This window comes from Arachis stenosperma, chromosome 2 (genome assembly GCF_014773155.1).
Source record: "Arachis stenosperma cultivar V10309 chromosome 2, arast.V10309.gnm1.PFL2, whole genome shotgun sequence".
Lineage (NCBI taxonomy): Eukaryota > Viridiplantae > Streptophyta > Magnoliopsida > Fabales > Fabaceae > Arachis > Arachis stenosperma.
In genome coordinates this window covers 24,065,923-24,138,011 of record NC_080378.1, presented here as the reverse complement: position 1 = coordinate 24,138,011, position 72,089 = coordinate 24,065,923, and the positions used below count along the sequence as shown (strand labels likewise).

General features: G+C 37.9%; 1 protein-coding gene and 3 non-coding genes across 8 annotated transcripts; 2 read left to right on the top strand and 2 right to left on the bottom strand.

The window, feature by feature from the left end:
• The first annotated feature begins 7,089 nt into the window (after window positions 1–7,089).
• Window positions 7,090–7,197, top strand: LOC130963957 (small nucleolar RNA R71). Its single transcript, XR_009080072.1, has one exon. It is a non-coding gene; the product is annotated as a small nucleolar RNA R71 (small nucleolar RNA).
• A 23,130-nt stretch (window positions 7,198–30,327) lies between these two features.
• On the bottom strand, window positions 30,328–36,745 carry LOC130963705 (dihydroorotase, mitochondrial-like). Of its 5 annotated transcripts, XR_009079830.1 has the most exons (11): window positions 36,566–36,711; window positions 35,981–36,045; window positions 35,756–35,864; window positions 35,452–35,597; window positions 35,095–35,276; window positions 33,867–34,003; window positions 33,305–33,470; window positions 33,100–33,216; window positions 32,501–32,661; window positions 31,696–32,085; window positions 30,328–30,598 (listed from the first exon to the last, which is right to left on the bottom strand). XR_009079830.1 is itself a non-coding variant. In XM_057889805.1 (10 exons), exons 3-10 carry the CDS (start codon window positions 35,855–35,857, stop codon window positions 31,891–31,893), a joined length of 1,206 nt encoding a protein of 401 aa, XP_057745788.1. In that variant the 5' UTR covers window positions 35,858–35,864; window positions 35,981–36,045; window positions 36,566–36,711; the 3' UTR covers window positions 31,461–31,890. The 5 variants fall into 5 exon arrangements, 4 of the variants coding, with proteins under 4 accessions (XP_057745788.1, XP_057745790.1, XP_057745789.1 ...); XM_057889805.1 differs by lacking the exon at window positions 30,328–30,598 and having other exon boundaries at window positions 31,461–32,085; XM_057889807.1 differs by lacking the exons at window positions 30,328–30,598; window positions 35,756–35,864 and having other exon boundaries at window positions 31,461–32,085; window positions 36,566–36,745.
• Window positions 36,746–43,396: 6,651 nt separating this feature from the next.
• LOC130964261 (small nucleolar RNA R71) lies at window positions 43,397–43,504 on the bottom strand. The gene has a single exon (XR_009080362.1). It is a non-coding gene; the product is annotated as a small nucleolar RNA R71 (small nucleolar RNA).
• A 28,415-nt stretch (window positions 43,505–71,919) lies between these two features.
• Window positions 71,920–72,023, top strand: LOC130964716 (small nucleolar RNA R71). The gene has a single exon (XR_009080793.1). It is a non-coding gene; the product is annotated as a small nucleolar RNA R71 (small nucleolar RNA).
• The last annotated feature ends 66 nt before the right edge of the window (window positions 72,024–72,089 follow it).

Below are 72,089 nucleotides of genomic sequence, written 5' to 3'. Positions count from 1 at the left end.
TTAAAAAGATATGGTTCCTCCCAAATGTAATACTTTGCATCCGTCAATAGCTTCTTTACTTGTTGCCTGCTGTACTCCTTTGGAATGGAATTCATGGCTTTATAATTTGCAATGTCTGCAAACCATGGAGCCTGTTGAATAAGAAACAACTACTCGTCCGGAAATGTCTCAGTCATAGCTGTGGGTGGTTGTACTCCTGCTTCAGGCTCAATTCTGGAGAGATGGTCAGCTACCTGATTTTTTTACCCTTTCTTGTCTTTTATCTCAATATCAAACTCTTGAAGGAGCAATACCTATCTGATTAATCTTGGTTTAGAATCTTGTTTGGTTAGAAGGTACTTCAAAGCAGCATGATCAGTATAAATAATAACCTTCAAACCAAGTAGATAGGACCTAAACTTATCAACAGCATACACAACAGCTAATAATTCCTTTTCTGTAGTTGCGTAATTCTTTTGTGCATCGTTTAACATATGACTGGCATAGTAAATGACATGTACAAGATTACCATGCCTCTGTCCTAAAACAGCTCCTATAGCAAAATCACTAGCATCACACATCAATTCAAATGGTAAATCCCAATCAGGGGAAGCTATAACGGGAGCAGAGGTAAGGTTTGCTTTCAGAGTTTCAAAAGCATGCAGACAATCAGAATCAAAGACAAAAGGAACATCAACAACCAACAGGTTGCTCAATGGTTTAGCAATTTTAGAAAAGTCCTTTATAAATCTCCTATAAAATCCTGCATGACCCAATAAACTCCTGATTGCCTTAACATTTGCTGGTGGTGGTAATTTTTCAATTATCTCCACCTTTGCTCTGTCAACCTCAATCCCCTTACTTGAAATCCGGTGTCCAAGAACAATACCTTCTGTGACCATGGTGCGCGAAATTGTGAACAATACTTTTTTACAACTCAAATAATCCCCGGTAATGGCTCCAAGAACTTGGTGGCTCAATACCATGGCATTACACAACTTCGCACAACTAACCAGCAAGTGCACTGGGTCGTCCAAGTAATAAACCTTACGTGAGTAAGGGTCGATCCCACGGAGATTGTTAGTATTGAAGCAAGCTATGGTCATCTTGTAAATCTTAGTCAGGAAAACTCAGATGTATATGGTGATGAACGAAAATAACATAAAAGATAAGGATAGAGATACTTATGTATATCATTGGTGTAAGAGCTTCAGACAAGTGTATGAAGATGCCTTCCCTTCCGTCTCTCTGCTTTCCTAATGCTTTTATCCAATCCTTTCTTACTCCTTTCCATGGCAAGCTCGTGTAAGGTTTCACTGTTGTCAGCAGCTACCTCCCATCCGCGCAGTGAAAGCTAATGCACACACTCTGTCACAGTGCTGCCAATCACCGGTTTGGTTCCCTCCCCTACCGGAATAGAATAACTCTTTTGCGACTGTCACTAACGCCCAGTAGGTTACAGGTTTGAAGCACGTCACAGTCATTCAATCATTGAATCCTACTCAGAATACCACAGACAAGGTTAGACCTTCCGAATTCTCTTGAATGCTGCCATCAGTTCTTGCCTATACCACGAAGACTCTGATCTCACGGAATGGTTGGCTCGTTTGTCAGGCGAGCACTCGGTTGTCAGGCGATCAACCATGCATCGTGCAATCAGGAATCCAAGAGATATTCACTAAGCCTCAGATGCTTGTAGAACAAGAATGGTTGTCAGTCACATTGTTCATGGGTGAGAATAGTGATGGGCGTCAATCATCACCTTCATCATGTTGAAGAACAAGTGATATCTTGGATAAAGAACAAGCGGAATTGAATGGAAGAACAATAGTAATTGCATTAATACTCGAGGTACAGCAGAGCTCCACACCTTAATCTATGGTGTGTAGAAACTCCACCGTTGAAAATACATAAGCATAAGGTCTAGGCATGGCCGAATGGCCAGCCTCCCAATGATCTAAGATAGCATAAAACTCAAAGATAGCTACCAAGATGTCTCTAATACAATAGTAAAAGGTCCTACTTATAGAAAACTAGTACATAGATGAGTAAATGACATAAAAATCCACTTCCGGGCCCACTTGGTGTGTGCTTGGGCTGAGCAATGAAGCTTTTTTCGTGTAGAGACTCTCCTTGGAGTTAAACGCCAGCTTTAGTGCCAGTTTGGGCGTTTAACGCTGGAATTTCTTGAGGTGACTTTGAACGCCGGTTTGGGCCATCAAATCTTGGGCAAAGTATGGACTATTATATATTGCTGGAAAGCCCAGGATGTCTACTTTCCAACGCCGTTGAGAGCGCGCCAATTGGGCTTCTGTAGCTCTAGAAAATCCACTTCAAGTGCAGGGAGGTCAGAATCCAACAGCATCTGCAGTCCTTTTGAGTCTCTGGATCAGATTTTTGCTCGGGTCCCTCAATTTCAGCCAGAAAATACCTGAAATCATAGAAAAACACACAAACTCATAGTAAAGTCCAGAAAAGTGAAATTTAATTAAAAACTAATAAAAATATACTAAAAACTAACTAGATCATATCAAAAACATACTAAAAACAATGCCAAAAAGTATACAAATCATCCGCTCATCACAACACCAAACTTAAATTGTTGCTTGTCCCCAAGCAACTGAAAATCAAATAAGATAAAAGGAAGAGAATATGCAATGAATTCCAAAAACATCTGTGAAGATCAGTATTAATTAGATGAGCGGGGCTTTTAACTTTTTGCCTCTGAACAGTTTTGGCATCTCAATCTATCCTTTGAAATTCAGAATGGTTGGCTTCTTTAGGAACTTAGAATCCAGATAGTGTTAATGATTCTCCTAGTAAAGTATGATGATTCTTGAACATAGCTATTTATTGAGTCTTGGCTGTGGCCCAAAGCACTCTGTCTTTCCAGTATTACCACCGGATACATACATGCCACAGACACATAATTGGGTGAACCTTTTCAGATTGTGACTTAGCTTTGCTAAAGTCCCCAATTAGAGGTGTCCAGGGTTCTTAAGCACACTCTTATTTGCCTTGGATCACAACTCTTATTATTATTTTTTTTCGTTTTCTTTTTTTTTTTTTTTTCGGTTTTTTTTTTTTTTGAATAGCAATGCTTTTTCTTGCTTCAAGAATCATTTTATTGATTTTTCAGATCCTCAATAACATGTCTCCTTTTTCATCATTCTTTCAAGAGCCAACATTCATGAACCACAAATTCAAGATACATATGCACTGTTTAAGCATACATTCAGAGAACAAAAATATTGCCACCACATCAAAATAATTAAACTATTATAAAATTCAAAATTCATGCAATTCTTCCTTTTTCAATTAAGCACATTTTTATTCAAGAAAGGTGATGGATTCATAGGACATTCATAACTTTAAGGCATAGACACTAAGACACTAATGATCATAAGACACAAGCATGGATAACATAAAGCACTAAAATTCGAAAAAACAAAGGAATAAAGAACAAGGAAATCAAGGAATGGGTCCACCTCAGTGATGGCGGCTCTTCCTTGCTTTTGAAGGTCCTATGGAGTGCTTGAGCTCCTCAATGTCTCTTCCTTGCCTTTGTTGCTCCTCTCTCATGATTCTTTGTTCTTCTCTAATTTCATGGAGGAGAATGGAGTGTTCTTGGTGCTCCACCCTTAGTTGTCCCATATTGGAACTCAACTCTCCTAGGGAGGTGTTTAGTTGCCCCCAATAGTCTTGTGGAGGAAAATTCATCCCTTGAGGAATCTCAGGGATCTCATGATGAGTGGGATCTCTTGTGTACTCCATCCTTTTCTTAGTGATGGGCTTGTCCTCATCAATGGTGATGTCTCCCTCTATGTCAACTCCCACTGAATAACAGAGGTGACAAATGAGGTGAGGAAAGGCTAACCTTGCCAAGGTAGAGGTCTTGTCCGCCACCCTATAGAGTTCTTGGGCTATAACCTCATGAACCTCTATTTCTTCTCCAATCATGATGCTATGGATCATGATAGCCCGGTCTATGGTAACTTCGGACCGGTTGCTAGTGGGAATGATTGAGCGTTGTATGAACTCTAACCATCCTCTAGCCACGGGTTTGAGGTCATGCCTTCTCAATTGGACCGGCTTTCCTCTTGAATCTTGCTTCCATTGTGCGCCCTCTTCACATATGACTGTGAGGACTTGGTCCAACCTTTGATCAAAGTTGACCCTTCTAGTGTAAGGATGCTCATCTCCTTGCATCATAGGCAAGTTGAACGCCACCCTCACACTTTCCGGACTAAAATCCAAGTATTTCCCCCGAACCATAGTAAGATAACTCTTTGGATCCGGGTTCACACTTTGGTCATGGTTCTTGGTGATCCATGCATTGGCATAGAACTCTTGAACCATCAAGATTCCGACTTGTTGAATGGGGTTGGTAAGTACTTCCCAACCTCTTCTTCGGATCTCATGGCGGATCTCCGGATATTCACCCTTTTTAAGTGAAAAGGGGACTTCGGGGATCACCTTCTTCAAGGCCACAACTTCATAGAAGTGGACTTGATGCACCCTTGAGAGGAATCTATCCATCTCCCATGACTCGGAGGTGGAAGCCTTTGCCTTCCCTTTCCTCTTTCTAGAGGTTTCTCCGGCCTTGGATGCCATAAATAGTTATGGAAAAACAAAAAAGCAACGCTTTCACCACACCAAACTTAAAATGTTTGCTCGTCCTCGAGCAAAAGAAGAAAGAAGAGAGTAGAAGTAGAAGAAATGAGGAAGAGGGAGATGGTGGTGTTTAGGTAGTGGGAAAATGAAGGGGGAAAGAGGGGTTTATATAGGAAAGAGGGGGATGAGGGTTCGGCCATTTGAGGGTGGGTTTGGGAGGGAAAGTGGTTTGAATTTGAAGGGTGAGGTTGGTGGGGTTTTATGAAGGATGGATGTGAGTGGTGAAGAGAAAGATGGGATTTGATAGGTGAGGGGTTTTTTTGGGGAAGAGGTGTTGAGGTGATTGGTGAATGGGGAAGAAGAGAGAGAGTGATGGTAGGGTCCTGTGGGGTCCACAGATCCTGTAGTGTCAAGGAAAAGGCATCCTTGCACCAAATGGCATCAAAATCCACGTTTTGAGCCTTTTCTGGCGTTAAACGCCGGGCTGGTGCCCATTCCTGGCGTTTAACGCCAGGTTTTTGCCCTTTACTGGCGTTTAACGCCAGTCTGGTGCCCCTTTCTGGCGTTAAACGCCCAGAAGGGTGCCAAACTGGGCGTTAAACGCCCAACTGCTAGGCTGACTGGCGTTTGAACGCCAGCAGCATCTTCCTCCAGGGTGTGCTGTTTTTCTTCCTGTTTTTCATTTTGTTTTTGCTTTTTTCATTGTTTTTGTGACTTCTTATGATCATCAACCTACAAAAAAGATAAAATAACAAAAGAAAATAATTAATTATAAAACATTGGGTTGCCTCCCAACAAGCGCTTCTTTACTGTCATTAGCTTGACAGAGGACTCTCATGGAGCCTCAGAGATGCTCAGAACCGTGTTGGAACTTCCCAACACCAAACTTAGAGTTTGATTGTGGCCTCCCAACACCAAACTTAGAGTCTGACTGTGGGGGCTCTGTTTGGCTCTGTTTTGAGAGAAGCTCTTCATGCTTCTTCTCCATGATGACAGAGGGATATCCTTGGGCCTTAAACACCAAGGATTCTTCATTCACTTGAATGATCAACTCTCCTCTATCATCATCAATCACAGCCTTTGCTGTGGCTAGGAAGGGTCTGCCAAGGATGATTGATTCATCCATGCACTTCCCAGTCTCTAGGACTATGAAATCAGTAGGAATGTAATGGTCTTCAACCTTAACCAGAACATCCTCTACAAGTCCATAGGCTTGTTTTCTTGAGTTGTCTGCCATCTCTAGTGAGATTTTTACAGCTTGCACCTCAAAGATCCCTAATTTCTCCATTACAGAGAGGGGCATGAGGTTTACACTTGACCCCAAGTCACACAAGGCCTTCTTGAAGGTCATGGTGCCTATGGTACAAGGTATAGAAAACTTCCCAGGATCTTGCCTCTTTTGAGGCAATTGCTGCCTAGACAAGTTATCCAGTCCTTTGGTGAGCAAAGGGGGTTCATCCTCCCAAGTCTCATTTCCAAATAACCTGTCATTTAGCTTCATGATTGCTCCAAGGTATTTAGCAACTTGCTCTTCAGTGACATACTTATCCTCTTCAGAGGAAGAATACTCATCAGAGCTCATGAAAGGCAGTAGTAAGTCCAAGGGAATCTCTATGGTCTCAGTTTGAGCCTCAGATTCCCAAGGTTCCTCATTGGGGAACTCATTGGAGGCCAGTGGACGTCCAGTGAGGCCTTCCTCAGTGGCGTTCACTGCCTCTTCTTCCTCCCAGAATTCGGCCATATTTATGGCTTTGCACTCTCCTTTTGGATTTTCTTCAGTGTTACTTGGGAGAGTGCTTGGGGGAAGTTCAGTAATTTTCTTGCTCAGCTGACCCACTTGTCCTTCCAAATTCCTAATGGAGGATCTAGTTTCAGTCATGAAACTTTGAGTGGTTTTGATTAGATCAGAGACCATGGTTGCTAAGTCAGAGGTATTCTGCTTAGAGCTCTCTGTCTGTTGCTGAGAAGATGATGGAAAAGGTTTACCATTGTTAACCTGTTTCTTCCACCATTATTATTGAAACCTTGTTGAGGTATCTCTTGATTCTTCCATGAGAGATTTGGGTGATTTCTCCATGAAGAATTATAGGTGTTACCATAGGGTTCTCCCAGGTAATTTACTTCTTCCATTGAAGGGTTCTCAGGATCATAAGCTTCTTCCTCAGATGAAGCATCCTTAGTACTGTTTGGTGCATTTTGCATTCCAGACAGACTTTGAGAAATCAGATTGACTTGTTGAGTCAATATTTTATTCTGAGCCAAAATGGCATTCAGAGTGTCAATTTCAAGAACTCCTTTCTTCTGACTAGTCCCATTGTTCACAGGATTCCTTTCAGAAGTGTACATGAATTGGTTATTTGCAACCATTTCAATCAGTTCTTGAGCTTCAGTAGGCGTCTTCTTCAGATGAAGAGATCCTCCAGCAGAGCTATCCAAAGACATCTTGGATAGTTCAGAGAGACCATCATAGAAAATACCTATGATGCTCCATTCAGAAAGCATGTCAGAGGGACATTTTCTGATTAACTGTTTGTATCTTTCCCAAGCTTCATAGAGGGATTCTCCATCCTTCTGTCTGAAGGTTTGGACTTCCACTCTAAGCTTACTCCATCTTTGTGGTGGAAAGAACTTTGCCAAGAAGGCATTGACTAGCTTTTCCCAAGAGTCCAGGCTTTCTTTAGGTTGGGAGTCCAACCATATTCTAGCTCTGTCTCTCACAGCAAAAGGGAATAGCATCAGTCTATAGACCTCAGGGTTAACCCCATTAGTCTTGACTGTGTCACAGATTTGCAAGAACTCAGCTAAAAACTGATGAGGATCTTCCATTGGAAGTCCATGAAACTTGCAATTCTGTTGCATTAGAGAAACTAATTGAGGCTTAAGCTCAAAGTTGTTTGCTCCAATGGCAGGGATAGAGATGCTTCTCCCATAGAAATCAGGAGTAGGTGCAGTGAAGTCACCAAGCACCTTCCTTGCATTGTTGGCATTGTTGTTGTTTTCGGCTGCCATTTGTTCTTCTTCCTTGAAGAATTCGGTCAGGTGCTCTAAAGAGAGTTGTGCTTTGGCTTCTCTTAGCTTTCTCTTCAAGGTCCTTTCAGGTTCAGGATCAGCCTCAACAAGAATGCCTTTGTCTTTGCTCCTGCTCATAAGAAAGAGAAGGGAACAAGAAAATGTGGAATCCTCTATGTCACAGTATAGAGATTCCTTTAGGTGTTAGAGGAAAAGAAAAATAGAAGAAAGAAGAAGGGGAATTCGAACTTGATCAGATATAGTTCGAATTGTGCATTAAGAAGGAGTGATACTCCATAAATAGAAGGATGTGAAGAAGAAGGGGGGGATAATTTTAGAAAATTAATTATAAAATTTTGAAAACATTTTTGAAGAACACTAATTGATTTTCAAAAACAAAAGTGGGAAAGAAATCAAGTGATTTTCGAAAAAAAAGATTTTGAAATTAGACATCAAAAAGATTTGATTGAAAACTATTTTGAAAAAGATGTGGTTAAGAGGATATGATTGAAAAGTTATGGTCAAAGAGATGTGATTGAGAAGATATGATTTGAAAACAATTTTAAAAGATATAATTTGAAAACAATTTGAAAAAGATTTGATTTTTAAAAATTAATAACTTGCCTAACAAGAAAAGATATGATTCAAACATAAAACCTTTCTCAACAGAAAAGGCAACAATTTTGAGATGTTCAATCAAATCATTAATTGTTAGTAAGTATCTTTTAAAAAGGAAAGAAATTGATTTTGAAAACATTTGATTGAAAAGATTTGATTTGAAAAAGATTTGATTTTGAAAAACTAAAAAAAAATTGATTTGAAAACAAAATCTTCCCCCTAGCACCATCCTGGCGTTAAACGCCCAGAATGGTATACATTCTGGCGTTTAACACCCAAAATGCTACCTCTTTGGGCGTTAAACGCCCAACCAGGTGCCCTGGCTGGCGTTAAACGCCCAACCAGGTGCCCTGGCTGGCGTTTAAACGCCAGTCTGCCTTCTTCACTGGGCATTTTTGAATGCTCAGCTTTTTCTGTGTAATTCCTCTGCAGTATGTTCTGAATCTTCAATTCTTTGTATCATTGACTTGAAAGACACAAATTAAAATATTTTTGGATTTTTTTTTTTATAATCAAAATGCAACAAGAATCAATTAACAATGCATGCAAGACACCAAACTTAGCAGTTTGTGTGCCACTGACACTATATGAGACACACAAAATACTTCAAGTCAATAGAATTCAAAGATCAAAACAAAGAAATATATGCATGGATTCGAAAATTATAACAAAAACATGCATTTGACACCAAACTTAGGATGAGACACTAAACTTAAGCAAGAAACATCAAATATTTTTGGTCTTTTTATGATTTTGTAATTTTTTTTGTGTTTTTCGAAAATTAAATGGGAAAAGGTATCAAAATTCTTAATGAGAATTCCAAGAATCAGTGCAATGCTAGTCTAAGACTCCGGTCCAGGAATTAGACATGGCTTCACAGCCAGCCAAGCTTTCAAAGAAAGCTTCGGTCCAAAACACTAGACATGGCCAGAGGCCAGCCAAGCCTTAGCAAATCACTGCTCCAAAAGCAAGATTGATAAGAAATCAACAAGTTCTTGTGGTGATAAGTTGAAACCTCGGTCCAATGAGATTAGACATGGCTTCTCAGCCAGCCAGATTTCAACAAATCATCATGAAACTCTAGAATTCATCTTCAAGAATTTCCAAAAAAAAAATAATACCTAATCTAAGCAACAAGATGAACCGTCAGTTGTCCAGCCTAAACAATCCCGGGCAATAACACCAAAAACTTGATGTTGTTGCCGGATCTTGGCACTGATGTTACCAAAAGCTTGCTCAAAACTTGAACAATCCCCGGCAACGGCGCCAAAAACTTGGTGCGCGAAATTGTGAACAATACTTTTTCACAACTCAAATAATCCCCGGTAATGGCTCCAAGAACTTGGTGGCTCAATACCATGGCATTACACAACTTCGCACAACTAACCAGCAAGTGCACTGGGTCGTCCAAGTAATAAACCTTACGTGAGTAAGGGTCGATCCCACGGAGATTGTTAGTATTGAAGCAAGCTATGGTCATCTTGTAAATCTTAGTCAGGCAAACTCAGATGTATATGGTGATGAACGAAAATAACATAAAAGATAAGGATAGAGATACTTATGTATATCATTGGTGTAAGAGCTTCAGACAAGTGTATGAAGATGCCTTCCCTTCCGTCTCTCTGCTTTCCTAATGCTTTCATCCAATCCTTTCTTACTCCTTTCCATGGCAAGCTCGTGTAAGGTTTCACTGTTGTCAGCAGCTACCTCCCATCCGCGCAGTGAAAGCTAATGCACACACTCTGTCACAGTGCTGCCAATCACCAGTTTGGTTCCCTCCCCTACCGGAATAGAATAACTCTTTTGCGTCTGTCACTAACGCCCAGTAGGTTACAGGTTTGAAGCACGTCACAGTCATTCAATCATTGAATCCTACTCAGAATACCACAGACAAGGTTAGACCTTCCGGATTCTCTTGAATGCTGCCATCAGTTCTTGCCTATACCACGAAGACTCTGATCTCACGGAATGGTTGGCTCGTTTGTCAGGCGAGCACTCGGTTGTCAGGCGATCAACCATGCATAGTGCAATCAGGAATCCAAGAGATATTCACTAAGCCTCAGATGCTTGTAGAACAAGAATGGTTGTCAGTCACATTGTTCATGGGTGAGAATGGTGATGGGCGTCAATCATCACCTTCATCATGTTGAAGAACAAGTGATATCTTGGATAAAGAACAAGCGGAATTGAATGGAAGAACAATAGTAATTGCATTAATACTCGAGGTACAGCAGAGCTCCACACCTTAATCTATGGTGTGTAGAAACTCCACCGTTGAAAATACATAAGCATAAGGTCTAGGCATGGCCGAATGGCCAGCCTTCCAATGATCTAAGATAGCATAAAACTCAAAGATAGCTACCAAGATGTCTCTAATACAATAGTAAAAGGTCCTACTTATAGAAAACTAGTACATAGATGAGTAAATGACATAAAAATCCACTTCCGGGCCCACTTGGTGTGTGCTTGGGCTGAGCAATGAAGCTTTTTTCGTGTAGAGACTCTCCTTGGAGTTAAACGCCAGCTTTAGTGCCAGTTTGGGCGTTTAACTCCCAATTAGGTGCCAGTTCCGGCGTTTAACGCTGGAATTTCTTGAGGTGACTTTGAACGCCGGTTTGGGCCATCAAATCTTGGGCAAAGTATGGACTATTATATATTGCTGGAAAGCCCAGGATGTCTACTTTCCAACGCCGTTGAGAGCGCGCCAATTGGGCTTCTATAGCTCCAGAAAATCCACTTCGAGTGCAGGGAGGTCAGAATCCAACAGCATCTGCAGTCCTTTTGAGTCTCTGGATCAGATTTTTGCTCGGGTCCCTCAATTTCAGCCAGAAAATACCTGAAATCACAGAAAAACACACAAACTCATAGTAAAGTCCAGAAAAGTGAAATTTAATTAAAAACTAATAAAAATATACTAAAAACTAACTAGATCATATCAAAAACATACTAAAAACAATGCCAAAAAGTATACAAATCATCCGCTCATCAGACCATAAAATGGCATTTTTCCCAATTCAAAACAAGGTTTGATTCTTGACACTGTTTCAAGACGAGAGATAAATGCTTAAGGCAGGATTCAAAAGAATTACCAAAAACAGAAAAGTTATCCATAAATACCTCAATGAACTTTTTAACCATGTCAAAAAAAATTGAAAGCATACACCTCTGAAAAGTTGCTGGATAATAAACCTCTATTTCATGGTTTATCTTGTGCTCAATTGAGTGGTTTTTATCAACTCTTTACCCACTTATTCATACTATTTGCATGGTTTTACTTTTTCCTTCCAGATTTTGCGCTATGATTAAAAACGTGCTTCTTTGGCCTTAAATTTCCTATGTTTAATCCTCTCTTACTACCATTCGATGCCGTGATATGTGTGTTAAGTGATTTCAGATTTTATAGGGCAGGAATGGCTCAGAGGATGGAAATAAAGCATGCAAAAGTGGAAGGAATACAAGAAGTTGAAGAAATTGCTAAGCTGTCCAGCCTGACCTCTTCGAACTCAAACGGCCATAACTTGAGCTATAGAGGTCCAAATGATGCGGTTCCCATTGCGTTGGAAAGCTAACGTCCGGGGCTTCGATTTGATATATAATTTCTGATAGTGATCGTACAGCTAGGCAACGAGAACGCGTGCTCCACGCGGACGTGTTGCAGTGACGAAAATCAGCGTGGCAGATTTCGCAATCAGTGATTTCTGGGCTATTTTTGACCCAATTTTCGGTCCAAAAAACACAGATTAGAGGCTATAAAGTGGGAGAATCCATCCATTCATACAAAACTTCATACACATTCATAATTCACTTTTGATATTTTTAGATGTAGTTTTAGAGAGAGAGAGAGAGAGGCTCTCTCCTCTCTCTTAGGATTTAGAATTTCTATTAAGATTAGGCTATGATTTCTTCAATTACAGGTTGAATGTTCCTTTATTTTATATTTCTCTTCTATTTTTAGATACTCTAATACTTTTATTTGATTTATGTTGCCAAATTGGCTTATGAACTTTTCATGTTAGGATTTTCTTAACTAATGGAATTTGAGGTATTTTCAGAAATATGATTTTTATTTAGCTTCTACATTCTTGGCTTTGGTTGATTAATTGGTAACTCTTGAGTTGTCAAACTCATCGTGATTGATAATTGATATCTTTGCTTATTGATTTAGATTCCTATAACTTTAGTCTTTCCTCAGGAGTTGACTAGGACTTTAGGTGTTAAATTGATTTATCCACTTGACTTACCTTCATAGTTAGAGGTTTACTTAGTGGGAGCAAAAATATAATTCTCAACATCATTGATAAGGATAACTATGATAGGAATTCTAATTTTCATACCTTACCAAGAGTTTTCTTAGCTATTGATTTATTAATTCCTGCAATTTATTTCTCTTGTTCAAACCTTTCAAAAATCCAAAAATACTGTTTTCCATAACCAATAATAAATCATACTTCCCTGCAATTCCTTGAGAAGACGACCCGAGGTTTGAATACTTCGGTTATTTATTTTTATTGGGTTTGTTACTTGTGACAACCAAACGTTTGTACGAAAGGATTTTCTATTGGTTTAGAAGCTATACTTACAACGCGATTATATTTGTGAATTTCTTTACCGATAGGAAATCCGATCGTCAAAATGGCGCTATTGCCGGGGAATTGCAAACGTGTGCCTTATTATTGGTTATTGTAAATATTTTTAAAATTTTTATCTTATCTTATCTTAGTTTTAAATTTCAAAAATCATATCTTTTTCAAAATCTTATCTTATCTTTTTTTCAAAAATCATATCTTTTTCAAAATATTTTCTTTTTGTTAGTTTTTGTTTTTATTTTCTCTTACTACTATGAACTCTCACTCCTTTGGCCATGAGTCTGGTTACAATTATGTTGTAGGAAGAAGAAATTACAATGAGAACATGCATCAAGGATGGAACAATCAAATATGGGAGGAGCCACAAGGATTTGATCAACACTCATGGCAACAACCACCTCCAATGGACTATCGACAACCATTCTGTGATGCATATCAAGGCAATGGCTATGGTGGACACTCTTTTGATTATCAACAACCACTACCATATGCCTATGAACCCCCTCCTCAATATAACCTTAGACCACCATGCTCACAAGCCTCTTTCCACCATTCACCTCTATATGACCCTAATCCTTATCCACCATACCAACCACCATATGAACCATACCCAGAACCGCCACCTTAATATTCACCATCTCCATATCCTTATCAAGAAGAACCACTTTCCTACCATGAACCCTTTCTTCCAACAAATGAACCCTCCTATCCACCCCAAACCTCCATGGAAAACACACTTACCTCTCTCATTGGTCTCACCTCTAAACTCCAAAATCTTATATCTCACATGGACCAACCCTCTACCTCCAATATTCAACCCTCAAGTTCTAGTACGCTTCCATTTCAACCACTTACCGATCCATCCATCCCATCACCACCATCCATGGAAGAGCACCCACATCCATCAATCCAAGAGCAACATGATCCCAATGATGCTATTGACATGGAACAAGAGAAAAGGGATCATCTTCGCGAATCCATACTTCATAAGGAGCTAGAGGAGGCACTAAAGGTGAAGGTAGAAGAGACTTTTGCAGATGAAGGAGTAGTTGAAGGGAGTTGTCATAGAAAAGAAACCATCAAGGAGGAGTACAATTTTATACTTAAACAACTAGATCACGCGATAAATCGATTACCTTTCTGACGTTTGGATATTCAAGGAAGCCCCATGGCTTCATGTGGAGAATCTACTGAAGAACGTTGCATGAAGGAGAAGTTAGAAACTCCGGTGGATAGTGAGTAGCACGATATTGTATTGGAACAATTGGAAGAAGCTACGCTTGCCATTGAAGAGGAAGAAGTGGTTGAAGACTTAGGAGATGCTGAATCTCCTTGGGAAAGTCAAGTTATAGAGCCTCCTTCAAAGACGTTTGAAATTGATGTTGAGGAGGGTGTACAACCTCCAAGGCATCTCATCATTGAAGACTTTGAAAGGGATGATCAAGAGATGGATTCGATCATTGATGAATTCTTATCTACATTTGAATCCTCTCCCATTGGACTTGACATGGAGATGAAAGAAGAAGAAGCACAACCTCCCATGCCCTTGGTAAACAATGAAGAAGAGATTGAATTGGAAGAAATCTACCGAGAGGAAGAGGTTGATATGGAAGAAGATTGCAAAGAGGTGGAAGTTGTCAAAGAAGAGCACAAGGGAGTAGAGCTTGCAAGATCATTAGAAACACCTCTCCCAAAGCCATTACCATCCAATACAACATTCAAGTGGGTAAAATTCTCTTCCTTAACCTTTACTTTTCCACTTGAATATGGGCTTCTAGAGACGGATGGTCAACTTAGAGCTCTTTGTGGCATTAAGAGCAAGAAGAAGATGGTTAGTAGTTGGAGTTGTCCAGCAAGGTTCAACATGGTTGTATGCTCCAAGTTGAAATGCAAGGGTTGGTGTAAACAACTCTTCAAAGTATCTCTGTGCTCTCGCACTAATTATGAACTTTTCATGTTAGGATTTTCTTAACTAATGCAATTTGAGGTATTTTCAGATATATGATTTTTATTTAGCTTCTACATTCTTGGCTTTGGTTGATTAATTGGTAACTCTTGAGTTGTCAAACTCATCGTGATTGATAATTGATATCTTTGCTGATTGATTTAGATTTCTATAACTCTAGTCTTTCCTCAAGAGTTGACTAGGATTTTAGGTGTTAAATTGATTTATCCACTTGACTTACCTTCATAGTTAGAGGTTGACTTAGTGGGAGCAAAAATATAATTCTCATCATCATTGATAAGGATAACTAGGATAGGAATTCTAATTTTCATACCTTACCAAGAGTTTTCTTAGCTATTGATTTATTAATTCTTGCAATTTATTTCTCTTGTTTAAACCTTTTAAAAACCCAAAAATATTGTTTTCCATAACCAATAATAAATCATACTTTCTACAATTCCTTGAGAAGATGACCCGAGGCTTGAATACTTCGGTTATTTATTTTTATTGGGTTTGTTACTTGTGACAACCAAACGTTTGTACGAAAAGATTTTCTGTTGGTTTAGAAGCTATACTTACAACGCGATTATATTTGTGAATTTCTTTACCAATAGGAAATCCGATCGTCACTGGAGCATTACAAAGTCCAAATGGCATTCTCCTGTAGGCAAATACTCCAAAGGGGCATGTGAATGCTATCTTCTCTTGATCTTGAGGGTCCACTGCAATTTGATTATATCTAGAATATCCATCTAGAAAATAATAAAAAGCATGACCATCTAACCTCTTGTTCATACCCTGGGTCGAGCTGTCCGACCCGGGATGTTCAGCAGACAAAGCAACCGACCTCTTCAAGACGGGACAACCCGACCTCTCCTCAAAGAGCTCGGCCAAAGTCACAGGAAAGCCCAAACGAAGGGCCCAAATAGAGGAACGCACCCCAAATCTAAGGGCAGCCCAAAGCGCCTAGAGATAAAGGCGGTTTCCTTAAAAGATGACCTCACTTCAAGATAAGATAAAGATAAGATAACTAACTTATCTTATCCCCAGGAGGCCACATCTCACCATTATAAATACACTAGAGCACCCAGGTATAACTCATACTCTGATTCTACTAAATACCTGCTTAATACCCTTGCTAACTTAAGCATCGGAGTCCCTTGCAGGTACCCCCCACCCTCCGGGAACGAAGGATCAGCAGCACATTCAGTCCAACAAGTCGGACGCACCAGCTCCGGTAGCTATTCACCCGCCGGACACATCGGTTCCGACCAGCACAGAAGATCTCGTCCGAGATCGACCTACAGTTTCAGGTAACCCTCAGAATATTGGCGCCGTTGCCGGGGATCCTGGAAGTCATCCCATTGACATGGCAGATGACCATGACAACGACCACGATTCAGGTCTGGAAGATAGAACGCCGCATAAGAACGCGGACACAATACTCAAAGATACTCCAGAAACCAATGGAGACAAAAATTCATCAAATCCAGGAATAATAGAAGCACTTCAAAATCGATTGGAGCAACTCGAGAAAGAAGCCCAACATCAACGTAAAAAGGAAGAAGATCTACGCCGGGAGATAAGGCGGCGCAGAGAACTAGAAGATAAGCTCGTAAAAATTGAAGCCGATCTCAAAACTAAAGCTACTCGATCACCCGCAGAAGATAGCTCTCAGAAAGATCAAAACCCATTCACCAGAGAAATTATGAAGACCAAAATTCCAAAAGATTTCAAGCTTTCGGATATGACTCTATATGATGGCACCTCGGACCCCAACCATCATCTCAGCAACTTCAGAAGTAGAATGTACCTCACAGATGCCTCAGATGCAGTCCGCTGCAAAGCCTTTCCAACAACTCTCACCAAGACAGCCATTAAATGGTTCGACAACCTACCTCCAAAATCCATCTCCAGTTTCGACGATCTGGCCAAGAAGTTCCTGGCCCAATTCTCCATACAAAAGGACAAAGCCAAACATGCACCTAGCCTCCTAGGGATCAAACAAGGAGATCGGGAGAGCCTTCGCAACTACATGGAAAGATTCAACAAAACATGCATGGACATAAGATCTGAATTTTGTATCTCATGACATTTTTAGATCTGAATTTTGTACCTTTTGACGGCATGAGTCTCTAAACTCCATTGTTGGGGGTGAGGAGCTCTGCAGCGTCTCGATGAATTAATGCAATTATTTCTGTTTTCCATTCAAACACGCTTGTTCCTATCTAAGATGTTCATTCACGCTTCACTATGAAGAAGGTGATGATCCGTGACACTCATCACCTTCCTCAGTCCATGAACGTGTGCCTGACAACTACCTCCGTTCTACATTAGATTGAATGAGTATCTCTTAGATTCCTTAATCAGAATCTTCGTGGTATAAGCTAGAATCCATTGGCAGCATCCTTGAGAATCTGGAAGGTCTAAACCTTGTCTGTGGTATCCCGAATAGGATTCTGTGATTGGATGACTGTGATGAGCTTCAAACTCGCGAGTGTTGGGCGTAGTGACAGACGCAAAAGGATCAATGGATCTTATTCCGACATGATCGAGAACCGACAGATGATTAGCCGTGCTGTGACAGAGCATTTGGACCATTTTCACTGAGAGGATGGGAAGTAGCCATTGACAACAGTGACACCCTACATACAGCTTGCCATAGGAGGAACCTTGCGTGTGTGAAGAGGAGGACAAGGGAAAGGCTGAAATTCAGAGGACAAAGCATCTCCAAAACTCCAACATATTCTCCATTACAGCATAATAAGTATTTATTTCATGCTCTTTTACTTTTTACAATTAAAACTAAAAATTATTATTGATATCCTGATTAAGAGTTACAAGATAACCATAGATTGCTTCAAACCAACCATCTCCGTGGGATTCAACCCTTACTCACGTAAGGTATTACTTGGACGACCCAGTGCACTTGCTGGTTAGTTGTGCGAAGTTATGAGAAATAGTCTATTAATATTGGCATACACAATTTCGTGCACCACTTTCCAATATAAACTCAAGCAAAACCAAAACTTTACCCTGAATAGAACAATGCCAGCACAAGGAACGAACGACGAAAGAAGTAAAGAAACAGAAAGAAGAACCTACCTGAAAAAAAGTGCTAAAGAAGTGGGAGACGAAGAGACAAAATCCGGAACTGCCTTCGAGCAAATAAAGCACCAACAACCACCAATGGCGTCACAGAGAAAAGCGTGGAGATGCGAAAAACCCAAGAGAACAAGGAAGCACAAATGAAACTGAAGAAAAAGAGAGAAAGGGGGAAGTTACAGCGAGCAACGGTGAAGAGAAACAGAAAAGAGAAAGTTTTGATGTAATTCAAAAATAAAACGAGAAAGCGGGAGACAAAAGAAACGAAACGTTAAGAAGTTAATGGGGCATTAAAAACTCTTGCACGTTCACAAGGCAAGGAACGCTGACGATTGGATTTTTGACGGTTTAGAATTTTATAAATGAAATCTCGTCGAAGTATAGTCTCTAAACCAACAATAATCCTCTCATACAAAAATTTGTTTGTCACAAGTACAAACCCCTAAAATCTATAAACCGAAGTATTTAAACCTCGGGTCGTTCTCCCTAGGATTTACAATAAAGTGTCTTGTTATTGGTTGTGAGTTATTTTGGGGTTTTTGAGATTATAGACAAGAATTATAAATGGCAAAGGAAATAAACTAACAACTAACAAAGCTCTTGGCAAGATATGAGAACTAGAAGTCCTATCCTAGTTATCCTCCTCAATTGTGATGAGAATTGTGTATTGCTCCCACTTAGTTAACCTCTAACCATGGAGGAAAGTCAAGTGGATGAATCAATTTGATTCCTCAAGTCCTAATCAACTCCTAAAGGAAAGACTAGCTTTAGAGGCATTCAAATCAATTAGCAACTTCTAATTATCAACCAACAAAAGAATTAGATAACTCAAGAGTCACTAATTACTCTACCTAGGCCAAGAGGAACAAAACCTACACTAAAATCCAACCAAGCATTTCATCAAACACTTGGAAGGCACAAAAGAAAAGCAAAGCAAATTGACAACAAGAAGAGAATCTAACAACAATTATTGAAAGAAATTAATCAACAACAATCAAAAGAAACACAATTATTATGAATTGCCTTGAATTGAATTGAAAGAAAGTAGAAGGAACAATACTAGATCTACAACAAAATATAAGAACAACATAAAAGAGATTACACCAAAAGAATAGGAGAAGAATGAATGTAACTACAAGGAATTGAGAAGATAGAAGTATAAGAACATGAATCTAAATCTCAATCTAAGAACTAAACCTAATCCTAATCCTAATTCTGGAGAGAAGTGAGAGCTTCTCTCTCTAGAAACTAACTCTAACTACTAAACTAAACTAATGGTAACTAACATGTGTTTCCCTCTTCACTCCTTGGGTTAAATAGCATCAGAAATGAGTTGGATTGGGCCCACAAGGCTTCTAAAATCGCTGGCCACGTGTTGCATTAAGTGGGTCATGTGCCACCATCGGCGCGTCCGCGTACCGTGCGCGTGCGCGCCCCTATGCGCAATGCAACTATAGCAAATCTTATATCGTTTCGAAGCCCCGGATGTTAGCTTTCTAACCCAACTGGAACCGCATCATTTGGACCTCTGTAGCTCAAGTTATGGTCGTTTAAGTGCGAAGAGGTCGGCTTGACAGCTTTCCGGTTCTTTCATTTCTTCATGAGTTCTCCAACTTTTCATGCTTCTTTCTTCATTCCCTTGATCCAATCTTTGCCTCCTAAACCTTAAATCACTTAACAAACATATCAAGGCATCTAATGGAATCAAGGAGAATTAGCTTTAGCTACTTTAAGACCTAAAAAGCATGTTTTCACTCTTAAGCACAATTAAAGGAGAAGTTATAAAACCATGCTATTTCAATGGATAAATGTGGGTAAAAGGTTATAAAATCCCCTAAAATCAATACAAGATAAACCGTCAAAACGGGATTTGTCAAACGCCTGTTTTCAAAATCAAAGAAAAGAAAATAAACGCTCCGTATTCAGAAGGGGTCTCTACAAAAAGAAATCGACAATGCTCGAGCACGACTTCTACAAAGAAGTATTGAAGTCCTGAAACTAGGGACTCTGCCTCAAAAGGAAGACCACGCTCAAGTAGGGGCACTGTTCATACCCTTGGTCGAGCTGTCTGGTGCACGAAATTGTGATCTCTACTTTTCACAACTCAAACAATCCCCGGTGATGGCTCCAAAAACTTGGTGCTCAATACCATGGTCTAAACATAACTTCACAACTTCGCACAACTAACCAGCAAGTGCACTGGGTCGTCCAAGTAATAAACCTTACGCGAGTAAGGGTCGATCCCACGGAGATTGTTGGTATGAAGCAAGCTATGGTCACCTTGTAAATCTCAGTCAGGCAGATTCAAATGGTTATGGATGATTTATGAATAAAGTATAAAATAAAGATAGAGATACTTATGTAATTCATTGGTGAGAATTTCAGATAAGCGTATGGAGATGCTTTGTCCCTTCCGTCTCTCTGCTTTCCTACTATCTTCATCCAATCCTTCTTACTCCTTTCCATGGCAAGCTGTATGTTGGGCATCACCGTTGTCAGTGGCTACAGTCCCGTCCTCTCAGTGAAAATGTTCAATGCACCCTGATGAGCGGATAATTTATACGCTTTTAGGCATTATTTTTAGGTAGTTTTTAGTAAGTTTAAGCTACTTTTAGGGATGTTTTCATTAGTTTTTATGTTAAATTCACATTTCTGGACTTTACTATGAGTTTGTGTGTTTTTTTGTGATTTCAGGTAATTTCTGGCTGAAATTGAGGGATTTGAGCAAAACTCTGAAAAAGGCTGACAAAAGGACTGCTGATGCTGTTGGAATCTGACCTCCCTGCACTCGAAATAGATTTTCTGGAGCTACAGAACTCCAATTGGCGCGTTCTCAACGGCGTTGGAAAGTAGACATCTAGGGCTTTCCAGCAATATATAATAGTCTATACTTTATTCGGAAATTGATGACGTAACTTGGCGTTGAACGCCAAGTACATGCTGCTGTTTGGAGTTAAACGCCAGAAAAACGTCATGATCTGGAGTTGAACGCCCAAAACACGTCATAACTCGGAGTTCAACTCCAAGAGGAGCCTCAGCTCGTGGATTGATCAAGCTCAGCCTAAGCATACACCAAGTGGGCCCCGGAAGTGGATTTATGCATCAATTACTTACTCATGTAAACCCTAGGAGCTAGTTTATTATAAATAGGATGATTTACTAATGTATTAGATATCTTTGGTCTCAGCTTTGTTTTATTCTTCATCCTAAGAGGCTATTGATCACGTTTTAGGGGGGCTGGCCATTCGGCCATGCCTGAACCTTTCACTTATGTATTTTCAACGGTGGAGTTTCTGCACACCATAGATTAAGGGTGTGGAGCTCTGCTGTACCTCAAGTATTAATGCAATTCTATTTTCTTTTATTCACTTCTATCTTATTCTTATTCCAAGATATTCATTCGCACCCAAGAACATGATGAAGGTGATGATTATGTGACGCTCATCACCATTCTCACCTATGAACGCGCGTGATTGACAACCACATCCGTTCTACATACAACCGAGCTTGAATGTGTATCTCTTAGATTCCCCAACAGAATCTTCGTGGTATAAGCTAGATAGATGGCGGCATTCATGAGAATCCGGAAAGTCTAAACCTTGTCTATGGTATTTCGAGTAGGATTCTAGGATTGAATGACTGTGACGAGCTTCAAACTCCTGAAGGCTGGGCGTGATGACAAGCGCAAAAGAATCAATAGATTCTATTCCAACCTGATTGAGAACCGACAGATGATTAGCCATGCGAGTGACAGCCGCAGAGGACCATTTTCACTGAGAGGATGGGATGTAGCCACTGACAACGGTGATGCCCTACATACAGCTTGCCATGGAAAGGAGTAAGAAGGATTGAGTTGAAGCAGTAGGAGAGCAGGCGTCCTTGAGCCTTACAGTACCTCCATATGCTTATCTGAAATTCCCACCAATGAATCTGCATAAGTGTTCTATCCCTTTTATTATTTCATCTATTTTCTTATTATTAATTTCCAAAACCATAAACAATATTTAATCTGCCTAACTGAGATTTACAAGGTAACCATAGCTTGCTTCATACCAACAATCTCTGTGGGATCGACCCTTACTCACGTAAGGTTTATTACTTGGACGACCCAGTACACTTGCTGGTTAATTGAACGGAGTTGTGGATTCAACCAGTGCCATAATAATGATTTCATACAAAATAGTTAGAACATTGATCACAATTTCGTCCACCAAGTTTTTGGCGCCGTTGCCGGGGAACAATCAATTTCGAACAACAATTCAAACAATTGTTTCCAACCCACAATGGTGCCAAGTTTTTAATCCGGCAACAACACCAAGTTTTTGGCACCGTTGCCGGGGATTGTTCGAGTATGGACAACTGACGGTTCATCTTGTTGCTCAGATTAGGTAATTTTCTTTTCAAAAATCTTTTTCAAAATTTTTCTTTTATTTTTCGTTTTTCTAAACTTTATTTTCAAAAAAATTAATAAAAATTCAAAAAAAATTCATAAAATCATAAAAATAAAAAAATTATTTTGTGTTTCTTGTTTGAGTCTTGAGTCAATTTTTTAAGTTTGGTGTCAATTGCATGCTTTAAAATTTTTCTTGCATTTTTTCGAAAATCCCATGCATTCATAGTGTTCTTCATGATCTTCAAGTTGTTCTTGACAAGTCTTCTTGTTTGATCTTGATGATTTCTTGTTTTGTATTGTTTGTTGTTTTTCATGTGCATCTTGGCATTCATAGCATTCCATACATTAAAGATTTCTAAGTTTGGTGTCTTGCATATTTTCTTTGCATCAAAAATTTTTCAAAATTATGTTCTTGATGTTCATCATGATCTTCAAAGTGTTCTTGGTGTTCATCTTGACATTCATAGTATTCTTGCATGCATTCATGGTTTTGATCTAAAAATTTCAGGCATTGAGTATTTTTGTTGTTTTTCTCTCTCATAATTTAAAAATTCAAAAATAAAAAAAATATCTTTTCCTTATTTCCCTCCAAATTTTCGAAATTTTGGGTTGACTTAGTCAAAAAAAAAAAATTCAAAATTAGTTGTTTCTTACAAGTCAAGTCAAAATTTCAATTTTAAAAAATCTTATCTTTTTAAAATCTTTTTCAAAAAAAAATCATATCTTTTTCATTTTTTTTTTTCGAAAAATTCAACAACATTTTTCAAATTATTTTCAAAATCTTTTCCTTATCTTTACATCATATTTTCGAAAATTCACTAATAATTAATGTGATTGGTTCAAAAATTTGAAGTTTGTTACTTTCTTGTTAAGAAATGTTCAATCTTTAAATTCTAGAATCTTATCTTGTAGTTTCTTGTTAGTTAAGTCATTTTAAAAACTAAATCTTTTTCAAAATATCTTTTTATTAAAATTTCTATCTTAACTTTTTATCTTATCCTCCTCAAAATTTTATCTTTTTCAAAATTTGATTTCAAAATATCTCATCTAACTTCTTATTTTCTTATCTTTTTAAAAAAAAAAAATTTTGATTTCAAATCTTTTTCAATCAACTAACTAACTTTTTTGTTTGTTTCTTATCTTTTTCAAAACCACCTAACTACTTCTCCCTCTTCTATTTTCGAAAAATATCTCTCTTTTCAAAAATTCTTTTTAATTAATTAATTGTTTCAAATTTTAATTTTAATCTTATCTTATCTTTAATTTTCAAAAATTACTAACTCCTTTTTCAAAATTATTTTCGAAAATTCTCCCTCTCTTTTCTTATTTTATTTAATTAATTATTTACTAACACTTCTCTTCACTTCTCTTCATCTAAAAATCCGAACCATTCTCCTTTCCTTATCCCCTTTCTTTTTCTAGTAACATAAAGGAATCTCTATACTGTAACATAGAAGATTCCTCTTCCTTTTCTTTTTCTCTTCTCTTTCATATGAGCAGGAATAAAGAAAAAGGCACTCTTGTTGAAGCAAGGAAGAGACATAAAGGAGCTCAAAAAGTACCATTGGACCTTCAAGAAGGCGCCACCCTCACTCAGGTGGACTCATTCCTTGTTCTTATTTTCTCTGCTTTTTCGGTTTTTATGCTTCATGTCTATCTAATGTTTGTGTCTTTATTACATGATCATTAGTAGTTAGTAACTATGTCTTAAAGCTATGAATAGATTCCATTAATCCTTCACCTCTCTTAAATGAAAAATGTTTTAATTCAAAAGAACAAGAAGTACATGAATTTCGAATTTATCCTTGAATTTAATTTAATTATATTGATGTGGTGACAATACTTTTTGTTTTCTGAATGAATGCTTGAACAGTGCATATGTCTTTTGATCTTGTTGTTTATGAATGTTAAAACTGTTAGCTCTTGAAAGAATGATGAACAAAGAGAAATGTTATTGATGATCTGAAAAATCATGAAATTGATTCTTGAAGCAAGAAAAAGCAGTGAATGGCGAAAAAAAAACAAAAATAAATAAATAAAAATAAAAATAGAAAGAAAAAGAAAAAGCAAGCAGAAAAAGTCAGTAGCCCTTAAAACCAAAAGGCAAGGGTAAAAAGGATCCAAGGCTTTGAGCATCAATGGATAGGAGGGCCCAAGGAAATAAAATCCAGGCCTAAGCGGCTAAATCAAGCTGTCCCTAACCATGTGCTTGTGTCATGAAGGTCCAAGTGAAAAGCTTGAGACTGAGTGGTTAAAGTCGTGATCCAAAGAAAAAGAGTGTGCTTAAGAGCTCTGGACACCACTAACTGGGGACTCTAGCAAAGCTGAGTCACAATCTGAAAAGGTTCACCCAGTTATGTGTCTGTGGCATTTATGTATCTGGTGGTAATACTGGAAAACAAAATGCTTAGGGCCACGGCCAAGACTCATAAGTAGCTGTGTTCAAGAATCAACATGCTTAACTAGGAAAATCAATAACACTATCCAAAATTCTAAGTTCCTAGAGAAGCCAATCATTCTAAACTTCAAAGGAAAAAGTGAGATGCCAAAACTGTTCAGAAGCAAAAAGCTACAAGTCCCGCTCATCTAATTAGAATTAATATTTCATTGATATTTTGAAATTTATAGTATATTCTCTTCTTTTTATCCTAATTGATTTTCAGTTGCTTGGGGACAAGCAACAATTTAAGTTTGGTGTTGTGATGAGCGGATAATTTATACGCTTTTTGGCATTATTTTTAGGTAGTTTTTAGTAAGTTTAAGCTACTTTTAGGGATGTTTTCATTAGTTTTTATGTTAAATTCACATTTCTGGACTTTACTATGAGTTTGTGTGTTTTTTTGTGATTTCAGGTAATTTCTGGCTGAAATTGAGGGATTTGAGCAAAACTCTGAAAAAGGCTGACAAAAGGACTGCTGATGCTGTTGGAATCTGACCTCCCTGCACTCGAAATGGATTTTCTGGAGCTACAGAACTCCAATTGGCGCGTTCTCAACGGCGTTGGAAAGTAGACATCCAGGGCTTTCCAGCAATATATAATAGTCCATACTTTATTCGGAAATTGACGACGTAACTTGGCGTTGAACGCCAAGTACATGCTGCTGTTTGGAGTTAAACGCCAGAAAAACGTCATGATCTGGAGTTGAACGCCCAAAACACGTCATAACTCGGAGTTCAACTCCAAGAGGAGCCTCAGCTCGTGGATTGATCAAGCTCAGCCCAAGCATACACCAAGTGGGCCCCGGAAGTGGATTTATGCATCAATTACTTACTCATGTAAACCCTAGGAGCTAGTTTATTATAAATAGGATGATTTACTAATGTATTAGATATCTTTGGTCTCAGCTTTGTTTTATTCTTCATCCTAAGAGGCTATTGATCACGTTTTAGGGGGGCTGGCCATTCGGCCATGCCTGAACCTTTCACTTATGTATTTTCAACGGTGGAGTTTCTGCACACCATAGATTAAGGGTGTGGAGCTCTGCTGTACCTCAAGTATTAATGCAATTCTATTTTCTTTTATTCACTTCTATCTTATTCTTATTCCAAGATATTCATTCGCACCCAAGAACATGATGAAGGTGATGATTATGTGACGCTCATCACCATTCTCACCTATGAACGCGCGTGATTGACAACCACATCCGTTCTACATGCAACCAAGCTTGAATGTGTATCTCTTAGATTCCCCAACAGAATCTTCGTGGTATAAGCTAGATAGATGGCGGCATTCATGAGAATCCGGAAAGTCTAAACCTTGTCTATGGTATTTCGAGTAGGATTCTAGGATTGAATGACTGTGACGAGCTTCAAACTCCTGAAGGCTGGGCGTGATGACAAGCGCAAAAGAATCAATAGATTCTATTCCAACCTGATTGAGAACCGACAGATGATTAGCCATGCGAGTGACAGCCGCAGAGGACCATTTTCACTGAGAGGATGGGATGTAGCCACTGACAACGGTGATGCCCTACATACAGCTTGCCATGGAAAGGAGTAAGAAGGATTGAGTTGAAGCAGTAGGAGAGCAGGCGTCCTTGAGCCTTACAGTACCTCCATATGCTTATCTGAAATTCCCACCAATGAATCTGCATAAGTGTTCTATCCCTTTTATTATTTCATCTATTTTCTTATTATTAATTTCCAAAACCATAAACAATATTTAATCTGCCTAACTGAGATTTACAAGGTAACCATAGCTTGCTTCATACCAACAATCTCTGTGGGATCGACCCTTACTCACGTAAGGTTTATTACTTGGACGACCCAGTACACTTGCTGGTTAGTTGAACGGAGTTGTGGATTCAACCAGTGCCATAATAATGATTTCATACAAAATAGTTAGAACATTAATCACAATTTCATCCACCACACCCTGTCATGGCACGGCTAATCATCTGTCGGTTCTCAATCAGGTTGGAATAGAATCCATTGATTCTTTTGCGTTTGTCACTAACGCCCAGCCTTCAGGAGTTTGAAGCTCGTCACAGTCATTCAATCATTGAATCCTACTCAGAATACCACAAACAAGGTTTAGACCTTCCAGATTCTCTTGAATGCCGCCATCAATTCCAGCTTATACCACGAAGATTCCGATTAAGGAATCCAAGAGATAAACATTCAAGCCTTGTTTGCTTGTAGAACGGGAGTGGTTGTCAGGCACGCGTTCATAAGTGAGAATGATGATGAGCGTCACATAATCATCACATTCATCAAGTTCTTGAGTGCGAATGAATATCTTGGAATAAGAACAAGCTGAATTGAATAGAAGAACAATAGTAATTGCATTAATACTCGAGGTACAGCAGAGCTCCACACCTTAATCTATGGTGTGTAGAAACTCCACCGTTGAAAATATATAAGAACAAGGTCTAGGCATGGCCGTATGGCCAGCCTCCCAATGATCTAAGAACTAGATGTCCAAAGATGATCCTAAGATCGAAAATGATCAAAAGATGAAAAATACAATAGTAAAAGGTCCTATATGTAGAGAACTAGTAGCCTAGGGTTTACAGAAATGAGTAAATGACATAAAAACCCACTTCCGGGCCCACTTGGTGTATGCTTGGGCTGAGCATCGAAGCATTTTCGTGTAGAGACTTTTCTTGGAGTTAAACGCCAGCTTTTGTGCCAGTTTGGGCGTTTAACTCCCATTCTTGTGCCAGTTCCGGCGTTTAACGCGGGGCAGTTTTGAGCTGATTTGGAACGCCGGTTTGGGCCATCAAATCTTGGGCAAAGTATGGACTATTATACATTGCTGGAAAGCCCAGGATGTCTACTTTCCAACGCCGTTGAGAGCGCACCAATTGGGCTTCTGTAGCTCCAGAAAATCCACTTCGAGTGCAGGGAGGTCAGAATCCAACAGCATCTGCAGTCCTTTTTGGTCTCTGAATCAGATTTTTGCTCAGGTCCCTCAATTTCAGCCAGAAAATACCTGAAATCACAGAAAAACACACAAACTCATAGTAAAGTCCAGAAAAGTGAATTTTAACTAAAAACTAATAAAAATATACTAAAAACTATCTAAAACATACTAAAAACATACTAAAAACAATGCCAAAAAGCGTACAAATTATCCGCTCATCACTGTCCGACCCGGGTTACTTGACGACAAGTCGATCGATCTCTTCATGTCAGGATTATCTGACCTCTTCTTCGAGAGCTCGGCCGAATCACCAGGAAAAGCCCAAAAAAGGGCCCAACAGAGGAACACGACCCAAATCCTAAGGCAGCCCAAGCCTATAGAGATAAGGGCGGTACCCTTAAAGATAAGATGACTTCACCTGAAGATAAGATAAGATAAGATAACTATCTTATCTCCAGAAAGGTCACCCCTCATCATTATAAATACACTGGAGCACCCAGGTATAACTCATTCTCTGATTCTACTAGAAACCTGCTTAATACCCTTGCTAACTTAAGCATCGGAGTCCCTTGCAGGTACCACCACCCTCCAGTGACGAAGGATTAGCACCACCACCAAATCCAACAAGTCGGACGCGGCGGCTCCGGCCACTATCATCAAGTCGGACACGTCAGCTCCGACCAGTACAGAAGATCTCGTCCGAGATCGACCTACAGTTTCAGGTAACCCTCGGAACACTATCTAAGTTAGTTAATTTTATTAAAATTATTGAAAATTTAGTTAAGTTGGCTAATCTGATGAAATGCACTTTTTTTCTTGGACTAGAGTAAGAAAAGTACGTTTTTAAATCCATCATATAATTATTTTATTAAAATAACATATATAATCATATATAACAAAATTTATTAACATTATACTAAAAGCTTAAAAATCATTTATAAAAATACTTATAATTAACCAACATTATCAAAAAAATAGAAGAAAAGTTAGTGCATTAAAAAATATTAAGAATTTTAAATTAAAAAAAATTAAAAAAAAATTGGTGAAGGTATTGATTTGGTTCACCACATTCAATTTAAAAGGCTAAAATGAATCTTTTAACACAAAAGTTTCGTTTGATAAATTTTTTTTAAGAGGTGTTTATATTTTTTAAAATTACAAAGGTAATATAACCTCATACATTAAATTTTAAAAGTTATTTTACTAAATACAATTGCTATTATTTACATTTATTAAAAGTTATTTTTAATTTAATTTTAAAATATAAATACTACAATTTTTAAAAAATTATATTTTAAAAACTATTTAAAAATCATTTTTGATTTGATTTTACAAATAGTTGCTACAACATTTAAAAACTATCTTTTAAAAGAGCTTTTCTTTAAATAAATAAAAAATATCATATTTACTCTTTTAATCCATTTTTTAATTTTTTATCGTTTTGAACTTTCCACAACTATGTTGGAGGCAACAATATTATTGTAGGCATTGACTGCGAAATAAGGTAAGAAACTATAAGGTTTAATTACTTTATTGGTTCCTATAGTTTTGAGAAATTTTTAATTAAGTTTTTATAAATTTTTTTTTAATTGGATTTTTATACCAATTTATTTTCAATTAATTGGTTTAATTGTATAGGGACTCAACTAAAAAAAATTAGTGCAAAAACTCAAATAAAAAAAAAGTGTAGGGACTCAATTAAAAAAAATTGGTACAAGAACAAAAAAAAAAAGTATAGAAACTTAATTAAAAATTTCGCAAAACTTATAAAACAAACCAAATTATAACACAGCCGTTGCCAGCGCAACAATTGCTGGCCATGTAATAATGTAATAATGAGTTGAATGTCAATGTATCCAAAATACGTATATTATTGTAACGATTTAACTATAAGTCTACAATATTACGTACTCGTATTTTTCTACTTGTATAGTTAATTAAATATTCGATTTGAAAAAAAAAATAATGATTTAAATCTTTTAAATAGAAAAAATACAATTTAAAATTTTAAAATTATCTAAGATATGTACAAAACTTAGTACGTCAACCTAATATTTTGGATAATCTTGTGTTGGTTATTTTTACTTTTTCATTTCATCCAATCTTATTCAAATAATTTAAAATTTTATAATTAACAAAATTTTTAATTTAAAATTTAGATTAATATAATTTAAATTAATGATTAAATTCAATTCAATAAAAATAAATGTACTAGTATTATTTTTTATGAACTAAAAAAAATACAAATACAATATTACGAGTATATTTGTTTTTATTGAATATTAATTTTTAAAACTTTTTTAAATATGAATACAACTATTGGATGACTATTTGATAATTTCTATATTCTATATTTAATAAAAAAAATAAGTTATCTAATTATTGCTTGTTATATAGTGTTGTCAGCTATATCGCAAGCAAAACCTGCGTTATAGTTTGAGATTTGTATCGTTGCTATAACACTGGCAGCAAATGCGCAATGCTCTACAGTGTTCTTCCTCAATTACTACGTAGTCTTTGACTGTGTTATAGTGCCTGACTGCGAAATAAAGAAACAATATCTAAAACGATAAAAAATTTAAATTTTAACTAAAATCGTAAATATGATTTTTTTTTATTTGTTAAAAAAAAAACTTTTAAAAGCTAGTTTTTATAAGTTATTTTTGAAAAGTAAAAGATTTTAACAAATCAAGTTAAAGTTCGAGACAATTTGATGCATTTACAATGATGATATAATAGATGACACATAGACAAATCATATTATGATACATAACACCAAATTGATATGTGGGCAAATAAAATTGTGGCATGTTGCGTCATCTTCACCATATCACGTGTCACTGAGTGGTCCATCTTCACATAGATGTAGTCAAATCATGATATGACACATTCATTAAAGATCCATACATGTAGTCAAACCATGATGTGACACGTTCACTAAAGATCCATGTCCACAAGCCCCATCAACAAGCCCCATCAGCAAGCTGTTAATGGAATGTAGGTCAAGGACTAATGTGATATAAATTTCAGAGACATAATTAATGTAATTGGGATCTAAATAATTATTTTAGCGTAGACAGTTAATCTCAGAAATCATTTTGGGGTTTAACTTAAAAAAAATATTTTACACATGATATTTTAAAAAATTAACTCCACCTATGCACATAGTGGATCCTAAACCCAAGTAAAAGAATAGGTTGAATTAGACAACACCTTGTATGGCTCGAATTTTGTATCAAATGAACAAGAGCCGCTGCATCAATGTTCGAATGTATTGCAAAATGGCTTATTTGCGAGGAAAAAATAAACCCATTATCATTTTGCAACACCCTATTCCAAAAGGCATTTTTGCGAACTAAAAATGTTATTTATACACTAAAATTAGCCACTAAAATTATATTTATACACTAAAATTAGTCACTAAAATTAACTACCATGTATTTATGTATAAATACATGTATTGTATAGCTTATTTTTAACATATATTTTATTTTCCAACATATATTTTATTTTAATGACTGATTTTAGTGAACATGTAACATTCTCATTCATGAAAATAAGCCATTCCACAATATTCTCATGCGAAATTACAAATTGTTGTGCAACTTGTTAAAGCAAGACCATTGCGAAATAGTATCTGTTGCGTAATTATGCAACTTTTCCAACTCTTTCGTATGTCTAGAAATATTTTATTCTTTTATATTTATTAAATAAAAAAGAGATAAAATTTTAGCCAACTACTTCATAATACAAGCCAACAAATTTAAAATTAAAGACGGACAAAAAATTTTTAAGGGACCAAGTATGCATTTAAATAAGAAACAAAATAGTCACCAAAAAAATAAGAAACAAAATGGTAAGATTGGCCATAGTTTCATTTGCAAGTTGTAACACATAAATACACCTCTGGTAAAAGGGTTGTTGAATATAGTATATTATAGTTATTATGTAAGATGCCATTGGAACATAGCATCTAATTCAGGAGTTAATGATAGCAAGACGAGCATGTGCACATTAAGAGCAAAACTTAAGGTACGAAAAAAGAAAACCAATTATGTAACTTGTTTGTTAGAATAGTCACCTTGCAGTGCAGACAGACCCCTTGATCTAAACTCTAAACACTGCGTCTGCATGAATCATGAATATCTTTCTTAACAAGTAGCAGTTTTATTTTATTATGCACTTCCCACAGAAAGTGTCAATTGTTCCCGGCTCGTCAAGGATTCTCTCAGGTAAAAAGATACCTGTGATTTTGGTCAAAAAGGAAGAATGCTAGTCAATTAAGGGATACCTCCCATTCAAGGGTTCCGCCTGCAAACATGGGAACGATGTCTCCGAACGGAAAAGATAACAGTTCAGGTACTTTCCATGGAGCCTTCTTTAGAGTAAGCTTTGACTTGTTTCTGGGTAAGCCATAGAAGTCAGACCCATTAAAGCTTGTAAAGGCCTCCAACTTATCGAGTGCACCAGCCTGCAACATGTAAAAATAACTTCAAGATAATATAAAAATTAAAATGCTTTCATAGGCAAGGTAGCATGTAAAGTGTGGGTTTTTCATTTGGTTATATTACATCTCATGGAAAAACAAGATTAATGCATGAGTCATGCATGCATATGAAGTATTCATGATAGTACTAAAATTATATGTATGTCTATTGATATTCACTGCAAAATATAAAAGGATATGTGAAAATTTCGCATACAGAGAACGCCTAGAAGTGAAAATTTAGGAATTTTACACAGCAAAACTAGTTTGCAAATCTTTTGAAACTTAAAAGTGACATGTTGGTCACAGAAAACACAAATTGCTAAAATGAAAAATGAAAAGGAGTACTCTAATAATTGTTAAAGAAATATACGTTTGACACAAAAATGAAAGTGTGCACCTCCTCAAAGACTTTGGCATAGACTGATAGAGCAACAGGAGCATTGAATATGCCAGCACATCCACAAGCACATTCCTTTTTACGCTTTTCATGTGGAGCACTATCAGTTCCGAGAAAAAATCTCTTACTTCCGCTAGTGACAGCCGAAACAATAGCCTGTCCTATGAAGAGAAAAAAAAAAGAGTTCAAGGTAAGATAATATAGTTTTGCAATAGAAATTAATTTAATAATAATTAAAATGATTAATAAGTTCGCAACAAATATTTCAAGCTAATTATGTATGAGTCTGTTCAATAGACTCCATAACTCTTCAATAAGACTTCTCTTTACAGCAAAGCTATAAGTTTCATATTCAAAATATAAGCTGATGCTGGAAGGCCATTCCAGGCTAGCAGCCACAGAAAACCAATATTTTCTAATTGTAGAAATAACATCAAATCCGATCAATGAAAAACTGAGATATTCGCTAAATATAATACAAGCAAACCATGGATTCATTCATGACCTTAAATAACTATTTCAATTTCATAACCATGAGAACTGACATAACATGTAAAGATGTTACAAATCTATTAAGGGGAAAAAACAAAGCTACATACTGTGGATCTCTCTTTTGAGAACTGGAAGACAGTAATTGTGAGGCTGCAAGCCACCTTGGAACAAAGCATTGCGGTTAAGGATAAGATGCTGAGGTGTAACAGTTGCACCTACAGAACCTGGAAAGGAAAACCATACATTAGTAAAATTTTAGAACATCACAGCATAATGATGAGAAAGCTCTTCTGAGAAATTGAAATAAGGTACCCTCTTTGCAAGACATAACAAACTTGACAGCATCCATGGTAGTAATATGCTCCATTACAATCTTAAGCTGTGGAAGCTTTTGCACCAAAGGCACTAAAATCGTTTCAATATAAACCTTTTCCCGGTCAAAAATATCAACATTTGGATCTGTAACTTCTCCATGAACCTGTCACATACACTGATTCGCAAATAAGAAAGTACAAACACGAACTTTCAATTTCATGTACATTATAGACAATAGACAAATCAACATGCAAAAAGAGAGTAAAACAATATTGGGCTAGCCTTGGCTTGCCCAAAGCACAACGTATAAAGTCTTCGAGTATTTGCACACAATTTTTAGAGGGGCATATTGTGATTTTGGTGTCAAATATAATAAATTTCATTGGAAAAGGTTTATTATAATTCAGACATGGTGTGATTAGCCATAAGAATAATGACATTGTAACTGAAATTGATTCACTATCTATAATTGGGGCAAGCATGTCATCTAAAAGCACGTAATGCATTGTTATTCATCAACTCACATACACACACACATATATAGAGAGAAAAAACGTACCAGTAATGGTAAATCTTGCTCAACCATTTCCTCAAGAACAGGAAAGCATTTTCCAAAAAGATCTGTAACACCATCTTGAGAATTTGTGGTAGCACCAGCAGGATACAACTTCACACCATAAACAGCTCCACTCTTTTCTTCCAAATACAATTAGCATAAATAATGTACTATAGTCAGAAGAATCAAGCCAAAGTTGAATAAGTATAGAGAATAGTATGAAATTAGATGACCAAACCATTGATTTCCATGTGAACGACAAAAATTTTGTACTTTTTATATCAATTAGTTATGTACACAAACATTAAGCTAGATCCTTTGCTCCATTGAACAAAGCTGAAAGCCTCCACTATGCATAAGAAAAGAGCAATAAATGGCATGGCCATCAAGAAATTGTTTTGTCTAAAGAAAGCGAAAAGAAAAAAAAGAAAAGCTCAAACTCATGATTACTGAAGTCTACACCAAGCAACATTGACCCCCACAGTAGAGAAATCCTGACTCAGGAGAAAGGAGTGAGAATAGCAGGGGGAAGAATTAGTGAGGACAGCAGGAAGTTGGTAATGCCGTAATGCTGACTAGGAAGAGATGTGGGTTTATGAGGAAAATTGAGAGACAGGACGCATGGTTCAATGAGAAAAAAATGATTGGAGCCAGTTAAGCAATTTCTAAGGAGGGTGGCTCCCATATGCATAGGAAATTTACTTGCTTTATAGCTTTTTAATATATTTTTCATACTTGCTTAAACACTTATACTGTTTCTTAAGATCAATACTAAATTATGATATCAGATTATGTTAATTATGCGTAGAGGTTTTCTTAACTTCTATCCCATACTCTATCCGTTTTGACACTTACGAATCATATATAATATGTTGTTCCATAGCTACTAACTAGTTAAATATCTGCCAATGATTACATCTCAAATTTCACCCCATAATAGTGGCTAATTGTGTTTGATATAAGAAATGCTTGACAGCAAAGATAATATCATGTTAGCTTGTCATGTAGCAACAAAACACAGCAGGAAATATGAAATAGAACTGATAAGGTAAAAGGTAAAAGAAGTTAATTTTAATAAAATTCTTCTAGTAAAACATAAAACCTTATACTAACAAAGACACATCAATTAAACATACTAACTATCTCCGCCAACGCTTTTTTTATTACTTGAAATTGCATAGGTAATTGGCAATATTTTGTTTAGATTCACATATTAACAAATTATACTCACTTGCACGTTTAATCTCATCAGGGCTTGTCATATCTGTTAAGTAAAGGGTCATCAAAGGAGTGAAGCTGCTATCTTTAGGCAATGCTTTCAAAATGGACTCCCTATAAGCCAAAGCAGCTGCAGTAGTAGTGATGGGTGGTTTCAAATTGGGCATCACTATTGCCCTTCCGAAATGCTTGGCACTGTAGAAGCAATATTTATTAATTAATATTCACTTCTGTTTCCTTTAAATGCAGTTAGCACAGTCATAGCTAAATAATAATAGACCATGTCCAAGGCTCTTTAGGCATCTGACAAAAATAAACAGCAAGAAATGCATGGAGTTTAACAAGTCTTTTCTATCAGAAATCAAATTACCTATGAGGGATGACACCTTCAAGTAGGTCACCATCACGAAGGTGAAGATGCCAATCATCAGGTTGTGTAATACTGAGTTCCATCCTTGTTCCTTTACAATTAAAGCGCTTATGATTTTCGAACCTTTTGGAAGAGAATCTCAGTACCTTTGGGAGAAGGATAACAATTTAATTACTAGCAGAATCAGAAAAACCGGAAGAGATTAATTCTTGATTTAATCATAAAATTTATTTAAACTTTATAGAAATAAAATGAAAATCTAGTTCAATATGCTATATTTATTGATGTTGATACTATGACTCACCATCTCCCCAAACATTCTACACTTATCCATGCAAAATAGCAACAAGTTCAATATGCAACACTTGTTGATGTTGGTACCATGACTCCCCTTTTCCCCAAACATTCTACAACTTTCCATGCAAAAATGGCAAGAAAAATATCATTTTTTTGTAGACACGGAGAATGGGATTGAAGAAGCATGAAAATGAAAGATGAATAAAACTACAATCAGAATATATATACATACTTGGCAAGGAAGTGGCAAAGTCTTTATCATTCCTTCCTAGTACTACTAAAGCATGAGCAAACTATCTGCTCAAAGAAGAAACTTATCAAAACAAACAATACAAACATGATTGGAAAAAATGCAGAAAGATCAAGTACGTCACCATTAAATATATTAGGAGAAACAAGTTAAGCATAGTAACAACTACATTTGTGATGAACAAATCAATGCATGTACGAATCTGCGAGAAGAGTTTACAAGAGCTTGCGAACTTGTGCGTTTTTTTACGAGTAAAATCTAAGTCCTAGATCAGTATAATAACAACCATAACAGCTATAATAGAACCCTGTCATTCTATCAAACACAACATAAGCATTCATTCACACAGCAATGAAAATATATTTATTATTGATCTGTTTCAATAAAAGAAAAATCTAAATAATGTACTTCTTGTTCAATTTAACTAAACTCGTATTTAAGGGGAAAAAAAACGCTTTAGTTTATACACTCACAACATATATTTTTTACAGAAAAAAGTATAAATATAAAAGAAAAATTATACACAAACAAAAAGCTAAAAATGAAACAGGAGCTAACGGTACTTACCGGAGAAGGGATCCGGTGACAGCCGTCGTGCTCTGTTTCCGGTGGAGGCAGGCGTCGGCACTGTCGATGGTGGAGAGTTCGATCGGAAGGTGACAGAACAGAAGTAACTACGGTGACGAGAACTAAGTTGCAAGAGGTCAACGTTGAGAATGAGATGCTCCTCTTTTTCCCTTTTTTTTTTTCTTTTCTTTTTTCTTTTTTTATTTTTGGGCTACAATAATAAGAAGATTAATGAAAAAAAAAACAAAAGTTTTGGGCCGATATAACCAGGCTGAAACTAAACAAAAAATAGAAGCCGAAAAGAATATTATATTGCTAGAAATGAAAATTCTGCAACTTGGCTGTCAGGTAGTTTAGTGGTATTTATTTTTGTTTAATTTTTGTTTTTGCTTCCTGGACGTTTTGTCCTTTTTCGTTTTACCAAAAATAACAAAATTTTTTTTTATCTAAATATCAGTGTAAAATTTTAAATTATAATGATCTAATTAAAATTTTGATAAAATTATAAAGATGTATAAAGTAATTAAACTTAAATAATAAAATATATTTTTAAAAAATACTATTTCCTTTGTGTCAAAATATAATTTATTTAGTTCGACTTTTTATGTTTTATTTTTATTTTTAATATTTTCTGTTTTAAAGGTGAATCAAAACCATCATATTATATAAATACCATAAAATAAGAATAAAGAGAAATGCTATATGAATCACTTTTGTATACACGCCTCTTTTAAAATTGAATAGTGCTAGGGAGCCAATGGCCTAAACGTACAATGTGTACAATGGGCTAAATCTTTGGTTTATGAATAAAATGAACATCACCTATTCGAACTCTTGACCTTCCGAATCTGTAACTCTAATACCATGTCCTGAAACCACTCATCCCAAAAACGTAACTTGATAGGACAATGTAACACTAATAATCATATCTCTAATACTTTCTAAACCTTCATTGTACACATTGTACGCTTAGGTCATTGGCTCCCTATACTTTCTCTTTAAAATTTTTCTATTTTTTGTATTAAAAATGATTGATAAACATTAGAAAAAGACAAAAGATTTGTCTTTTATACCATTAGAAGAATATATATAAGAGAGGTGAAAAAAATGGTCAAAAATCATTCTAAATAATTAGCCTTGTAGCCCCATCAAATTTTATAAATAAACATAAATACGTGTTGGCTAATTTTTGTATTTATTAAGTATTTTTGAATTTTTTATGTTCATAAATTGTTTGATTATTTTGGTAAGAAAAATTTAATTACTCTACCACAAAAACCTTGATTAGTCTACACAAAATATTTAATTCTTTCGGTAGCTAATTTCTTGTGCATTCATATAACATTTTTAGATGACAAAACATTGAAAATATAAAATATTAATTATTCTAATTTGACCTTTATTTTCCTACAAAATTGGAAAAATTTTAAAAGAAAAACTATATCCAACGAAAAATAAAGAATCCTGCAATTAAAGAGAAGTAGAGATTGCCAGATTGAAAACTTACCTTCAAACAGACACGGAGAAAATAGAGAACATCAACAAAAATCAATTATAAATAGCATTATTCTAAGTTAAATCAAACTGATGATATTGATTTGATTCAGAATATATACAGTGTTAGCGAGAAAATATAAGATGAGAAGACACCACATCCAACTCAAAACCTTAAGATAGTAAGTTAATGGGTCTCTTATCTTATAAACTCCTCACTCTTCCTTGCTTTCTTTAATGTAGGACTAACTTCATACACTCCTCACACTTGCAACATTAACGATTTCCCCCTCAAGTGTGAGCCTCCACATCAAACATCAACTCTCCATCTTTCTAACTCCTCCACCACGACTATTCGTTCATCACACCGCCGCAAAACACTACGGGACACGCCGCTCGAACCACCTTTTGTCGAGAAGACTTTCGATATTTCACCTTGAATACTCCTTAAAACCACCAGACCGATTAACAATCGGCTTTGATACTACTTGTTGGGCCAACCGTGGGGAGCTCTCGACCACTGGAAAGACTTCGGGGAGGAATCAAGCGAGAGAGCATAAGATGAGAAAACATCACATCCAACTCAAAACCTTAAGTTATCTCATCTTATGTTATCTCATTTAATTCCTCCCCGAAATTTCCCCAGTGGTGGAGAGCTCTCCACGGCGGCACAACATACAGTTGCATTTTTAATCAAAATCAAATTAAACTGAACCAATGTAAACGGAGTTTAATTTAGTAAATTTTATCCCATAAAAAAATTTAATAGATAAATAAAAATATCTTTTTTTATTAAATTAAAATTTAAAATGTATTGCTATCATTTATCATTGGTTTATTAATCTCATACATATTAAATCTCTTGTCATTTCCTTCATTCAAAGTAACTTTTAAATTTGTAAAACTCCTTCATTTTCGTCAATTGTTATCTTACTTCATCGTATCATATTATATCTTTTTTTATTTACCTTAATTATCTTTCGATTCAAAAACTTCTTTATCCTAGCCTATATATAATTCATAAGAGCTTATAACTCTTATATAAACTCAATTCTTTTTGGATTTTCTCTATCAAAATAAAAATTAATTTGTTACAGATTAAAATTTTATTTAAAAATTTATCATTGAATAATATGTTGCTACATACACAATGTAAAAAGAGCAAAAATCAAACAATGAGAATAAGAGCAAGAGAGAGGGGGTGAAAAATACCGGGTGGGTTAGAACTAGGCAATTTAGTAGAGATTCGAGGGCTTGAAATCGAGAAGAGTACTATCGTCTGGAAAATGAGTCGTTCTCTATTTTTGTATATCATCTTCCTGAATATATATCAAAGAAGGAGTTTGATGAGCGGATAATTTGTATACTTTTTGGCATTGTTTTTAGTATATTTTTAGTATGATCTAGTTAGTTTTTAGTATATTTTTATTAGTTTTTAGTTAAAATTCACTTTTCTGGACTTCACTATGAGTTTGTGTGTTTTTCTGTGATTTCAGGTATTTTCTGGCTGAAATTGAGGGACCTGAGCAAAAATCTGATCCAGAGACTCAAAAGGACTGCAGATGCTGTTGGATTCTGACCTCCCTGCACTCGAAGTGGATTTTCTAGAGCTACAGAAGCTCAATTGGCGCGCTCTCAACGGCGTTGGAAATTAGACATCCTGGGCTTTCCAGCAATATATAATAGTCCATACTTTGCCCAAGATTTGATGGCCCAAACCGGCGTTCAAAGTCACCTCAAGAAATTCCAGCGTTAAACGCCGGAACTGGCACCTAATTGGGAGTTAAACGCCCAAACTGGCACTAAAGCTGGCGTTTAACTCCAAGGAGAGTCTCTACACGAAATTGCTTCATTGCTCAGCCCAAGCACACACCAAGTGGGCCCGGAAGTGGATTTTTATGTCATTTACTCATCTATGTACTAGTTTTCTATAAGTAGGACCTTTTACTATTGTATAGGGACATCTAGATCTGGGTAGCTATCTTTGTTTTATGCTATCTTAGACCTTTGGGAGGCTGGCCATTCGGCCATGCCTAGACCTTGTTCTTATGTATTTTCAACGGTGGAGTTTCTACACACCATAGATTAAGGTGTGGAGCTCTGCTGTACCTCGAGTATTAATGCAATTACTATTGTTCTTCCATTCAATTCCGCTTGTTCTTTATCCAAAATATCACTTGTTCTTCAACATGATGAAGGTGATGATTGACGCCCATCACCATTCTCACCCATGAACAAGGTGACTGACAACCATTCTTGTTCTACAAGCATCTGAGGCTTAGTGAATATCTCTTGGATTCCTGATTGCACGATGCATGGTTGATCGCCTGACAACCGAGTGCTCGCCTGACAAACGAGCCAACCATTCTGTGAGATCAGAGTCTTCGTGGTATAGGCAGGACCTGATGGCAGCATTCAAGAGAATCCGGAAGGTCTAACCTTGTCTGTGGTATTCTGAGTAGGATTCAATGATTGAATGACTGTGACGTGCTTCAAACCTGTAACCTACTGGGCGTTAGTGACAGACGCAAAAGAGTGATTCTATTCCGGTAGGGGAGGGAACCAAACCGGTGATTGGCAGCACTGTGACAGAGTGTGTGCATTAGCTTTCACTGCGCGGATGGGAGGTAGCTGCTGACAACAGTGAAACTCTACACGAGCTTGCCATGGAAAGGAGTAAGAAAGGATTGGATGAAGGCATTAGGAAAGCAGAGAGACGGAAGGGAAGGCATCTTCATACACTTGTCTGAAGCTCTTACACCAATGACATGCATAAGTATCACTATCTTTATCTTCTATGTTATTTTCGTTCATCATCATATACATTTGAGTTTGCCTGACTAAGATTTACAAGATGACCATAGCTTGCTTCAATGCTAACAATCTCCGTGGGATCGACCCTTACTCACGTAAGGTATTACTTGGACGACCCAGTGCACTTGCTGGTTAGTTGTGCGAAGTTGTGTAATGCCATGGAATTGAACCACCAAGTTTTTGGAGTTCATGACCAGGGATTATGAGAGTTGTGAAAAGTATTGTTCACAATTTCGCGCACCAAGTTTTTGGCGCCGTTGCCGGGGATTGTTCAAGTTTTGAGCAAGCTTTTGGTAACAATGCCTGGGATTGTTCTGGTTTGGACAACTGACGGTTCATCTTGTTGCTTAGATTAGGTATTTATTTTTTTTTCGAAATTCTTGAAGATGAATTCTAGAGTTTCATGATGATTTGTTGAAATCTGGCTGGCTGAGAAGCCATGTCTAATCTGATTGGACCGAGGTTTCAACTTATCACCACAAGAGCTTGTTGATTCTCATCAATTTTGCTCTTGGAGCAGTGATCTGCTGAGATTTGGCTGACCTTTGGTCATGTCTAGTGTTTTGGACCGAAGCTTTCCTTGAAAGCTTGGCTGGCTGTGAAGCCATGTCTAATTCCTGGACTGGAGTCTTAGACTAGCATTGCACTGATTCCTGGAATTCTCATCAAGGATTTTGATACCTTTTCCCACTTAAATTTCGAAAAACACAAAAAAAAAAAAATTTTACAAAATCATAAAAACCAAAAAAATATTTGATGTTTCATGCTTAAGTCTAGTGTCTCATCTTAAGTTTAGTGTCAATTGCATGCATTCATTCATGTGTCTTAAGGATCCTCAAGTAATTCTTGATGATTTTTGTGTTCTAATCTTTGAATTCTATTGACTTGAAGCATTTTGTGTGTCTCATATGCATTCTCATATTGTTAGTGTCAGTAGTATACAAACTGCTAAGTTTGGTGTCTTGCATGCATTGTTAATTGATTCCTTTTGCATTTTGATTATTAAAAATCCAAAAATATTTTTAATTTGTGTCTTTTCAAGTCAATGATACAAAGAATTGAAGATTCAGAACATACTGCAGAGGAATTATACAGAAAAAGCTGAGCATTCAAAAATGCCCAGTGAAGAAGGCAGACTGGCGTTTAAACGCCAGCCAGGGCACCTGGTTGGGCGTTTAACGCCAAAAGAGGTAGCATTTTGGGCGTTAAACGCCAGAATGTATACCATTCTGGCCGTTTAACGCCAGGATGGTGCTAGGAGGAAGATTTTGTTTTCAAAATCAGATTTTTTTTTTTTAAAAGTTTTCAAAGTTTTTCAAAACCAAATCTTTTTCAAATCATATCTTTTCAATCAAATGTTTTCAAAATTAATTTCTTTCCTTTTTCAAAGATACTTACTAACAATTAATGATTTGATTCAAAATTTCAAGATTGTTACCTTTTCTGTTGAGAAAGGTTTAATGTTTGAATCATATCTTTTCTTGTTAGGCAAGTCATTAATATTTTTTTTAAAATCATATCTTTTCAAATTGTTTTCAAATCATATCTTTTAAAATTGTTTTCAAATCATATCTTCTCAATCACATCTTTTTAAAACCATAACTTTTCAATTAAATCTTTTTAACCACATCTTTTTCAAAATAGTTTTCAATCAAATCTTTTTAATTTCTAATTTCAAAATCTTTTTCAAAAATCACTTGATTTCTTTTTCACTTTTAATTTTCGAAAATTATCAATCAAATTTTCAAAATGTTTTCAAAATCTTTTAAATGAATTTTCGAAAATTCTCTTCCCTCCTTCCCACATCCTTCTATTTATGGAGTACCACTCCTTCTAAATGCACAATTCGAACCTTATCTAATTAAAGTTCGAATTCTTCTTCTCCTTCTTCTTTCTATTTCTCTTTTCCTCTGACATTTCAAGGAATCTCTATACTGTGACATAGAGGATTCCACACTTTTTGTTTCTTTTCTCTTTCCTATGAGCAGGAGCAGAGACAAAGGCATTCTTGTTGAAGCTGACCCTGAACCCGAGAGAACCTTGAAGAGAAAGCTAAGAGAAGCAAAGGCACAATTCTCTTTAGAGGACCTGACCGAATTCTTCAAGGAAGAAGAACACATGGCAGCCGAAAACAACAACAATGCCAACAATGCAAGGAAGGTGCTGGGTGACTTCACTGCACCTACTCCTGATTTCTATGGGAGAAGCATCTCTATCCCTGCCATTGGAGCAAACAACTTTGAGCTTAAGCCTCAATTAGTTTCTCTAATGCAACAGAATTGCAAGTTCCATGGACTTCCAATGGAAGATCCTCATCAGTTCTTAGCTGAATTCTTGCAAATCTGTGACACAGTCAAGACTAATGGGGTTAACCCTGAGGTCTACAGACTGATGCTATTCCCTTTTGCTGTAAGAGACAGAGCTAGAATATGGTTGGACTCTCAACCTAAAGAAAGCCTGGACTCTTGGGAAAAGCTAGTCAATGCCTTCTTGGCAAAGTTCTTTCCACCACAAAGATGGAGTAAGCTTAGAGTGGAAGTCCAAACCTTCAGACAGAAGGATGGAGAATCCCTCTATGAAGCTTGGGAAAGATACAAACAATTAATCAGAAGATGTCCTTCAGACATGCTTTCTGAATGGAGCATCATAGGTATTTTCTATGATGGTCTCTCTGAACTATCCAAGATGTCTTTGGATAGCTCTGCTAGAGGATCTCTTCATCTGAAGAAGACGCCTGCAGAAGCTCAAGAATTGATTGAAATGGTTGCAAATAACCAATTCATGTACACTTCTGAAAGGAATCCTGTGAACAATGGGACTAGTCAGAAGAAAGGAGTTCTTGAGATTGACACTCTGAACGCCATATTGGCTCAGAACAAGATATTGACTCAACAAGTCAATTTGATTTCTCAAAGTCTGTCTGGAATACAAAATGCACCAAGTAGTACTAAGGAAGCTTCATCTGAGGAAGAAGCCTATGATCCTGAGAACCCTTCAATGGAAGAGGTGAATTACCTAGGAGAACCCTATGGAAACACCTACAATTCTTCATGGAGAAATCACCCCAATTTCTCATGGAAGAATCAAGAGAGACCTCAACAAGGTTTCAATAACAATAATGGTGGAAGAAACAGGTTTAGCAATGGCAAGCCTTTTCCATCATCTTCTCAGCAACAGACAGAGAGTTCTAAACAGAATACTTCTGACTTAGCAACAATGGTCTCTGATCTAATAAAGACCACTCAAAGTTTCATGAATGAAACAAGGTCCTCCATCAGAAATTTGGAAGGACAAGTGGGTCAGCTGAGCAAGAAAGTTACTGAACTCCCTCCTAGCACTCTCCCAAGTAATACAGAAGAAAATCCAAAAGGAGAGTGCAAAGCCATAGACATGGCCGAATGTGGAAAGGAAAGAGAGGAGGAGGACGCCACTGAGGAAGACCTCAGTGGGCGTGTACCAATCTCCTCTGAGTTCCTCAATGAGGACCAATGGGAATCTGAGGCTCAAAATGAGACCATAGAGATTCCATTGGACTTACTTCTGCCATTCATGAGCTCTGATGAGTATTCTTCCTCTGAAGAGGATGAGTATGTCACTGAAGAGCAAGTTGCTAAATACCTTGGAGCAATCATGAAGCTAAATGACAAGTTATTTGGAAATGAGACTTGGGAGGATGAACCACCTTTGCTCACCAAAGAACTGGATGACTTGTCTAGGCAGAAACTGCCTCAAAAGAGGCAGGATCCTGGGAAGTTTTCTATACCTTGTACCATAGGCACCATGACCTTCAAGAAGGCCTTGTGTGACTTAGGGTCAAGTGTAAACCTCATGCCCCTCTCTGTAATGGAGAAATTAGGGATCCTTGAGGTGCAAGCTGCAAGAATCTCATTAGAGATGGCAGACAATTCAAGAAAACAAGCTCATGGACTTGTAGAGAATGTTTTGGTGAAAATTGAAGACCATTACATCCCTACTGATTTCATAGTCCTAGAGACTGGGAAGTGCATGGATGAATCCATCATCCTTGGCAGACCCTTCCTAGCCACAGCAAAGGCTGTAATTGATGTTGATAGAGGAGAGTTGATCATTCAAGTGAATGAAGAATCCTTGGTGTTTAAAGCCCAAGGACATCCCTCTATCATCATGGAGAGGAAGCATGAAGAGCTTCTCTCAAAACAGAGCCAAGCAGAGCCCCCACAGTCAAACTCTAAGTTTGGTGTTGGGAGGCCACAACCAAACTCTAAGTTTGGTGTTGAACCCCCACATTCAAACTCTAAGTTTGGTGTTGGGAGGTTCCAACACGGTTCTGAGTATTTCTGAGACTCCATGAGAGTCCTCTGTCAAGCTAATGACATTAAAGAAGCGCTTGTTGGGAGGCAACCCAATGTTTTATGGTTAACTATTTTCTTTTGTTATTTTATCTTTTTTGTAGGTTGATGATTATAAGAAGTCACAAAAACAATGAAAAAAGCAAAAACAGAATGAAAAACAGGAAGAAAAACAGCACACCCTGGAGAAGAAGAAGCTGGCGTTCAGACGCCAGTAATGCTAGCTGTTGGGCGTTTAACGCCCAGTCTGGCACCATTCTGGGCGTTTAACGCCAGAAAGGGGCACCAGACTGGCGTTAAACGCCAGTAAAGGGCAACAACCTGGCGTTAAACGCCAGGAATGGGCACCAGCCCGGCGTTTAACGCCAGAAATAGCTCAAAACGTGATTTTGAGCAACATTTGGTGCAGGGATGACTTTTCCTTGACACCACAGGATCTGTGGACCCCACAGGACCCCACCATCACTCTCTCTCTTCTTCCCCCATTCACCAATCACCTCAATACCTCTTCCCCAAAAACCCTTCACCTATCAAATCCCATCTTTCTCTTCACCACTCACATCCATCCTTCATAAAACCCCACCAACCTCACCCTTCAAATTCAAACCACTTTCTTCCCTAAACACCCTTTCTTCCCCATCTTAGCCGAACACACCACCTTCCCCCTCTTCCTCAATTCTTCTTCTTCTACTCTCTTCTTTCTTCTTTTGCTCGAGGACGAGCAAACATTTTAAGTTTGGTGTGGTAAAAGCGTTGCTTTTTCATAACCATTTATGGCATCCAAGGCCGGAGAAACCTCTAGAAAGAGGAAAGGGAAGGCAAAGGCTTCCACCTCCGAGTCATGGGAGATGGATAGATTCCTCTCAAGGGTGCACCAAGACCACTTCTATGAAGTTGTGGCCTTGAAGAAGGTGATCCCCGAGGTCCCCTTTTCACTCAAAAAGGGTGAATATCCGGAGATCCGCCATGAGATCCGAAGAAGAGGTTGGGAAGTACTCACCAACCCCATTCAACAAGTCGGAATCTTGATGGTTCAAGAGTTCTATGCCAATGCATGGATCACCAAGAACCATGACCAAAGTGTGAACCCGAATCCAAAGAATTATCTCACTATGGTTCGGGGGAAATACTTGGATTTTAGTCCGGAGAGTGTGAGGGTGGCGTTCAACTTGCCTATGATGCAAGGAGATGAGCACCCTTACACTAGAAGGGTCAACTTTGATCAAAGGTTGGACCAAGTCCTCACAATCATATGTGAAGAGGGCGCACAATGGAAGCAAGATTCAAGAGGAAAGCCGGTTCAATTGAGAAGGCATGACCTCAAGCCCGTGGCTAGAGGATGGTTAGAGTTCATACAACGCTCAATCATTCCCACTAGCAACCGGTCCGAAGTTACCATAGACCGGGCCATCATGATTCATAGCATCATGATTGGAGAAGAAATAGAGGTTCATGAGGTTATAGCCCAAGAACTCTATAAGGTGGCGGACAAGACCTCCACTTTGGCAAGGTTAGCCTTTCCTCACCTCATTTGTCACCTCTGTTATTCAGTTGGAGTTGACATAGAAGGAGACATCACCATTGATGAGGATAAGCCCATTACCAAGAAAAGGATGGAGCACACAAGAGACCCCTCTCATCATGAGATCCCTGAGATTCCTCAAGGGATGCACTTTCCTCCACAAAATTACTGGGAGCAAGTAAACACCTCCCTAGGAGAATTGAGTTCCAACATGGGACAACTAAGGGTGGAGCATCAAGAACACTCCATTCTTCTCCATGAAATTAGAGAAGACCAAAGAATCATGAGGGAGGAGCAACAAAGACAAGGAAGAGACATTGAGGAGCTCAAGCACTCCATAGGATCTTCAAGAGCAAGAAAGAGCCGCCATCACTAAAGGTGGACCCGTTCCTTGATTTCCTTGTTCTTTATTCTTCTGTTTTTCGATTTTTATGCTTATGGTTGTCCATGTTTGTGTCTTGTGATCATTAGTGTCTTAGTGTCTATGCCTTAAAGTTATGAATGTCCTATGAATCCATCACCTTTCTTGAATAAAAACGTGCTTAATTGAAAAGGAAAGAATTGCATGAATTCTGAATTTTATAATAGTTTAATTATTTTGATGTGGTGGCAACACTTTTGTTCTCTGAATGTATGCTTGAACAGTGCATATGTCTCTTGAATTTGTGGTTCATGGATGTTGACTCTTGAAAGAATGATGAAAAAGGAGACATGTTACTGAGGATCTGAAAAATCATAAAAAATGATTCTTGAAGCAAGAAAAAGCAGAAAAAAAAAAGAGAGAAAAAGCAAACGAAAAAAAAAAATATTTTCGAAAAAAAAAAAAAGAAAAGAGAAAAAGAAAAAAATAAAGTTGTGATCCAAGGCAAATAAGAGTGTGCTTAAGAACCCTGGACACCTCTAATTGGGGACTTTAGCAAAGCTGAGTCACAATCTGAAAAGGTTCACCCAATTATGTGTCTGTGGCATGTATGTATCCGGTGGTAATACTGGAAGACAGAGTGCTTTGGGCCACGGCCAAGACTCAAGAAATAGCTATGTTCAAGAATCATCATACTTTACTAGGAGAATCATTAACACTATCTGGATTCTGAGTTCCTAAAGAAGCCAATCATTCTGAATTACAAGGGATAGAGTGAGATGCCAAAACTATTCAGAGACAAAAAGTTAAAAGCCCCGCTCATCTAATTAATACTGATCTTCATAGATGTTTTTGGAGTTCATTGCATATTCTCTTCTTCTTATCTTATTTGATCTTAAGTTGCTTGGGGACAAGCAACAATTTAAGTTTGGTGTTGTGATGAGCGGATAATTTGTATACTTTTTGGCATTGTTTTTAGTATATTTTTAGTATGATCTAGTTAGTTTTTAGTATATTTTTATTAGTTTTTAGTTAAAATTCACTTTTCTGGACTTCACTATGAGTTTGTGTGTTTTTCTGTGATTTCAGGTATTTTCTGGCTGAAATTGAGGGACCTGAGCAAAAATCTGATCCAGAGACTCAAAAGGACTGCAGATGCTATTGGATTCTGACCTCCCTGCACTCGAAGTGGATTTTCTGGAGCTACAGAAGCCCAATTGGCGCGCTCTCAACGGCGTTGGAAAGTAGACATCCTGGGCTTTCCAGCAATATATAATAGTCCATACTTTGCCCAAGATTTGATAGCCCAAACCGGCGTTCAAAGTCACCTCAAGAAATTCCAGCGTTAAACGCCGGAACTGGCACCTAATTGGGAGTTAAACGCCCAAACTGGCACTAAAGCTGGCGTTTAACTCCAAGGAGAGTCTCTACACGAAATTGCTTCATTGCTCAGCCCAAGCACACACCAAGTGGGCCCGGAAGTGGATTTTTATGTCATTTACTCATCTATGTGCTAGTTTTCTATAAGTAGGACCTTTTACTATTGTATAGGGACATCTAGATCTGGGTAGCTATCTTTGTTTTATGCTATCTTAGACCTTTGGGAGGCTGGCCATTCGGCCATGCCTAGACCTTGTTCTTATGTATTTTCAACGGTGGAGTTTCTACACACCATAGATTAAGGTGTGGAGCTCTGCTGTACCTCGAGTATTAATGCAATTACTATTGTTCTTCCATTCAATTCCGCTTGTTCTTTATCCAAGATATCACTTGTTCTTCAACATGATGAAGGTGATGATTGACGCCCATCACCATTCTCACCCATGAACAAGGTGACTGACAACCATTCTTGTTCTACAAGCATCTGAGGCTTAGTGAATATCTCTTGGATTCCTGATTGCACGATGCATGGTTGATCGCCTGACAACCGAGTGCTCGCCTGACAAACGAGCCAACCATTCCGTGAGATCAGAGTCTTCGTGGTATAGGCAGGACCTGATGGCAGCATTCAAGAGAATCCGGAAGGTCTAACCTTGTCTGTGGTATTCTGAGTAGGATTCAATGATTGAATGACTGTGACGTGCTTCAAACCTGTAACCTACTGGGCGTTAGTGACAGACGCAAAAGAGTGATTCTATTCCGGTAGGGGAGGGAACCAAACCGGTGATTGGCAGCACTGTGACAGAGTGTGTGCATTAGCTTTCACTGCGCGGATGGGAGGTAGCTGCTGACAACAGTGAAACTCTACACGAGCTTGCCATGGAAAGGAGTAAGAAAGAATTGGATGAAGGCATTAGGAAAGCAGAGAGACGGAAGGGAAGGCATCTTCATACACTTGTCTGAAGCTCTTACACCAATGGCATGCATAAGTATCACTATCTTTATCTTCTATGTTATTTTCGTTCATCATCATATACATTTGAGTTTGCCTGACTAAGATTTACAAGATGACCATAGCTTGCTTCAATGCTAACAATCTCCGTGGGATCGACCCTTACTCACGTAAGGTATTACTTGGACGACCCAGTGCACTTGCTGGTTAGTTGTGCGAAGTTGTGTAATGCCATGGAATTGAACCACCAAGTTTTTGGAGTTCATGACCAGGGATTATGAGAGTTGTGAAAAGTATTGTTCACAATTTCGCGCACCAGAGTTGTACCACTTATTCAACTGGACTGGACGTATAAATGATATCTATCTGTCACGAAAATAAAAAAGATGGAACAATATATATTTTTGCGTTTATCCAGTATACAACGAAGGGTGGAACTATGAAGGCTATTGCGGAAATGAATAGAATGAGGTTACGAAGCAAGATTGTTTCAATAGAAGCTAGGTATCGACATACAAATAAAGTGAAAAATATGAAGAGACATCATGAGGCAAATGACATCTAGAATACTGTTAAGCTTCTACCTCCACATAAGGAGAGCCAAAGGTTATCAGAGAGAAATGTGAAAGAACTGAGAAAAGAGAAAAAAAAAAGAAGACCCACATGGCAATGGATGGACAAAGAATATGGAAGTACCTGTGGCAAAAGAGAATCTGGACTGGTTACAGGGGAGTCTAATAGGTGGTACGACAAAGGCTATTGACTATAATTCTTTGAAGACCATGATTGGAAAGAATTTGCCTCAAGTTGTGCAAGTACGAGAATTAGGAGCGTACAAAGCACTTCTGACTTTTGATAGTGTATTCAGTGCAGAAGAAGCCTTCACGTTCAAAATGAACAATCTGTTGCAATTTTTGCATACTGTATGGAGATGGGATGAGGCGGAGCGTAGTGAAACTCGAAAGGTATGGCTAGAGTATTTTGGTGTTCCTTTGTATACTGGTCAGCAGAGACATTTAAGATGATAGGAAGCCATTAGAAAGAAGTTATTAGGTGTGAAAAAGCCATGGAGTCATGCCTCTCATTCAGTGTGGGACGGGTGCAAATTGATACTTGTATTATGGACATAATCAACGAGTGGATTCACATCATAATTGGTACTAGTGGAATCGATGTCATAGTTAAAGAGGTTGGTCATGAGAGTTACGGATTGCAGTGTAAGCTTGAGGAGATAGGTAAACCATGCCCCCCAAAAGCTGGTGAGATTTTGGGTGAAAGCAGCTTGAGCTCGATAGTGCCAGTGGTAAGTAGAGATACGGTGGTTGAGTTGGTGATGGCGGTGCCAAGGGAGGAAGAAGCTGATAAGGGTATGGTAATTCCTAAGAACATTTTGAATGAATGGAGTTATTGCAATTCAATTCAAATCCAAGCATTAAGGGTAACGAATGATGTTGATTTTGAGGGAAGGGCTGATTTTAAGGGATATAATGATTTGGTTAATGATGCTAAATCAGAAAAAATGGTTAGCTAGGGTTATGATAATAATGGGCTGAATAAAGGTTGTATTTGGAACAAAAAACCTGACCAAAATAGGCTCATTAGTTAGCCCAATACAAAGGTCTTTGTCAATTGTGCTAAAGGAAACAGAATGGGCCACCTCTCATTAAATAAAAGCCCATGTCATGCCGATGGGAAAACAGGAGGCGGGATAGTGATAGGGAGTTCGGGTCGGGTTGTGTTCTATCGAGTTGGCTGCTCTCCAAAAACTGGGTTGTGCGTCGCTGCTCAAGACCGAATCGAAGAGGAGAACCCAGATTCTGATGGCACAGCCGTTTCACGCAGCAAGGGAGACCACCGAGCCGCCAAGCAAGGACAGGGTAGTGGAGATGACGGCGCCGTAGGGTTTGCAGCGGAGAACCATGCGGGCGAGATTGAGCCAACTAAACGCCTTCCTAGTCACGTGAATAAATATATTTATTTTGAATAAATATAATAAATTATAAATAATTTATTATTTAATTTTTAAAATAATTTTAAACTCAAGCTATCATTAATTTGACTTAAATATTTTTAGTAAAATAAATTTTTGAATATAAAATCTTAAATAAATATAATAAATCATAAATAACTTATTATGTTAATTTTTAGAAATTCAAAGTCTTACATTTAGTATGTTGAAACAAAATTTTTTATTAGCTACAAAAAATCTTTGAATTTCGTGACAAATAACTTATTACAAAAATATTGTATTTTGTGACAAATTAATTTTTTGTTACAAAATATTTTAAATTTTTGTAACAATATAATCTTTTGTTATAAAACATTATAACATTTTGTAACAAAACAACAATTCGATACGAAAGCCAACATAATTTGTAATAAAAGAAATCAAGTTGTTACAAAATATTGAAATATTTTGTAACAAATTTTCTTATTGTTACAAAATATTCTTATTTTGTAACAATAACTAATTATTGTTACAAAAAACTATAATTTGTAACAATTTTAAATTTGATACAAAATTTTTGTTACAAATATTCCATTTTCTTGTAGTGCACCTAGCAACATTTCATCACCGGCGATGGTTGGACTCCGTTCTTCCAAGGACGATGGGTTCAACGGAGATGCAGAGGTGAGTGGTTTAGTGGCTGGGAAAAATGTCGTAGGCTCCCGAGTCGGGTTCGTTGAAGATGGTGAAGGAGAACAAGAAGACTGTATGGCATTGAATGTTGCGGGGCTTGATCATGGCAGTGGCGAGACTGGGGTTGGCGTGGATATTGGTGCTGGGCAACAAGGGATCTGTGATGGAAAGGCTTTGAAAAAGGAATAGCAGATGCTTGAAAATAGGAAGGCGTAAAAATTGGCTGTTGAATTAGGAGCAGTGCAGTATAACAAAGAAGATGATATCATGGCAATTCTCTAAGAATAGAATGAAGCATTAGCTCAAAAGAGGAGGTTGGCAAAGCAGAAAAAAAAGGCACGAAGATGCAGACCCAAAAATCTCAAAAAGGTGTGTAACAAAATTTTAAAATAATTTTTAGCTCTTGGAATATCAGGGGGTTATGGAGTGTTGGAAAATTGAGCATTGTGAAAGAACTAAAAAAGAAGCAAAAACTGAATATGTTAGGTTTTGTTGAATCTAAAATGCAAGTTGTGAATAAGTTTGACTTAGCATGTATTTGGGGAAGTGATGTTGTGGGGTGGGAGTCTGTAGGATTGGAAGGCACGTCTGGGGATCTGTTGTTAATATGGGATGACATGTTGTTTACAATGAATAACTGTTACAAAGGAGAGAGATGGTTATGTGTTGAAGGAGTCTTATTAGAAAATGAATTCAATTGTGCTTTCTGTTTGGTATATGGTGCTTGGTGGACGAAATTGTGATTCAATATTCTTAATATATTATTCTATCTTTTGAGCTTTGGCATGTACCCTTAGGGCACTGTTTATTTTCTTCACAACTCCGTTCAACTAACCAGCAAGTGTACTGGGTCGTCCAAGTAATACCTTACGTGAGTAAGGGTCGAATCCACAGAGATTATTGGTTTGAAGCAATCAATGTTTATTTTATTATTCTTAGTTAGGATGTCAACAAGGTTATTTGGATTAAAAGTGAAATTACTAGATTTGATTATAAAAATAAAAGAGGGAATAATGTTACTTGAGCAATAGAGTTATTTGTTTGTAAAGGATTGTGGAATATGTTGGAGTTCTGGAGATGCTTTGTCCTTTGACTTCAACTCTTCCTTGGAATCCTCTTCTCACACGCAGGTTCCTTCCATGGCAAGCTCTATGTAGGGTGTCACCGTTGTCAATGGCTACTTCCCATCCTCGCAGTGAAAACTATGCTCACGCACTATGTCACAGTACGGCTAATCACCGGTTGGTTCCCGCTCCTACTGGAATAGAATCCCTCTTTTGCGTCTGTCACTAACGCCCAGCAGGTTAAAGTTTGAAGCACGTCACAGTCATTCAATCCCAGAATCCTACTCGGAATACCACAGACAAGGTTTAGACTTTCCGGATTCTCATGAATGCCGCCATCAATCCAGCTTATACCACGGAGATTCTGATTAGGGAAGCTAAGAGACATTCATCCAATCTGATGTAGAACGGAGGTGGTTGTCAGGCACACGTTCATGGGTTGAGGAAGGTGATGAGTGTCACGGATCATCACCTTCTTCACAATTAAGCGCGAATAAACATCTTAGATAAGAACAAGCGTGTTTGAATGGAAAACAAAGGAATTGTATTAAATCATCGAGACGCTGCAGAGCTCCTCACCCCCAACAATGGAGTTTAGAGACTCATGCCGTCACAAAGTATGTAATTCAGATATGAAAATGTCATGAGGTACAAGAAATATCTGTAAAAGTTGTTTAAATAGTAAACTAGTAACCTAGGTTTACAGAAAATGAATAAACTAAGATAATTGGTGCAGAAATCCACTTCTAGGGCCCACTTGGTGTGTGCTGGGGCTGAGACTAAAGCTTTCCACGTGTAAAGGCCTTTCTTGGCGTCAAACTCCAGGTTTTGACGTGTTTTGGGCGTTCAACTCCGGATCATGACGTTTTTCTGGCGTTTAACTCCAGACAGCAGCATGTACTTGGCGTTTAACGCCAAGTTACGTCGTCTATCCTTGCGCAAAGTATGGACTATTATATATTGCTGGAAAGCCCTGGATGTCTACTTTCTAACGCCGTTGAGAGCGCGCCAATTGGACTCCTGTAGCTCCAGAAAATCCATTTCGAGTGCAGGGAGGTCAGGATCCAACAGCATCAGCAGTCCTTTTTCAGCCTAAGTCAGATTTTTGCTCAACTCCCTCAATTTCAGCCAGAAAATACCTGAAATCACAGAAAAATACACACACTCATAGTAAAGTCCAGAAATATGATTTTTGCCTAAAAACTAATAATAATTAACTAAAAACTAATTAAAACATGCTAAAATCTACATGAAATTACCCCCAAAAAGCGTACAAAATATCCGCTCATCACAACACCAAACTTAAATTGTTGCTTGTCCTCAAGCAACTAGATGAATAAAATAGGTTCTAACAGAATTTAAGAAGTAATATATATTTTAGAGTTTTAAATGAAGCTCAGATTCTTATTAGATGAGCGGGGCTTGTAGCTTTTTGTCTCTGAACAGTTTTGGCATCTCCCTGTATCTTTAGAATTTCAGAATAATTGGCATCCTTAGGAACTCAGAATTCAGATAGTATTATTGACTCTCCTAGAATAGTATGTTGATTCTTGAACACAGCTACTTATGAGTCTTGGCCGTGGCCCTAAGCACTTTGTCTTCCAGTATTACCACCGGATACATAAATGCCACAGACACATAACTGGGTGAACCTTTTCAGATTGTGACTCAGCTTTGCTAGAGTCCCCAGTCAGTGGTGTCCAGAGCTCTTAAGCACACTCTTTTGCTTTGGATCACGACTTTAACCACTCAGTCTCAAGCTTGTAACTTGGACCTGCATGCCACAAGCACATGGTTAGGGACAGCTTGTTTTAGCCGCTTAGGCCTGGATTTTATTTCCTTGGGCCCTCCTATCCATTGATGCTCAAAGCCTTGGATCCTTTTCACCCTTGCCTTTTGGTTTTAAGGGCTGCTTGGCTTTTATTCCTTTTGATTGTATATATATATATATATATATATATATATATATATATATATATATATAATTTTTTTTTATTTTTTTTTGACTGCTTTTTCTTGCTTCAAGAATCAATTTCATGATTTTTCAGATCATCAATAATATTTTTCGTGTTCCTCATCCTTTCAGGAGCCAATATTCATCAAATTCAAAGTACAATTTATGCACTGTTCAAGCATTCATTCAGAGAACAACAAGTATTGCCACCACATATAATTAATTATAGTCTTTATTACTAAGAACTCAAAAATATAAATTACTTCTTTATTCTAAAAAAATCTACTACTTTATTCATGCCTGATGATGATGAGAAAAATAAATTATAGCTTAATTGGAAATAAAATCAAAATAGATATGCTAAGTACTACTACTCCTATATAACTTCTAAGGTAAAATCCTATAATAATACTATCACAGAGTTAAAGCTGGAATTAGAACTTAACAACCTGTATTTTGGGAAGTGGATGTTCCTTTAGTCTGTGGGATGCCTTCAAGAATTAATTTCTGATGCTTCAGCTCCCTTAAGTTCACATCCTTGCTCTTCCTGTTCTCTTAGGTGCCATGATCTTAATGAGTTTTAGCTCAGTGATCATGGCAAATCACACCAAACTTAGAGGTTTGCTTGTCCTCAAGCAAAAGAAAGGAAAGGAGAGGAGTAGAAGGAGAGGTATTTTCATAAAAAGATAAGATGAGTTGAAAAAGATATTAAAAATATTTGAAAAAGAATTGGATTGGAAAAAGATTTGTGTTTATAAATTAAGATACATTTGATATTTTTGAAAAAGGGATTTTAGAAATTAGGGTTCTTAGAAAACCAATTTGATTTTGAAGGATGATAATTTGAAACATGTTTATGCAAGAAATCATGGATTGAAACTTAAAAATTTAGAAAAATTGTAAAGAAAAACGAATTTTACCTCCTCCCCACCATCCTGGCGTTAAACGCCCAGGATGCTAGCAAACTGGCGTTAAACGCCCAGAAGGTGCATCTTTCTGGCGTTTAACGCCCAGAAGATGCTCCTTTCTGGCGTTTAACGCCCAGATGGCTACCCTTACTGGCGTTAAACGCCCAGTGGGAGCTTCTTTTGGGCGTTTAACGCCCAAAGTATTTCTTACTGGCTTTTTCATGCCAGTGAGCTTCCAAATTTCCCTGTAACTCTGTGACTTCAACCAATTGCTATTTCACCTTTTGAAGATACTTGGACTCAAACCTGTAAAGAAATAATTAATTAATTAATACGAATAAAATTAAATTTTGTGATTGGCTGGGTTGCCTCCCAGCAAGCGCTTCTTTAATGTCATTAGCTGGACTGAGTTTTAATCAAGTCTCAGTTTTGAGCATTCTTGCTCAAAATTGCCTTCATGATAATGTTTGACTCTTTGTCCATTAACAATGAACTTTTTGTTAGAGTCATTATCTTGAAGCTCTATGTATCCATATGGTGATACGTTTGTAATGACATATGGATCTCTCCACCGGGATTTTAATTCCCCAGGGAATAATTTGAGCCTAGAATTGAATAGCAGAACTTTTTGCCCCGGCTCAAAGACTCTGGATGACAATTTCTTATCATGCCATCTTTTCGCTTTCTCTTTGTAAATCTTTGCATTTTCGAAAGCATTGAGTCTAAATTCCTCTAGCTCTGATTCGAGACTCTCAGCCATATTGACCTCTCTTACCAGAGAGTCAATTATATCAACACTCATGCAGTCATTTGGGGTGTCTGGATGTTGCATGGCTTTAACAACATTCAGCTTGAACTCTTCCTCATTGACTCTCAAGGTTACTTCCCCTTTTTGGACATCAATGAGGGTTCGGCCCGTTGCTAGGAAAGGTCTTCCTAGAATGAGAGTTGCACTCTTGTGCTCCTCCATTTCCAGCACCACAAAGTCAGTAGGAAAGGCAAATGGCCCAACCTTGACTATCATGTCCTCAATCACGCCTGATGGGTATTTAATGGAGCCATCAGCAAGTTGAAGACATATCCTGGTTGGTTTGATTTCTTCAGTTAAACCAAGCTTTCTGATAGTAGATGCAGGCATTAGGTTGATACTTGCTCCAAGATCACATAAAGCTTGCTTGGTGCAAGTGCCCTCTAATGTGCATGGTATCATAAAGCTCCCAGGATCTTTAAGCTTCTCAGGTAAGCTTTTCAGAATGACTGCACTGCATTCTTCAGTGAGGTAAACTTTTTCAGTTTCCCTCCAATCCTTCTTATGACTTAAGATCTCTTTCATGAACTTAGCATAAGAGGGTATTTGCTCAAGTGCTTCTGCAAACGGAATCTTTATTTCAAGAGTCCTGAGGTAGTCTGCAAAGCGGGCAAATTGCTTATCCTGTTTCGCTTGGCGGAGTTTTTGAGGATAGGGCATTTTGGCTTTGTATTCCTCAACCTTAGTTGCTGCAGGTTTATTACCTACAGAAGTGGGTTGGGAAGCCTTTTTAGAAGGGTTGTTATCAGCACTTGTATGTGACTGATTCCCCACTGGTATTTGAATGCCAGTGGTGGGAGCTGGAGTGGCGTTAGACGCCCCTCCCTTGTTTGTTACTGGCGTTTGAACGCCAGCTTTGTCCCTTTCTGGGCTCGGACTGTCTTCAGGAGGATTTTGAGTATCCACTTGTTCATTTCTTGGTTTCCTGCTGCTTTGAAGTGAGGTATTTAATGTTTTCCCACTTCTTAATTGAACTGCTTGACATTCTTCTGTTATTTGTCTTGACAGTTGTTTTTCTGTCTGCTTTAATTGTACTTCCATGTTCCTGTTAGCCATTCTTGTTTCCTGTAATATTTCCTTGAATTCGGCTAGCTGTTGAGTTAGAAAGTCCAATTGCTGATTGAATTCATTAGCCTGATCCACTGGACTGAGTTCTGCAGTTACTGTTTTAGCTTCTTCTTTCATGAAAGATTCATTGCTTAAGTACAGATGTTGATTTCTGGCAACTGTATCAATAAGCTCTTGAGCCTCTTCAATTGTTTTTCTCATATGTATAGATCCACCAGCTGAGTGGTCTAGAGAAATCTGAGCTTTTTCTGTAAGCCCATAGTAGAAGATGTCTAATTGCACCCATTCCGAAAACATTTCAGAGGGGCATTTTCTTAGCAACTCTCTGTATCTCTCCCAGACATCATAAAGAGATTCATTATCTCCTTGTTTGAAGCCTTGGATGCTTAGCCTTAGCTGTGTCATCCTTTTTGGAGGGAAATAGTGATTCAGGAATTTTTCTGACAGCTGTTTCCATGTTTTTATGCTGTTCTTAGGCTGGTTATTTAACCACCTCTTAGCTTGATCTTTTACAGCAAATGGAAACAGTAATAGTCTGTAGACATCCTGATCTACTTCCTTATCATGTACTGTATCAGCAATTTGCAGAAATTGTGCCAGAAACTCTGTAGGTTCTTCATGTGGAAGACCAGAATACTGGCAGTTTTGCTGCACCATGATAATGAGCTGAGGATTCAGCTCAAAGCTACTAACTCCAATGGAGGGTATACAGATACTACTCCCATATGAAGTAGTAGTGGGGTTAGCATATGACCCCAAAGTCCTCTTGGACTGTTCATTCCCACTTGCTTCCATAATTGAATACAAGTTGAGAATTTATATGTTGATAATTATTTATTTTATAGTAATGGGATAACAAAAAATAGGATACAGATATAAAAATTATTTTGAAAATATTTTGTGAAAGAAATTTATTTATTTATTTATTTATTTTTTTGAATTAAAAATAAAATAAACGAAATAAATAAAAGAAATTAGAAATATTTTGAAATTGAAATTTGAATTTTTATAAAAGATTTTCGAAAAAAAATAGTTCAAAATTAGTTAGAAAAATAAAAATTTTTGAATTTTGAATTTTATGATGAAAGAGAAAAACACACAAAAGACACAAGACTTAAAATTTTTAGATCTAATGCTCCTTATTTTTCGAAAATTTTTGGAGGGAAAACACCAAGGAACACCAAACTTAAAAATTTTAAGATCAAGACACAAGAAAAACTCAAGAACACTTTGAAGATTCACAAGAACACCAAGAACACAAGAAAGAACACCAAACTTAAAATTTTTAGAAAATCAACACAAGTTTTCGAAAAATAAAGAAAAATTAACAAGAAAACACCAAACTTAAAGTTTGGCACAAGATTAAATGGAGAAAAAAAATGTTTTTGAAAAAGGTTCCAAAGCGTAAACCCAATTGGATTAAATATAACACTTGTTCTAAATATTCCAATTAATGCTTTAGAAAGAACAATAGTGAAACAAGAAAAGACACAAAACAAGAAAAATTCAAGATCTAACAAGAAAAATAAACAAGAACAACTTGAAGATCAATGAAGAACCAAGAGCAAAAACACGAAAATTTTAGAGAAAATTTAAAATATGCAATTAACACCAAACTTAGAACAAGACACTAAACTCACGAAAATTAGCAATTAATTAAAAGAAAAATAATAAATTTTGAAAAGAAATTTTTGAAAAGAAACTATCCTATCAATATTGATTTAATGACTCTATAAAAAAAAATAAGAACAAAAATAAAAATAAATTATTCCTAATCTAAGAAATAAAATAATCCTTCAATTGTCCAAACTCAATAATCCCCGGCAACGGCGCCAAAAACTTGGTGGACGAAATTGTGATTCAATATTCTTAATATATTATTCTATCTTTTGAGCTTTGGCATGTACCCTTAGGGCACTGTTTATTTTCTTCACAACTCCGTTCAACTAACCAGCAAGTGTACTGGGTCGTCCAAGTAATACCTTACGTGAGTAAGGGTCGAATCCACAGAGATTATTGGTTTGAAGCAATCAATGTTTATTTTATTATTCTTAGTTAGGATGTCAACAAGGTTATTTGGATTAAAAGTGAAATTACTAGATTTGATTATAAAAATAAAAGAGGGAATAATGTTACTTGAGCAATAGAGTTATTTGTTTGTAAAGGATTGTGGAATATGTTGGAGTTCTGGAGATGCTTTGTCCTTTGACTTCAACTCTTCCTTGGAATCCTCTTCTCACACGCAGGTTCCTTCCATGGCAAGCTCTATGTAGGGTGTCACCGTTGTCAATGGCTACTTCCCATCCTCGCAGTGAAAACTATGCTCACGCACTCTGTCACAGTACGGCTAATCACCGGTTGGTTCCCGCTCCTACTGGAATAGAATCCCTCTTTTGCGTCTGTCACTAACGCCCAGCAGGTTAAAGTTTGAAGCACGTCACAGTCATTCAATCCCAGAATCCTACTCGGAATACCACAGACAAGGTTTAGAGTTTCCGGATTCTCATGAATGCCGCCATCAATCCAGCTTATACCACGAAGATTCTGATTAGGGAAGCTAAGAGACATTCATCCAATCTGATGTAGAACGGAGGTGGTTGTCAGGCACACGTTCATGGGTTGAGGAAGGTGATGAGTGTCACGGATCATCACCTTCTTCACAATTAAGCGCGAATAAACATCTTAGATAAGAACAAGCGTGTTTGAATGGAAAACAAAGGAATTGTATTAAATCATCGAGACGCTGCAGAGCTCCTCACCCCCAACAATGGAGTTTAGAGACTCATGCCGTCACAAAGTATGTAATTCAGATCTGAAAATGTCATGAGGTACAAGAAATATCTGTAAAAGTTGTTTAAATAGTAAACTAGTAACCTAGGTTTACAGAAAATGAATAAACTAAGATAATTGGTGCAGAAATCCACTTCTAGGGCCCACTTGGTGTGTGCTGGGGCTGAGACTAAAGCTTTCCACGTGTAAAGGCCTTTCTTGGCGTCAAACTCCAGGTTTTGACGTGTTTTGGGCGTTCAACTCCGGATCATGACGTTTTTCTGGCGTTTAACTCCAGACAGCAGCATGTACTTGGCGTTTAACGCCAAGTTACGTCGTCTATCCTTGCGCAAAGTATGGACTATTATATATTGCTGGAAAGCCCTGGATGTCTACTTTCCAACGCCATTGAGAGCTCGCCAATTGGACTCCTGTAGCTCCAGAAAATCCATTTCGAGTGCAGGGAGGTCAGGATCCAACAACATCAGCAGTCCTTTTTCAGCCTAAGTCAGATTTTTGCTCAACTCCCTCAATTTCAGCCAGAAAATACCTGAAATCACAGAAAAATACACACACTCATAGTAAAGTCCAGAAATATGATTTTTGCCTAAAAACTAATAATAATTAACTAAAAACTAATTAAAACATGCTAAAATCTACATGAAATTACCCCCAAAAAGCGTACAAAATATCCGCTCATCAGTGCTCATACTAGAGTGGAGAAACTTGTTGTGTGGGAGAAACTGGACTTTATAGCTAGCTTATGTCAAGTTTTGATATGTTACATGGGTGACTTTAATGAGGTTATACTGGTTGAAGAAAGGAAAGATCAGGACAGGTTAACAGCCTCTGCAGAAAAATTTAAGAGTTGGATTCAAGATATGCAGTTAGTGGACTTACCGTTGAATGATCGAAAATTACATGGTTCAGAGGCCACTCTTGCAGTCGTATTAATAGAGTTCTAGTGAATGTAGAATGGACTGAGGAGTTTCCAGAGATTCAATTAAAAGGCAGACCGAGAAGTTTGTCAAATCACTGCCTAATTATAGTTAAGGATTCCAAATTCAGAGGTGGTCCACATCTTTCGAAGCTTAGACTCTTGGTTTACACATGAAGTTTTTATAAGAATGGTCAGGAAGGAATGGAGGAATCTTGGTGAGGTGCAGTTCACGAATAAGCTGAAGACTCTAACGTTGCCTTTGGGAAGATGGTATAAGGACAATTTTGACAACGTGGACAAAAAAATTCAGCGATTTGAGGAGGAGATCAGGAAGATAGATGAGATGGCTAGCAATGGAGTTTACGATGGTACATTAGAGGCTATAAGGAAGGCTTTAGTAAGCTGTTGCAAGCGGTGGTAAGTAAGAAAAGAAGTAAATTGGAAGCAGATGTCATCCTCCAGGCATGCAAAGGATATGGATAAAAACACTAGGTACTTCCATAACTTGGCGTCGGCAAGAAGGAGGAATAATAGAATTGATGCATTGGTAATTAATGGGAGGTTGATAAGAAACTAAGCTCGGATCAAGATTGCTATCAGAGAGTTTTATAAGGATTGTATCATCAGTAGAGATTGCCGGTTGTGGGATTTAGGGACGGACTGGTAAATCGGATTGATGAAGAAGAGTCTGTAGCACTGGAGAGAATACCGACAATAGAGGATGTTAGAGAGGCAGTTTGGGATTGTGAATCATCCAAGGCTCCAAGAAGTGATGGGTATAACATGAATTTTATTAAAAAGTGCTGGGATGAATGGTGCGGGATTTTTAATTCCCACAGCTTAACCAGTAACCAGGTCATCCAAGTAATACCTCAGGTGAGTGAGGGTCGATCCCACGAGGATTGTCGGACTGAGCAAGCAATGGTTATCCTATTGGAGTTAGTAAGGCAAACAATAAAAAGAGTTGTTGTTGTTGTAAATGCATAAAAATAATAAGCAAATAAATAAAAAAAGCAATAAACCATTTGGTGTGAAAACAATGTAAGGAAACGATTAAGGTCTCGGAGATATTTACTTTTTCTGGATTAAAATGTCTTACCAACTATTTTAATAATGAATGATTCATTCTACGACAAACCATAAGCGTCTAAACCATAATCTCTTAGCGATTTAGCCTTCTTCAACCTTCATCAACCGCCACTCTCGTGGTCACTTGACTCAAATTTAAGGGTGAATTTCAGAAAAATTAGTTTATACCGGGAAGGCCCTAATTACCCCAAACCGGCTGAATAGATGTTGCTTATCTCCATCGATTTGTGTAAATAGCCGTCTAAGAGGAATGTTTTCAAGCTGTAGTTCAAGCGAGATAACTCTCTCGAGAATCACAAGAACTCATGTAGAAAAGGGTCATACTCTTATTCCACCCAGTTCATAAGATTAAGAATGAAAACCATCTTTAGAATTGAATCAAACATAAATTAAAATAGAAGAATAATAATCTTAATCCATAGAAATAAACTGAGCGCCTAACCTTAACCAGGAGGTTTAGTTGCTTATAACTTACAGAGAAAACAAGATTCTAAAAAGTGCGGGAGATAAAAGATCTTAAACCTAAGTGATCTTTTTCTTTAAATACTAACCTAATTTTGATAAGAAAATTAAATTAAATTATAAATTCTAAACCTAAATTAAAAATTACAAAAAGAAAATAAAAGTAAGCTAAGAGGTGCAAAATCCACTTGAAAGGTCTAAAGAGGTGTAAAACGGGCTGCTGTTAGCCTTTAACTCCAGAGATAGACGTTAAATGCCAGGGGGAAGTGCAACATTGCTGGCCTGTGTCCCCCTGCTGGCGTGAAACACCGGGTGCGTGTTCAGTGCCAATGGGGGATGCTGACAGCATTTTCCTATTCAGCTCCAAACTCTGCCAAACTGCTCTGAATTTCATCTGAAATCATAAAAACACAACAAAACTCAAAGTAGCATCCAAAAGTGATTTTTTATACTAAAATAAAGTAAAATTAAATAAAATCTAACTGAAAACAACTAGAAAATGGTGTCGAAAAGGGTATAAAATATTCAAGTATCAATAAGATTGGTGCAGAGTTCACGACAGTTTTATTAGAATTCTTTCTGCCATCAAGGTTACCTTCTGACTCCAATATTACGTAGGTGGCCCTAGCACCTAAGTTCATTGGAGCCAAGAAGATTAAGGACCTTAGGCCGATTAGCATGGTAGGCTACGTATATAAAGTAATCTCTAAAGTGATGGTCAAAAGGATGAGATCAGTGATGCCAAGTCTAGTAGGGGAGACTCAGAGCGCATTTGTGAAGGGTCAGAAAATATATGATGGGGTACTTATTGCATGCAAAACATTGCAATGGTTAAAGATGAGAAAGAAGAAAGCGGTAATCATTAAATTAGACTTCAGAAGGCTTATGATCAGGTAAAATAGAGCTTTGTGGATATTGTGTTACAGAAGATGGGCTTTGGTTGGAGTTGGAGGAAATGGATGAAGGAGTGTGTTGGTATAGCTCTAAACCTTTTAAGATGGAGAGGGATTTGAGACAAGGTGATCCACTGTCTCTATTTTTGTTTATCTTGATTGTTGATGTTCTGGATAGGATGGTAGGGGAGGCAGTCAGGAACAGACGTATTTCACTTTTGCTGGTTGGTAAGGATAATATAGAGTTGACTCATCTCCAGTTTGTAGATGATAATATATTATTCTATCCACCGGAGGAGGAGACCATCAGAAACTATGCCAGGTTGCTAAGGTGTTTTGAGGTGATGTCAGCGTTAAGTATTAATTTTGATAAATCTAGTTTAATCCCAATCAATTGTGAACAGTAGTGGACTTACAACATATGCAACTTATTAGGATGTAAGGAGGCTAACCTTCTAGTCAGATATCTTGTCATTTCTTTAAGAACTAACCCAATGCTGGTCAACACTTGGAAATCGATAATTGATAAAGTGGAGGAGAAGCTTAGCTTGAGGAAGGCAAACGTGCTCAATAAAGCGGATAAGTTAGTCCTTATTAAATCTGTGTTGAATAGCTTGCCGGTGTACTATTTGAGTCTATATAAGATGCTGAAGGCAGTGGCAGAAAAGTTGATTTCGTTGCAGAGAAAGTTCGTATGGAGCAAGGAGGAAGGTAGAAATGGTTTGGCGCTAGTTAAGTGGGAAGTGGTTTAGGCTCCTAGAAAGGTGGGTGGGTTGGGGGTGGTTGATACCGCGGTTAGGAACACAACACTCCTTTTCAAGTGGTGGTGGCGTTTTTCAAAAGAGGAATATCCATTATGAAAAAAGGTTGTGTGCTCTTGCTATAATTTGAACCCCAATGTGATGTTATCAGCTCAGACATTGCCTAGTAGAGGGGGTCCATGCAAGAATATCTGTCAGTTACAATTCAAGGATAGTAATGTGAGAGATAAGATGATTGTTGGGTTGTCTATAGAGGTGGGTGATGGAAGGAGGACTCGCTTCTGGGAAGATGTCTAGTTACAAAAGTGGTTCACTAAAGATGAGTTTTTCGAGACTTCTCTGTTTCAAACTAAAGAAGATCTGTCATAAGGGATCGTGGATTTTGGGATAGGTTAAATTGGATTTGAAACTTCCAGTGGAGGCAAGATTTATACCAATGGGAGTTGGAATTAGTGGATCAATTGCATGAGACCTTAAGACCTGTAAAGCTAGCATATGATAAGAAAGATAGAGTTGTATGGAAGTTTACAATGAGCATTTTTTCAATAAACTATTTTGTGCAGGTGGTGCAATCAGAAACACTCCCGGAGGATATCACCAGCTATAATTTCACTAGAACTATATGAAAAGGTTTGATTCTGCCACGGATGGAGTTATTTATTTGGTTTGCTTTGATAAGAAGAGTAAATATGAAAGAAAAATTGCATAGGTTAGGAATTATTAGTCACGGTGATAATACGTGTGTATTGTGTAAAAAAGACGTTGAACATATTCACCACTTATTTCTTTGTTGTGAGTTTACTTAGTAGGTGTGGTGTGAATGGCTATCTGACTTTGGGAGTGGTGCACGAAATTGTGATCACTACTTTTACACAGAACAATCCCCGGTAATGGCTCCAAGCACAATACCATGGCATAAACACAACTCCGCACAACTAACCAGCAAGTGCACTGGGTCGTCCAAGTAATAAACCTTACGCGAGTAAGGGTCGATCCCACGGAGATTGTTGGTATGAAGCAAGCTATGGTCACCTTGTAAATCTCAGTCAGGCAGACTCAAATGGGTATAGATGATGAATAAAGCATAAAGATAAAGATAGAGATACTTATGTATATCATTGGTGAGAGCTTCAGATAAGTGTATGAAGATGCCTTCCCTTCCGTCTCTCTGCTTTCCTACTGTCTTCATCCAATCCTTCTTACTCCTTTCCATGGCAAGCTCATGTAGGGTTTCACCGTTGTCAGTGGCTACCTCCCATCCTCTCAGTGAAAACGTTGCCTATGCTCTGTCACAGCATGGGTAATCAGCTGTCGGTTCTCGGTCAGGCCGGAATAAAATCCATCGATTCTTTTGCGTCTGTCACTAACGCCCCGCCTGCTAGGAGTTTGAAGCACGTCACAGTCATTCAATCATTGAATCCTACTCAGAATACCACAGACAAGGTTAGACCTTCCGGATTCTCTTGAATGCTGCCATCAGTTCTCGCCTATACCACGAAGACTCTGATCTCACGGAATGGCTGGCTCGTTTGTCAGGCGAGCACTCGGTTGTCAGGCGATCAACCATGCATCGTGTATCAGGAATCCAAGAGATATTCACTAAGCCTCGTATGCTTGTAGAACAAGAGTGATTGTCAGTCACTTTGTTCATAAGTGAGAATGATGATGAGTGTCACGGATCATCACATTCATCAAGTTGAAGAACAGGTGATATCTTGGAACAAGAACAAGCGGAATTGAATAGAAGAACAATAGTAATTGCATTAATACTCGAGGTACAGCAGAGCTCCACACCTTAATCTATGGTGTGTAGAAACTCCACCGTTGAAAATACATAAGAACAAGGTCTAGGCATGGCCGTGAGGCCAGCCTCCCAGTGATCAAAAGATTCAAAGATCTCCAGATCTCCAGATGAAAATACAATAGTAAAAGGTCCTACTTATAGAAAACTAGTAGCCTAAGGTGTACAGAGATGAGTAAATGACATAAAAATCCACTTCCGGGCCCACTTGGTGTGTGCTTGTGCTGAGCAATGAAGCATTTTCGTGTAGAGACTCTCCTTGGAGTTAAACGCCAGCTTTTATGCCAGTTTGGGCGTTTAACTCCCATTTTGGTGCCAGTTCCGGCGTTTAACGCTGGAATTCCTGAGGGTGACTTTGAACGCCGGTTTGGGCCATCAAATCTTGGGCAAAGTATGGACTATCATATATTGCTGGAAAGCCCAAGATGTCTACTTTCCAACGCCGTTGAGAGCGCGCCAATTGGGCTTCTGTAGCTCCAGAAAATCCACTTCGAATGCAGGGAGGTCAGAATCCAACAGCATCTGCAGTCCTTTTGAGTCTCTGGATCAGATTTTTGCTCAGATCCCTCAATTTCAGCCAGAAAATACCTGAAATCACAGAAAAACACACAAACTCATAGTAAAGTCCAGAAAAGTGAATTTTAACTAAAAACTAATAAAAATATAATAAAAACTAACTAGATCATACTAAAAACATACTAAAAACAATGCCAAAAAGCGTACAAATTATCCGCTCATCACAACACCAAACTTAAATTGTTGCTTGTCCCCAAGCAACTGAAGATCAAATAGGATAAAAAGAAGAGAATATGCAATGAACTCCAAAAAAATCTATGAAGATCAATATTAATTAGATGAGCGGGGCTTTTAGCTTTTGCCTCTGAATAGTTTTGGCATCTCACTTTATCCTTTGGAATTCAGAATGATTGGCTTCTTTAGGAACTTAGAATCCAGATAGTGTTATTGATTCTCCTAGTTAAGTATGATGATTCTTGAACACAGCTACTTCATGAGTCTTGGCCGTGGCCCAAAGCACTCTGTCTTCCAGTATTACCACCGGATACATACATGCCACAGACACATAATTGGGTGAACCTTTTCAGATTGTGACTCAGCTTTGCTAAAGTCCCCAATTAGAGGTGTCCAGGGTTCTTAAGCACACTCTTATTGCCTTGGATCACAACTTTATTTCTTTCTTTTTCTTCCTTTTTCTCTTTCTTTTTCGTTTTTTTTTTCGCTTGCTTTCTTCTTCTTTTTTTTGTATTCACTGCTTTTTCTTGCTTCAAGAATCATTTTTATGATTTTTCAGATCCTCAGTAACATGTCTCCTTTTTCATCATTCTTTCAAGAGCCAACATTCATGAACCACAAATTCAAAAGACATATGCACTGTTCAAGCATACATTCAGAGAACAAAAGTGTTGCCACCACATCAAAATAATTAAACTGCTATAAAATTCAAAATTCATGCAATTCTATTCTTTTTCAATTAAGAACAATCTCTAAGAAAGGTGATGGATTCATAGGACATTCATAACTTTAAGGCATAGACACTAAGACACTAATGATCACAAGACACAAACATGGACAAACATAAAGCACTAAAATTCGAAAAACAGAAAATTAAAGAACAAGGAGATTAAAGAACGGGTCCACCTTAGTGATGGCGGCTTGTTCTTCTTCTTGAAGGTCTTATGGAGTGCTTGAGCTCCTCAATGTCTCTTCCTTGTCTTTGTTGCTCCTCTCTCATGATTCTTTGATCTTCTCTAATTTCATGGAGGAGGATGGAATGCTCTTGGTGCTCCACCCTTAGTTGTCCCATGTTGGAACTCAATTCTCCTAGGGAGGTATTCAGTTGCTCCCAATAGTCTTGTGGAGGAAAGTGCAGCCCTTGAGGTATCTCAGGGATTTCATGATGAGTGGGGTCTCTTGTGTGCTCCATCCTCTTCTTAGTGATGGGCTTGTCCTCATCAATAGGAGTGTCTCCCTCTATGTCAACTCCAACTGAATAACAGAGGTGACAAATGAGATGAGGGAAGGCTAACCTTGCCAAGGTGGAAGACTTGTCCGCCACCTTGTAGAGTTCTTGAGCTATGACCTCATGAACATCCACTTCTTCTCCAATCATGATGCTATGAATCATGATGGCTCGGTCTAGAGTAACTTCGGACCGGTTGCTAGTGGGAATGATTGAGCGTTGAATAAACTCCAACCATCCTCTAGCCATGGGCTTGAGGTCATGCCTTCTCAATTGAACCGGCTTTCCTCTTGAATCTCTCTTCCATTGTGCGCCCTCTTCACATATGACTGTGAGGACTTGGTCCAACCTTTGATCAAAGTTGACCCTTCTAGTGTAAGGATGTTCATCTCCTTGCATCATGGGCAAGTTGAATGCTAACCTTACATTTTCCGGACTAAAATCCAAGTATTTCCCCCGAACCATAGTGAGATAATTCTTTGGATCCGGGTTCACACTTTGATCATGGTTCTTGGTGATCCATGCATTGGCATAGAACTCTTGAACCATCAAGATTCCGACTTGTTGAATGGGGTTGGTAAGGACTTCCCAACCTCTTCTTCGGATCTCATGGCGGATCTCCGGATATTCACCCTTTTTGAGTGAAAAGGGGATCTCGAGGATCACCTTCTTCAAGGCCACAACTTCATAGAAGTGGTCTTGATGCACCCTTGAGATGAATCTATCTATCTCCCATGACTCGGAGGTGGAAGCTTTTGCCTTTCCTTTCCTCTTTCTAGAGGTTTCTCCGGCCTTGGATGCCATAAATAGTTATGGAAAAACGAAAAAGCAACGCTTTTACCACACCAAACTTAAAAGGTTTGCTCGTCCTCGAGCAAAAGAAGAAAGAAGAGAGTAGAAGAAGAAGGAATGAGGAAGAAGGGAGTGGCTTATGTATTCGGCCAAGGAGGGGGAGAAGTGATGTTTGGGTTGTGTGAAAATGAAGGAGTGAAGAAGGGTATTTATAGGAGAGAGGGGGGGATAGGGTTCGGCCATTATGGGTGGGTTTGGGAGGGAAAGTGGTTTGAATTTGAAGGGTGAGGTAGGTGGGGTTTTATGAAGGATGGATGTGAGTGGTGAAGAGAAAGATGGGAGTTGATAGGTGAAGGGTTTTTGGGGAAGAGGTATTGAGGTGATTGGTGAATGGGTGAAGAAGAAGAGAGAGAGTGGTGGGTTGGTGGGGATCCTGTGGGGTCCACAGATCCTGTGGTGTCAAGGAAAAGTCATCCCTGCACCAAATGGCATTCAAAATCACGTTTTGAGCCATTTCTGGCGTTAAACGCCAGGCTGGTGCCCATTCCTGGCGTTTAACGCCAGGTTCTTGCCCTTTTCTGGCGTTTAACGCCAGTCTGGTGCCCCTTTCTGGCGTTAAACGCCCAGAATGGTGCCAGACTGGGCGTTAAACGCCCAACTGCTAGCTTCACTGGCGTTTAAACGCCAGTGGGTTCTTCCTCCAGGGTGTGCTGTTTTTCTTCCTGTTTTTCATTCTGTTTTTGCTTTTTCAATTGATTTTGTGACTTCTCATGATCATCAACCTACAAAATAAGATAAAATAACAAAGGAAAATATATAAAATATAACATTGGGTTGCCTCCCAACAAGCACTTCTTTAATGTCGGTAGCTTGACAGAGGGCTCTCATGGAGCCTCACAGATACTCAGAGCAATGTTGGAACCTCCCAACACCAAACTTAGAGTTTGAATGTGGGGGTTCAACACCAAACTTAGAGTTTGGTTGTGGCCTCCCAACACCAAACTTAGAGTTTGACTGTGGGGGCTCTGTTTGACTCTGATTTGAGAGAAGCTCTTCATGCTTCTTCTCCATGGTGACAGAGGGATATCCTTGAGCCTTAAACATAAAGGATTCTTCATTCACTTGAATGATCAGTTCACCTCCATCAACATCAATCACAGCCTTTGCTGTGGCTAGGAAGGGTCTGCCAAGGATGATAGATTCATCCATGCACTTCCCAGTCTCTAGGACTATGAAATCAGTAGGGATGTAATGGTCTTCAATTTTCACCAATACATCCTCTACAAGTCCATGAGCTTGTTTTCTTGAGTTGTCTACCATCTCTAGTGAGATTCTTGCAGCTTGTACCTCAAAGATCCCTAGCTTCTCCATTACAGAGAGAGGCATGAGGTTTACACTTGACCCTAAGTCACACAGCGCCTTCTTGAAGGTCATGGTGCCTATGGTACAAGGTACTGAAAATTTCCCAGGATCTTGTTTCTTTTGAGGTAATTTCTGCCTAGACAAGTCATCCAGTTCTTTTGTGAGCAAAGGAGGTTCATCCTCCCAAGTCTCATTTCTAAATAACTTGTCATTCAGCTTCATGATTGCTCCAAGGTATTTAGCAACTTGCTCTTCAGTGACATACTCATCCTCTTCAGAGGAAGAATACTCATCAGAGCTCATGAATGGCAGAAGTAAATCCAATGGAATCTCTATGGTCTCATTTTGAGCCTCAGATTCCCATGGTTCCTCACTAGGGAACTCATTGGAGGTCAGTGCACGCCCATTGAGGCCTTCCTCAGTGGCGTCCACTTCCTCTCTAGATTCGGCCATGGTTATGGCTTTGCACTCTCCTTTTGGATTTTCTTCTGTATTACTTGGGAGAGTACTAGGAGGGAGTTCAGTAACTTTCTTGCTCAGCTGTCCTACTTGTGCCTCCAAATTCCTAATGGAGGACCTTGTTTCAGTCATGAAACTTTGAGTGGTTTTGATTAGATCAGAGACCATGGTTGCTAAGTCAGAGGGGTTCTGCTTAGAATTCTTTGTCTGTTGCTGAGAAGATGATGGAAAAGGCTTGCCATTGCTAAACCTGTTTCTTCCACCATTATTGTTGAAACCTTGTTGAGGTCTCTCTTGATTCTTACATGAGAAATTTGGGTGATTTCTCCATGAAGAATTATAGGTGTTTCCATAGGGTTCTCCTAGGTAATTCACCTCTTCCATTGAAGGGTTCTCAAGATCATAAGCTTCTTCTTCAGAGGAAGCATCCTTAGTACTGCTTGGTGCATTTTGCATTCCAGACAGACTTTGAGAAATCAAATTGACTTGTTGAGTCAATATCTTATTCTGAGCCAAAATGGCATTCAGAGTATCAATCTCAAGAACTCCTTTCTTCTGACTTGTCCCATTGTTCACAGGATTTCTTTCAGAAGTGTACATGAATTGGTTATTTGCAACCATTTCAATGAGCTCTTGAGCCTCTGTAGGCGTCTTCTTCAAATGAAGAGATCCTCCAGCAGAGCTATCCAAAGACATCTTGGATAGTTCAGAGAGACCATCATAGAAAATACTTATGATGCTCCATTCAGAAAGCATGTCAGATGGACATTTTCTGATCAATTATTTGTATCTTTCCCAAGCTTCATAGAGGGATTCACCATCCTTCTGTCTGAAGGTTTGGACTTCCACTCTAAGCTTACTCAATTTTTGAGGTGGAAAGAACTTTGCCAAGAAGGCATTGACTAGCTTTTCCCAAGAGTCCAG

Excerpts from the sequence above, each read along its gene's own strand:
- LOC130963705 (XM_057889805.1), bottom strand. The coding sequence starts at position 35,857 with ATGTTTGGGGAAAAGGGGAGTCATGGTACCAACATCAACAAGTGTTGC. Across the intron at positions 35,277-35,451 it reads GAAGGTGTCATCCCTCATAG|TGCCAAGCATTTCGGAAGGG; the intron begins GTAATTTGATTT and ends TTGCTTCTACAG. Across the intron at positions 33,217-33,304 it reads TGTTATGTCTTGCAAAGAGG|GTTCTGTAGGTGCAACTGTT; the intron begins GTACCTTATTTC and ends TTTCCTTTCCAG.